This window comes from Ceratotherium simum, chromosome 24, assembly GCF_057802395.1.
Source record: "Ceratotherium simum simum isolate JZ-2026a chromosome 24, ASM5780239v1, whole genome shotgun sequence".
Taxonomy (NCBI): Eukaryota; Metazoa; Chordata; class Mammalia; order Perissodactyla; family Rhinocerotidae; genus Ceratotherium; species Ceratotherium simum.
Window position 1 is genome coordinate 9,855,200 of NC_141923.1, and position 71,747 is coordinate 9,926,946.

General features: G+C 47.3%; 1 protein-coding gene across 2 annotated transcripts; it reads right to left on the reverse strand.

Annotated features, from left to right (window-relative positions):
- Positions 1-2,220: 2,220 nt before the first annotated feature.
- On the reverse strand, positions 2,221-39,678 carry C24H14orf132 (chromosome 24 C14orf132 homolog). Of its 2 annotated transcripts, XR_015556112.1 has the most exons (3): positions 39,466-39,678; positions 2,846-3,302; positions 2,221-2,716 (listed from the first exon to the last, which is right to left on the reverse strand). XR_015556112.1 is itself a non-coding variant. In XM_014790473.2 (2 exons), exons 1-2 carry the CDS (start codon positions 39,490-39,492, stop codon positions 3,078-3,080), a joined length of 252 nt encoding a protein of 83 aa, XP_014645959.1. In that variant the 5' UTR covers positions 39,493-39,678; the 3' UTR covers positions 2,221-3,077. The 2 variants fall into 2 exon arrangements, 1 of the variants encoding a protein (XP_014645959.1); XM_014790473.2 differs by having other exon boundaries at positions 2,221-3,302.
- Between the last annotated feature and the right edge of the window lie 32,069 nt (positions 39,679-71,747).

Sequence of the window (71,747 nt, forward strand, 5' to 3'; positions counted from 1 at the left end):
GGGCCCCTCTGGGGCTCCAGGTTGTGGCCAGGGCCCTCCTGCATGCGTCCTGAGAAAGCTGGTCTCTGGGAACCTCTCTGGCCATACAAAGACACCTGTGCTCAACTTTAAAGAGAGGGGCAGGCAACAGGAACTACCACCCCTGAAGCCTGGGCAGAGAGAGGGCACTGGGCAGAGTGGGGGATGAGCGTGCTCCATTCTGAGGACGGTCAGAGACTTCTATCTGTGGAAGCCAGAGCTGGCCCAGGCCACACCATGACATGGGACCTTGGGAAATGGCCTCTGTAGACTCAGGGCCTGGTTCAAATGTGCCCTGGAGGTGCCATCCAGCCACTGAAGGCAGCATGGTGTCACAGAAAGAGCCTGGCTTTAGAGGGTTCAGGTTCAAACTCCAGCTTGTCACTTTCAAGCTGTGTGGTCTCGGGCAAGTTACTTCACTTCTCTGAGCTTCTGGTTCCTTATCCGTGTATTGGAGCAATGACGCTGTAAAGTAACATAAGGATTAAATATGTGTGTGTGAATCTAGCACAGTGCTTGAACACAACAGTCAAGCAACGATCTTGATCTCTTGTCCTTTACCTAACATCCAAGACAGAACCCCAGCTGAGGCAGCAGGGAGGGTGCAGCACACTCTTTGGCTGGAAATCTAACATGCACACCTATCCTCATTGTTATCTGAACAAGGGTGGAAAAAAAAAATAGGTGAATAAACCATAGGAGATTGGGACGGCGTGACCTTGAGCAAGGCACTGTAATACGTATGATGCAGAGTTTGGACAAGATGGTCCCTAAAGCTCCTGACCATCATGGCCTGGCCACTGGAAAGAGGAAAGACTTGAAAGTTGAATTTAACCGACATTTATGTCAGGGAAACAAAAACCTCCATGGGGGAGACCCCTATGTCCAGAAGTACTCAGCTAACACCCCGGGCTGCCCTGGGAGGCTGGAGGCGTCCTTAGAGCTGGAGCTACCCTTTTCTCTCCTCCCCTCATCACGGCAAATAGAACCTCTCCCACCGCTTCTCCACAGGCCATTTGGGAACAGGGAGTTTTCAGTGGCCTCTTCACAGGCTTCCCGGGGGGATGTGGGGTCAGAAGACGAAGAATCAGAGCATGTGGGCTGGAGTGACCCCCACAAAGACACCGAGCATTGCCTCGTCTCCCCACCCTGGCTCTGGACCTCCCTCCTTGGGTTCTCTCACGAAGACACCTGTCTAAGAGAGACCCCGCTCATGGGGCAGACACCAGGGCTCAACGGAGTGGAGTCTGCGGGAGAAGCAGCTGGGATGATGTGCCCACAATGGCTAAGTACCCAGCCCAGCCTCCAGGCTGGTCCTGCAGAGAGCAGGCCCCGTCAGGGATTCCAGAAGGAGCCCAGGCAGAAGGCCCACACCCCTTCTCCCTCTCTGCGCTCAGGCTCCCCACTCGAGCTGAAGCATTTGCGGATGGACGCCTGGCTGACGTGCCAGGTGCGGCCAGTAAGAGGTGGCGGCCGTCTGCAGCGCTGTCTGGAAGCCAGGCTGCTAATCCTGTTATCACGGCAGCTCAGCGCCACCTCCCAGAGACGAGTGGCTGCCTCTGGACAACTGAGATGTCCCTTCGCGTGTCATCAAGAACACTCATTTCTCCTGAGGCCACGGTGACAAATTCAGCCTTCTTGTAATTGTCTCCAAACACGCACAAGGGCTTCTTAACCCGTCTTTTAAGTTTCTCAACCACAGAGGGGGAGTCTATGCCACTTATTTTCTTTTGTACAATTCAGGGAAAGAGCCACTCCCTGCCTGTGGGCGAGGGAGCCACGTCTGAGCTCGTCCCACCCGCGTGGGCACAGGGGGGCTGCCTGGAAGGGGGGTACCACGCAATGACCTTTCCTAAGGACGGAAGAAAAAAGAACCCTTTCCCATACTGCTCCCCCGGGGCACATCCCTTCCTGTTCTGGTCTTTACGTGGGGGTCCCTTGTTTGCCAGGCCCCCCAGACACTGACTTTTAAGAATATAAAGAAACTGACGGGCAGAGCACATGCGCACCTGCAAGAGCGCACGGAAGCCAAACCGCGTGTAAAACGACTGTCTGGACGCCGCGCCCACCTTGCACACAGCTCAAGACCCTCTGCACATTCTCCCCGAGGCAGCTGAGCAGGCAGGAGTCAGCTCCGGAGAGCGCGTGGCTGGGCGCCCAGAGCTGGGTCAGGAAACGTGTCCCCCCCCCCGGCTTCGCCCCCTCCACCAACGCGCCCTGTGACCAGAGGCAAACCACGCCCCTCTCCCTCCCATCCCTCAACCGATTAGGTGGACAGGAGCCGTCTTCAGCTCTAAAATTCTGCTGTCTCAGAGAAGAAGGGGCAACTGCAAGTGGGTGGTCTGAAGAGCTAACTGCCTGGCAGGTCTAATTTTTAAAGGCGCCTTGTCCTGTTTCTAAAAAGAAGAGCAAGTCCATCCAGCAGACAAAAACCACCGCCACCACCACCCCGGAAGTCCCACCACGTCACCAGCCACCCCCTCATCCTTGAGTTTCCTGATACTTTTGGGTCTCATAAGGGGCGAGGTTCTGGTGACAACGGTGCCATGTCCAAGTCCAACTAGGAACGTTGTATGGCCCTTCAAGTGACCGCCACCACTATTCCAGGGGGCTGAGAGGGAAAGCAGGATTGAGGAGGGAACACTGAAGTTCTAAGGGCTGCTCTTGCCCGGCACCCCACACACCAGCTGTGGTAAGTCTGCAGAAAAACAAGACACACAAGTGATTATTTACTGCCAGCGAGCCATCGTCCAACCATATTTTAAACCTAACTGGCTGTTCCCTCTGGTCTCATGTTCTTGGAATGGAGTTTCAAGAATTCTCCAACCTGTTCCTTGAAGACTTTGCCCTGTCTTGCCTCCGGGGGCTGGAAGCCCATGTTCCCATGTTTTCTGGATCAGCTTGACCACAGCATGGAATATCTGAACTCAAGGCTGCTTGGGGAAATTCCGGACGCATCGTCGCTGCTCCTGGTTCTAGAACGTGGGTGCAGCCAAAGGCCAACAGCGACGGTGCCCGTGCAGGGTGAGCCGGCCTGGAGCTCCCGGGAGCCCCAGCCCTCAGAAGGTGAAGGCGTACACCACCCCCACCACCACAATGTTGCCCAGCGTCGCTATGATGGCAATCCAGAGCAAGACGGCGTCGTTGGAGGACCGCGGGGGCTCCTCGGGCTGGCCCTGGCCGTTGGAGGCCGCGTGGACATTGGTGGAGGAGTTAAAGAGAGAGTACTCGGTGCTGAAGTCCTCGTTGGGCGAGTCCATGAAGGCCCCGCCCATCATGGGCAGCTGCGAAGAAGGAGAGAGAGAATTATCCAGGGCCCACGGGGACTGGGAGAGCTGCCCTCCAGAGGGCCATCTGTCGGGTCAAGATGGGACGTTTCACAGGGCTCTTGTTTTGTTTTAATAATTGACAGTGCATATTTTAATCTAAAAAATTAGTATTCACAGCAACCTGTTGAGGCAGACACTCTCATGCCCACTCTGCAGATGGAAACATTAAGGCACAGAGCAGCTCAGCTTCTCACTGGATGGCTAGTTGCAACTCATTGGGACTTACAGACCCTCCCTCTCTAAACGCCAGGCCCCTCCATGACAGCACGGGGTGTAAAATGTCTTTATTCCTCTTCTAATTTTAAAAGTAATATATGCTCACCATAGAACATTAAGAAAATATAAAAGAGCACAAAAAAATGAGAATCATATAACCTTACCACTTTGGGATAATCACTGTTAACATTTTGACATTTTTCTTTACAATCTTTTTTTCTGTGCGTGTGTGTGACAGAGAGTATGTTTAAACACATGGTTTTATATTCCTGTATAAAAAGTCCATCAAAACACCATTTTAATAGTTGTATAATATTCTGTCACAAATACAAGCCATAATTTAACCATTCTCTTAGAACTGGAGATCTAGGAATTTTGATTTTTTCCTATTATAAATAATGCACTGATAAGCATCCTTGTACATACACTCCGGTGTACATACATGCTTGTACGTGCATTTTCATTTATTGAGGCGGACTCCCAGGTACAGAACTTCTTAGTCAATGGGTACGAACATTTCAGAGCTTCTGGTGCCCAGAGACAAACTCCCCATAAGAGTGACTCTGATTCCCAAGGCCTTGACTGCTGCACACAAGGATGCTGGCATCGCCTCCAAGGATCAGAGCTTCCCCTCTCCATCTGTGAGGGCTCTCTGCTGCTGACACTCTAGGTTAAAGACTCCAGGTGGGCTGCTCATAGGGAGGCCATGACCCTGGATACAGCCCTGACGGGTCTGCTCCAGCTCAGGAGACCAATGTCCAGACCATCCAGGCCCTTCCAGAACCCTCCAGAGGCTGATGTGTCTGAAGTCCCAGGGTTGGCTCTGGCATCTATTAGGCCCATAATCAATGTGTTTTTTTGAATGTACCTGAATGAGTGAAGACTAAACAGTTAAGATTTCCTTCAATACACATTCATTGAGCACTACTGCTGCTACCAGCACGGAGGCCCCGCTATGGTCAGGGAATGTTCTAGAGATTTTAAAGTACTTTCATTTAATCACTCAGCTATCCTGCTGGAGGGGACCACTCTATCCCCATTTTACAGATGGGTAAGCAGATGGCCACAGCTCTAATCCATGGTGAAGTCAGGTTTGAGAGCCAGGTGTGTCTGGACTGTGGAGCTGGGCTGCTTTCCACTCTGCACACAGCCACCCCGATTCTGGGGTCAGACACTGGGCCCTGGAGATGTAATGGTCACTGCCCCCAGGAGCCACGCTCCAGCCGGAAGGTGCGGACAGCACGGGGGATTACAGGAGCGAGGGCCATGTCACTCAGCCACTCGTCTGACAGATACGTATTAGGGACGGATTAACTGGGTGTCACAGTTCTAGACTCTGGATACAGCAATGAGCAAGCCAGACGAGGCTCCTGCTGTCAGGGGGCCCATACTCTAGCTGGGGGTGAGAGCAAGGAAGGAGGAAGGAGAGGAGTGAGAAAAGGAAAGAGAGAGGGAAGAAAAAAAGGGGGACTATGAAGCATCAGCAAACTAACACAAGGAGGCGCCACAGTGCCTGGGGGGCTACTTCAGGCAGCTCTATGCTTGGCCCGCCCTGAACCTCAGGGGCCTCTTTTTAAAGGATGCCCATGACTGAGTCAACAGGTGGCTTCAGAGGACCTGCTTGGGCTGAGAAGAGCAGCCTTTGATGGGTGAGCTCAGAGGAGCTCATTTCATCCATGACACAGCTCTGTTCTTCAGGTGGGGACGGGGCAGTCGTCAACCTGGGGGTGTAGTGACAGGAAGGGGCCACTAGGGGGAGCGCAGGACAGGCCACGTGCTGATTCTTGATGGGGGCTGCTGGTTACAGGGGGTGTGTTCACTTTGTGAGAATTCATGGAGGGCCACATTTACATATGTGTCTTTCTTATGTCTGTTATAGTATAACAGTATATTAAAATGTTGAATTAAATAAACATATCTAGTATATATTAATAAATATGCAGACAAACACAAATGAGGATAACAATAATATATATTCTATTAAAAATACAATTAAAAGTAAAGAACTGCGACCTCATTTTGCCCCCAAGCTGGTGACGCAGATGAGATGGGTTACTGATGAATCAGGCAATTTTAGCCTAAGGGGGCTGAGGGCCGGTGTGGCTGGGCAGTTGGGCCTCTGGCTTGAAGGGAGGGGCTCGAGCTTTGCCATTAAACCTACTCATCCTTCAGATCTCAGCCAATGGTCCTGACCACGATAGCCCTCCCTCCCTGTACCCCCGAGGCCTCTCCTTGGGAGCACCCATCCCAAGCCACAGGTCCTGTCTGCTTCCCTCGGTTATCCGGAAGCTTCGTGATGGGGGAGCAGATCTGTTTATTCTCATCATGGAATTCCTAGAGCCTTGCACAAGTCTGGCACACAGTGGTGCCTAATAAATACCTGCTGACTGACTGATGAATGACCGCCACTCTCCCCTTGGACAAACAGCGGTCACTCCTACGTTGGCGGATTCTGCCTCTCCAGCATCTCTCCACTGAGCCCACTTCCCCTGAAGCTTCACCGAGGGCAGCGGGTTCTTGGTCCTCCAGGTCCTCTCAGGGGGCGCCGCCCTTCTCGAGGCTACATTGGCAGTGTCTTCACCTGAGCCGCCCACAATGGAAGCATGACTTAGGTGAGGCCACAGACATTATTTCTTGGTGGCCTCTTAGAAAGTCGGGCTCAGGCCAGGGCAGGAAGCTGCACTTTCTCCCTCCCGAACGCACCTGGACTTCGAGGCTTGTTCCTCAGCCACCTCCCCTCCCCTGGTGCCCCCTGCTGGACTCCCCAGAATTAACCCACATTCCCGTCCTCTGCCCACGCTGCCTCTCAGTCTCTCCTCCCTCACCCAGGGCCCTGCCGCTGGATTTTTAGAAGATGCTCTCCCCTGACTCCATGTGTGAAACCTGATCCACTCTTCCATGCTGGTGAGATCTCTGGGTGCAAGCCCGTTCCTCCCTCTCCTCTCTTCAGGGCATAGATGAGTCTGATGAATATTTTCATCCAAATCACTGGGGAAAAAAGGGGTAAACTGGACAGAGCCTTTTGCGGGGAGGAGAAGAGAGCAGCCCCCAGGCTGACATGGCCCTGCTGCCAACCTGCACAGGGGCTGCTGCCTCCAACTGTGGGTCTCCACCTGTGCCCCCTGCAGGTGTTCTGCTTCCCTGAAGATATTTAATGCCAGTGTTAGTTTCCTATGGTGGCTGGCACTCAATAATTCCTAACATTCTCTCCTTCCACTGTTGTTGCAGTAATTCAAAACTGAGAGTATTATATGCATCTCTTATCTGACTGTTTAAGCTGAAGTGAGGGAACCAGGAACCTGGCATTTCTGGCCATGGGCTTTTGTGTGGTCAATATTGGATACTCATTTGCAGTTGTAACAGACACGACCCCCATGCCCCCCAAGTTATATTGAGGCAGACTGCCAAGAAATGCTCCAAGTCCGAACAGCACTGTTGCTCAATCCGTCTGTCTCAGTTTTGTTGGTTTTGACGTTTTTTTCGTTCATAAAATAGATTATACTTCAAAGTGACAGGTTACACACGAAAATCACTTTAAACGGCAAAATCCCATGAACGGAAAACCAAAAAATGTCGGCCTCAATTCCATCATTTGGGAGTTGGGAAAATTTGATCAGGAACTGACTCATGGTCAGAATGAAGGAGCGTTGGCTGAAGTCACCTCAGAAGCAGGTGGTGAGAGAAGTTTCTGGAAGGTCTTTCTGAAAGGTGCTCCAGCCTGCCCCGGTCTAATTTTAAGCCACTTTTGGGGATGCCCTCCAGGTGGCAACCAGGTCTTCTCAGACCAGTGGGCAGGAGTGATCACCAGCCTCCCGGGAATGGAATCCTTGGATGAAGTTTAGGCTCAGAGCAGATTTGGGGGTCCGACTCCTAATTTCAAACACCAGAAGGGCTAATGTGCAGAAGAAAGTGTGGCTCAAGGAGGCAGAACAAGAAACAAGTTTCCTCTTACTGAGATAGACACTAACAACCAGAGATACATGGGGTGGTGCGAGTGAGGGTTGGGGGCTCGTTTTCCCTTCAGAGGAGATGTCATGTCAAGATCAGAAAAACACTTGTTGGCTGGCTGAAGAGGGGACAGCAGGACAGAGTGGACCAATGGTCAATATTCAAGGTCAGTGTCATCTACAAAGGCTGTGACTGTAACCTCCAGGAAGGCAGGGACCTTCCCTGTTGCCCACAATATCCCCAGGGTCTAGGACCCAACAGACGCTCAAGAGATACTTGGTGAATGAATGAATTCTAGGACCAGCAGCCAAGAGCCCTGAGGGCACGCTGAGACTTGGCCCCGGAGCCAACAATTCCTCGCTGGGTGATCTAGGGCCATTTCTTAACCTCTCTGAGGCTCAGCGTTCTCATTTAAAAACAGGGAAAATAATATAAACTTCCTCATAGAAAGGAGCTGCCAGGAGGCTCTCACATGAGGTGAAAACCCCTTTCTGGGGGGAAAAGGCAGGTCACAAAATAAACTCAGATACCATCCCTGAAATTAAAAACATACCTACAAAATAACACCATACATTATACATGGACCCATATATATGTAAGTTAACATATAAAGATGGATCATGAACATATCAGCCAGATTCACCATAGCAGCTGCCTCTGAGAAAGGGGGGCATGAAAAGCAAAGAAAATATTTTTTCTATAATATTTTCTTATAAGAAAAGATGAGCAAACGTAATGAAATATTAAAAATGGTCTATTCTGGTCAGTGGGCATATATAGGTGTCTGTTACTTTTTGGTATTTTTAAACTTCATATCATTAAGAGCAATGCTTTGAACACTGGAATGGGTCACACACGAGATGGTTATGATCCCAGCCTCTCTTGGAGGCCAGGATGGTGCCCCAGCCCTTGGGGTCCCTGTCCCTCAGTGTTGGGGTCACCGTGTGACACGTGGTGGCCGAGCGTGGTGTGGAGGGTTCCAGGAGGGCGCGGCTGTCGTGGACACTGGGGCACTGTCCCCCGGGGAGCACACAATGCCCACCTGCCCCCACAGCAGAGCTGCCCCAAGGAGGGGGGCGGCCTTCAGGTCCCCATCTGTTCCTGCTGAGAAGACGAAGGTGACACAAATCTCCCCTAAGCCGGGCCTCTCTGGAGAAAGGAATAAAAGATGCTTTCAGAAGGAAATCTTCAAAGTGCGGTAACCAGAGGTGGCTCAGGCAGACACTTCCCTGAATAATGACCACTGTTCAGAGGAGAGGAAACAAGAGAGAATGGGCGTTTGTGACGTGGGGCCTGCTGGCATGCCCCGCTCTCCACCAGACCCTCCTCCCTCAGAAGCCCGTCCTCGGGTCCCTGGCACTGCAGCATCCCGGCCCAGCCACAACAAGAACTTGATGCTCCTGGGCTGTGGATTTTAAAGTTAAATTTGTACAGGGGGAAAAGCATTCATATTGTCCCCCATCCCCAGTGGGCTGGGATGCTCCGGGGCTGCTCGGGGCTGGGAGACCTGGGCTCCGTTCCTGCTGGAGCCTGTCTTCCTCTCTGAGCTTCGCTTACTGCTGATCACTGAGGTCAGGCCCAGGGCTCAGAAGTCCTTGCCAGAAACTGGTCAGTTACAGACAGAACTGAAGCCAGAGCCCATGTGGCGAGGATTCTGATAAACTCGTCTCTGAACACAGGACACAAAAATACAGGACACCGAGTTCAATCTGAATTTCAGATAAACAACAAAATAAATTTTTAGTATAAGTATATCCCCAATATTGCACTGGACATACTTACAGTAAAAAATTATACTAAAAATTATCTGACATTCAAATTTAACTGGGCGTCTTGTATTTTTATTTGCTAAAGCTGGCAACTCTATGTGTGGCCAATCTGAGAAGTAGCTGCAATTTTAGAATTTGCTCAAGGAACCACGCCGTCAGTTTTTTCTCTTCAGACCATCTGTGGCCCATGCTATCTGGGTGAACTAGTTCATCGGAAAATTCCAAGGATGCTTCCAGGCAGCCTATAAACGTTATAAAGATAATTTCTCTCATCACTAAATTCTCGCAGGGTCTCTATGGTGCAAATATAAAGGCTGGATAGATTGGGAATGCCATCCATCCATTTGTTATTCATTCAACAAACACTAAAGGCCCACTCTGCACCAGGAGGTGTTGAACAGACACTAGAGATGCCAAGGGGTAACCCAGGACCTCTGACCTTGAAGGGCTTAACATTTAAAAGGAATACAGACTTAAACACACAGCCCTAAAACGGCACTAATGCACTTTAACAGAGATAAAAACCAGGCAATGGATCGCATGGTGCAGGGTAGGGCGGGTTGGGGTAATTCCGTGGGCTGAAGGATCAGGCATGAGGCTGAGACCCAGCTCTGTTTCTTTCTGGCTGTGTGACATGGGCAAGTGATTGACCCTCTCTGAGCCTCAGTTTCCTTATCTGTAAAATGAGGATAAGAGTGGGAACCACCCCGCAGGGTGCTGTGGGGATGAAACGTGCTCACGTGTCTGAGAGCCGCGGCCCGCGGCTATAGCTCTCGGCGCTCATGAGTAAGTGTCATCCTGGCTGTCATTGCTGGGCGTGCCCCGGGCATTCAGGGCAGACTGCTGGGCCTGCTGCCTTCTCCAGGCCTCGCATAGTGGAATTTTTTGATTTTCTCCATTTTCCACTTTTGGACCTGGTTTATTTTAAATGAATTCCATTGGGAACATGAGAGAAGAAACGAAAGGCCCACAGGGCGACCCCCTCACACTGCATTCTGAGGTGAGGGCTGAAGACCCATCGGGGCAGGAGTTCAGGGGACAGAAAGGCTTCCTGGGCTTTCATTCCTGCTGTGGGATCTTACAAATCAACACGGACTCCCAGGAGGCCTGGGGTCAGAACTGCGCATCACGCCGGCAAGGCTGCAGTCGCCTGACCCGGGGAGGGGAGTAACCGGGGGGTCGTGAATAGGCAGGATGGACGGAGATGCTCCCCACCCCCGGGAGGACGTGCAGTCCGGCTCCAGGCCCAGCTGTGTCTGCTGGCCTGAGCCACTTCTGCGGCTGCGTCTGCTTCCTGTCTAAACAATCACGCTTCTAGCCCTGCACCCAGGGCATCCTTATGAAAAAGTTAACACAATGAAAAGGCTGCTGGTGCCTGTCAAGACAGAGCGGCTGAACATGCCCAGACCCACCTAGGACTCAGGAAAATAAGAATATTTTTGGAAAGCCTGAGAGCATTACATAAGAGGAAAAAGCAAATTCACCACTTTTGAAACCGTTGCCATAGAAACTCAGCACAACGCAGCAGGAGAAAACGCAGTCGCATTAGAGCACATTATCTCTGATTACCCATAATGAAGGGAACACTTGTCTTGGGGACAGAAAGGCCAGACAGTGGTGGTCCAGGGCTCCCAGAACCCTGTCCTCCACGGTGTGTCCATGGTCCACAGTGAGAACTCACTTGTTTTTAGAGGAGACTGGCTGAGAACCTGGAGGAGAAACAGCCAAGACCAGTTCTGGACGTGGCCGCCCTGCCTGGCTGCGCCTGACTACCTCCTCCACAAGGCGGGGGCTTCCTGCAGGTGGAGGGGTCACTGTGACTCTTGTTGGTTCAGCTGTGAGAAGCTGGTGCCACCTTTACTGGGTATCAACAGCTGAGCATCCTCCCGATCATACCAAATTCCCTTTCACTGAGTAGAGTCGAGTCTCAGGGCCTTGAGGTGATGAGTGGGAAATTCGTTTGTTCAACTGTTCATTCATTCATCAGCTGAACAAGCATCTACTACACGCCAACGGGGGGGGGGGTGCTGGATGGAAGCCAGAGATGCAGAGAAAACCACGTGATCCTTATTTTGGAGAAGAGAGAGAGAAAGGGAAAGAGAGAAGAAGGAGAGGGAGCGGGTGGGGGACAGAACTCACAAAAAAAATGACATTAGAACAGAGCATTGCCCTACATCAGCGTCAGCGACTGGGTACATCCTGGAGTGAAGGTGGGTGGGGCAAGGGCACACCCAGCGTCTTTACCTCCCCAAGCGGATCCTTCTGGATCATTTCTTAACCTCGCCTCCTCCATATGACAAAATCATTTTCAGTAGTGATCACGACATGAAACAAATAACATCAAAAGGCCGGAAGCTCCACTGGAGGCACACATCAGGATCTCAAGAGGATGGTTTTTAAAACGCCCGAGTCTCCTCCCACCAAGGAAGCTCCGGGAGAATCACTGCGCCCCTCCTCCCTAGGACACCTGTGTGAGCAGGAGAAGAACGGACAGAAGCGGCACAAGGCAGGGCATGACTAATGTTCTAGGAGGCTCCCAGAAGGCTTCCATGAGGAGGGGGCCCTTGAGATGGGTCCTGATAGATGGAAGGGAAGGAGCCTGTCAGGCTGAGAAAGGGAGCTGTCCTGTCCACCACATGCTGATGTCATGAGCTGGGACCTGGTTAGTAGCAGTCTCTCCCATCCCTCGTCAGCCCTGCTGGCTACCCTCTGGGACGCTGGCTATTGCTGATGCAAGCCCGCTCAGGACCCGTGCAGCCGCACTCACAGGTACGTCTGCAAGTCCAAGGGGTCAGAAGCCAGAGAAAGACTCCTCTCCCCAATCTGTGTCAGGGAAGCCATGTCAAAGCCCCCGCCTGTGCACAGGAGGGAAAGAGCCCAGTGTGTCGTGAAGAGAAGAGGGCCAGAGAAGACAGAGGGGGCCGGTGCCATGTGCATAATCCCTGCCAGAGAGCAAGGCTGTTCCATGGACGGCCTGAATGGAGTCCCAGTGTGGAGAAAGATAAGTTCCACGAAAGCAGGTAAGGACTGAGACATGACATTCGTTATTCCTCAAAAAGACCCCTCACTCCTGTTCCCCGGCTCAAGAGGACTCTAAGAAATAACTACTTACAAGGAACTTTAATCTCTTTTCAGCTGGATGTGCAGCATGAGGGCTAGCCCTTCTTAACCTCTGACCCTGAGGACCAGCATCCATCATCAGGGGGCAGGGGGTGGGGCAGACAGCCAAGACCTTGTCCACAGCCACAAATCAACAGTTGCTTCAAAACCCCTCTGGCTTCAGCTTATCAAGCTCTCCAACAGACGTGATGGCCCCGGCCTCATCCACCTCCCAGAGATTTTGCGAGCATCAGATGAAGAGATTTTTCTTTTTATGCAATAGAAGTCATGGTTTTACCATGTACTGACACCCTCGCGTTTTGTGTCAGGGCAGGGAGGACTTGCACTGTTATCTTTGATCTTTGTGTTTCGCACACAGCAGCTACTCAGTAAATGATCACTGGCTTGTTTGGGCAAAATCAAGCCCATATTATGCTCCACAGGAAACCTGCTTGCTGGAGAGAAATCATCTTAGAAACAAGGCAGTATTCTTCCCAGGAGTTTTTAACGGCCCTCTGAGGGCTCACGAGACCTAGGGCACCCCAGTAAGGATGTGCTTGACAGCCCAGGAGCAAAGAAAGCACTTCAATCCTCTGTTGAAAAACCCTGGTCCAGTTTCAGCTGAAAAGTATGGAAAAGGGATCTGGGCCTATTCCCTGAGTCTGACAAGGATGCTGCTCAGAGTGGTACTGAGAGAACCTGACCATTACCAGCAGCTGGAGGGAGCTGGGGAGGAGGACTGTTCTCTAAGAAGAGGCAGAAAATGCCTCCTTTCCAATTGGAAAAGACAGTCCTGGTGTTTCAAACGATTCATGTAAAGATGCACGTGGGTGGCTGTACTCTCAGTGTTGGCTTTTGAAACAGGCAGGGAACAAAAAAGAGCAGATAAAGGAAAGGGTAATACAAAGATCCCCTGGTCCTTTTGGCTTTCTTTCGTTTCTGATTAATCGGGAGCAATCAAAGACCGTGATACTCGTCACAGGGTGGAAATGGAAAGAAGGCAGGGTTTCAGGCTGGGGGCAAATTCAGGCTCTGTCCCCCACTGATGGTGCAGCCACGGACGTGCCACCTCCCTCCAAGCCATTTTATTCACCTGGCTGTACGACAACAACCCGATTGCCAGGCGCTAGGGAGGGTCGTGTGCACACAGCAGGCTCTGGATCAATGGAATGACTTGCTGGAGAAAAACAGTGGGCAGATAAGAAAGCTGCCCACCAGGGCTTTTGACTTCAAAACCGCTGACGGCACAGGCCAGCTGGATAGAGGATTTCTCTTCAGGAAGCTCGATGAACCCTCGGTGAGGAGGCATGTGGTTACCGAGATAGAAGACTAAGTATTAGAAGGACTGTTCCCGCTGAGGATGGTGAGAAAGCTGTGGGATTATGCTGAGGCATTTATTTCTTTAAATCTTGCTCACTCAAAGGCACCATCTGTTACATCCTGGTGATTGGGTGGCTAACAAGCTCTTCTTAAAGAAAATGCTGTAAATTAAACACACACGTGCACATACCATATTTACCACTGCAGCCCAGGTGTCCATCACACCCAGTTGCACTAGGCTCTCCTGGTGGCCGCATTTGCTATTTGTCAAACACTCAAACAAGAACAATCAGCTCCTTGAGTGAACTTATGGACTGAAATAAGGGGCAACAACACACACGCCCAATGGCAACAAGTAACACCAGACGGCAGCTACCCCAACAGAGAGAGAGTTTAGGTACAAGGACACCTGTGTTCCACGTCTGATTTGGCTACCGAGGAGCTGTGTGACCATGGACCAACCCCTCACCCTCTCTGAGCCTTACTTTTCTCATCTGTAAAGTGGGGATAATGAGAACACCTCCCTCATTGGGGTGCCATGAGGACTTCATGAGCCAACACATATAAAGACCTGAGCTCAAGGCTTGGTACACAGTTTTAAGCACAGAGCCCGGCACCAGGGGGATAATAACTGAGTGAGCTACCAGGTTTCTTAGTGTTACTAGTACTATTGTTAGCAGTAGTAGTTGGTGGTGTGAAGGTCTTTGTTTTTACTTCTTTAAGATGGTGCATGCTCTGGAAAGAACTTTTTCAAACTCTGGGATTATGAGCTTAACATTTTTTCCTTCCAGCTCAAGAGCCTGTAGCAAATAAGCAATGAGCTGGGGAAAGGGGCTGGGGGTGTGTGTTGGGGGGATGTGGGAGCCCTTTGCCCACCCTCTTCCCAGGTGGCATCTTGGATCCTCTGATGTTCAGTGTGAGGGACGTAGGGCTTATCCTTCTTCAGACAGAGATGTGTTTGTTGATTGACTGGTGGTGGGCAGATTCCCTGGGGTTGGGCGTGGGTGAGAGGGGAGAGGCTCATGGCCGAGGAGGAAAGCAAATGAGTGAGTGAGGCAGGAGGAGGGTGAGAAAGACTGCGGGCGAGACAACACTGCTCTGTGGGTAAATGGAGGCCTGGATTCCTAGCCCAAGGCAGGAGAACGTGGGGCATACAAAACATCTTCTCGAATCAACTCCACATACTGTTTATCTATGAGACCAACAAATGTGCCCAACCCCAGAAACTCTACACCCCACAAAGCACATCTCCCTCCACTGGCTCAGCTCGTTCAGCGCTTGCTGTATAAACAGGGCTACTAGCACTCCAACCGTACGTCAAGGAGACTGTGGCTCTGGGGGCGAGGACTTACCGAAGGTCCCACGGGGAGCATGGGGGCCAGCTCAGACCTGGGCCTGCTGCCCCAGGCCCCCATCTTCTGTGCAGAATCGACTTCATGCAGCCCCACGTGCCCTGCAGGGGGAGACTGGGAAGAACAGCACAGTCTGGGCCACAGGGCTGCGCCTGACTGCACACGACAGCACGGTGGATGGAGGGAGGGGGGCTGCGAGGATGCCACAGAAGAACAGCCGTGCCTTAGAGTGCGGGGTCCAGGGCCCCTGGCTTCCTGGGAGAGGGGGTTCTGAATCTGGCCTTGAAGGAGCGGACGGGACATTCTGGGGACAAAGCACGGGGAGTCTGGGTGGCACCGCTGGGAGCTGTGTGTGTCTCAGCCTGGCTGAAGCCGGGACAAGGGAGGCGCGTGTGGGTCCCGGGCCCAGAGAGGGTCTGCTCACGGGGACAGAGGCTCAGCCCAAGGATTGGGACTTTATCCCATGAGCAGAAGGAGCCTCTGAAGAGCATCGGCTAGAGAAAGCTCCTCTGCCAGTGGAGAGAAAAGGAGAGCGGCTCAGGAAGGAACCGGAGACAATGTACCAGGTGAGAGGCACCTGTGATGGTGCATGAGGAGAGGAGGCCAGGCCGAGCGCTGCAGCAGCGGCACAGGGACTGGGGAACAGATATTTCCATGTCAAGAAACACCCCACCCCCAAGGGTCCCCTCAGCGGGGACTGGCCCTAGGTGGAGAATATCCTAGAGTTACGCTGCTGTCTGATGGGGAATCTAGCACGCTGGTTGATGGCAAGGACGCCCAATCGCAGACCTTCAGTCCCCCTCTGCCACTCATTCCTTGTATAACTTGGGAGTGAGTTTCCTAATCTGTAGAATGGGAAGGATGCTGGGAGCACTTCCTGCACCGGCTATTGTGAGATTAACACATATAAAGTGCTTATAGCTCTGGGCACTTAGTAAGCTCAATAAATCCCAGGTTGCATCATTATTACTATTATATTTGCAAAGCTGTTTGCACACATCAGCACATCCAATGTTCAAAATGAACCAATATGGTAGGCACTATTGAGCCCATTTTCAGATGTGCAAATGGACTCAGAATTATGATTTGTTCAGGTACCCAGCGGGACGTGGCAGAGCTGGGACGTGGAGTTGAAGCCCCTTGGGCAACCTGTAGTCACCCTGCATGGAAGAGGAATAACCCGCCAGCTGCTCCGGGCCCTGCCACCAACAGCCCTTCCGCTGCATCCCAGAGGCGCCCAGGAGGCTTGGCTGGAACCTGGGATTCTGTGAAGGCCGGTCTTCCTGGCTCCCTGCTTTACATCCATCCTGTCTGGTCGGTCGTGCATCCAGATTTTTTTTCTTGTTTTCAAATTTCGTTTATAAATAAAAGATATATACACACAGACTTTAACCTAATGTGAGGAACAGGTTCCATTTTATACTAAATATTTAATCTAGAGTCCTCTATGGCCTGAGTGAGGTGGCCAAGGAACAGAACAGTATAGTGTTAGTCTCTTCATTCTCCCTCTGGTTCTAGAACAGAAACTGTGGAGTGACCTCAACTTTCACACCAAAAATAAGTGATAAGAAAGATAAATCTTATTGCTACATGAAGAAATGTAAATATGAATTAATCAGGTTGTTTCATTTTATAAAAGCCACTAAAAGCTGCTGGTATTTGCATGGCTCCATGTTCATTTTAAGAGCCTCATCCAAACACAGCCATAAATACATTGGTCTCTTGAGAGTTTGCATGAAAATGAATTATACAGCAGAAAAAATTAAAAATACTTAATTATATTGATGCAAGATTCATTGATATTTCAGAATATCGTTGCGTCAAGGTGTTAAGTCATTTCTGAGCCTCTATTTGCTGAATCTGACTTTTTGTTGTTATTGTCCCTGGTCAACACAGTGTGAATGCCACCCTTTCTATATCTCCTTCAGCTCCAAGTATGAAAAGACTGTCACACTGTAAGAAGCCCCTGATCTCTCTGGGGATGGCTCAGTGGTTGCTGTACCACATCCCCAAAGCTCTCCGCCTGGGAACACACTCATGGAAGCATTTTCCAGCATCACATATAAATCTCTACGACATGCTGTGTGGGAAAAACCACTAGATTAACTTCTATTGAAAACTGTTCTGATGAATCCTGCTCTGCTTTAAAGTGTTCTCAGAGTGGGTGTAGGATTGGAGCCTTTTAAGAAGTCTCCGGCAAGAAGGAAGACTATTAAAACCCTTGGGAGCATTTTACTAAGGTGCATAGTTTAAAATAAGTTAATATTCACAAGGTTTTTAAAAGTAAGAAGGGGCAGTTAAGTGCTGGGGGTCAAGGAAGAGAGAAGGTTGAAATAGTGTCATTAGAGAATGTTCTTCTGCTGGATAAAGCATCACTGGGTCAGGGGGATGCTATTTCCAAGAGATAAAAGATGTGTTTGGGAGCAACCTGCATGCAAAAAAAGAAAGCAATTCTTCTGTGTGCAAACAGACATGTAGAGGGGTGACGGAGTAAGAAGGATGTGCCCCAAGAACTACTGTCAGGGGATGGGGGACAGTGAGAGCAATGGGTGACAATGACCAAGTCCTTGGGGGGCACTGGCTTGAGAGGGCATCTTTAGTGGTCCTACATCTTGATCTGGGTGGCAGTTATAGGGGTGTCCACATATGTATGTCGGGGTCCCCAAGCCCACTGCCAGGTTCCATGATTCTCTAGCATGACTCATGGCTACCATTTATTACAACACAAGACACACAACAAAATCAGCAAAGGGAAAAGGCGAAGGCCACAGGAAACCAGGCACAAGTGTCCAAGTGTCCCCTCCCAGTGGAGTCACGCAGGACACACCTAATTCCCCAGCAACTGGTAGGTCGTGACGAAACGTCTAACATGTAGCCCCTTAGGACACTCAGTGCCGTGGTTTTTACCGGGGCTGGGCAGTAGGCACCCTCTGCCCAGGGCGTACCCAAAGTCTAGCCTCCCAGGAGGAAAGCAGGTGTTCCGCATAAACCATATTTGCCGTTCAGGTACAGTGAGCCGTCCTTATCAGTTAGGATGGTGGGATGCTCCAGACTCTAAATTCATGGACCCAGGCCAAGGGCCAATTCTGTAAGGCGGGCTTTCACAGGATAACGGTCAGGCTTGTCATGTTAACAATCTGCACAATACGTAGAGTCATCGGGCTGCACGCTTAAGAGTAGTGCTCTTTACTGTCTGTAAGTTATCCCTCAGTTAAAAAATAAAACCGGAAACAAACAATAAAACAGAACCCACAGATATATCTGCGTGAAATTTAAGAGATGAGGGAGCTACTGACAATGGGCTTTCTGTTTATCTTCCTTTAGACAGAGAAGAGGAGAGAGTATTACATATTTACATAACATTACCATAAGGGTTAAGTTGAAGCTGTACCAATTCTGCACCTTGTCCTCAAAAGGTCAAACTTCATCCTATTTACCGAGAAGGGCCATCAGCTTTGCTGTTATAATGAATATTTTGTTTTAACAGCTCTAAGGGCTATCGACTTATAACTTTGAGTCTATGAATGTTTGTTATCATTTGTGAGAATATTTGCTGTAGAAAACCACTTGGTCACCCAGGGTTATGAACTGTCTTTGTTTCAGGAGGATGTTCTCCACCAACCTGGCTCTAAGTAGCCCACTGGCTGCCAACTCCCTAAACTAGTGTGAATCAACTCAATGGTGCTGATTGTCTTACACTCTGGAACACAGCTAAAGGCTTTTGCTTCCTTGCACACAATTATTTTGCAAGCAAAACAATATGGCTGACAGATGAGCTTCAAATGCAATGCTGAACCTGACCCCGCCACCCAGCGCCACCCCTGACCTGCAGGGGGAGCTCAAAAAATGGGAACTGAATCCTCACACAGAGACAAGGCTCTGGGGGAAGGCGCTGGCCTGAGCTGAGAGCCTTCACCAGCTGGAGCCAGGCAGTTAATAGACCCAAGTCACTGGGCAGTTCACAGGCCCAAGCGTGAGCGAGAGGTGACCCCAAGGCCATGGGTTTGTCCTTGAACCAGTGATGGCACGTGGGCCTTTCCCCTCCCTGGGCCTTGGATCTAGATTAAGCTCAATGCCAGGCCTGTGCCAGGCTCTGTACCCTTGCTCTGCCTAATTCCCACTCAACCCTTCCAGACAAATGTCATTCACTCGATTTTACACGCAAGGAAACAGGTCTGGAGCCTCGAGTCACGCGGCAGCCTAGATGGCAGAACCAGAATTTGAAGGCAGGTGTGTCTTGGTCCTCCAAAGGCAGAAGCACAGCTGGGGTAGCATGTGCACACAGGGGAGCAGCATGTTCCCCCCAAAGTGGAGGCTTTTTGGGGTATTATGAGGATGGGACAGTTGTTAGGACTAATGAAAAGGTAGAGGAAGAGCAGGTGGTCTAAGAGGGCACCTCTTCTAGAGGCCAGCTCCCATCAAGGATGCAGGCCCTGCCCCGGGCTCATCCCTGCACTCCCAACACTGTCCCACCCAGGACTTGCCCGGCTCTGTGTGGAGGGAGCTCCGATGTCAAGGCCCTTCTAGCTGCAACAGGACGCAAGCCTGTGATTGGCGGTCTGAGCCTTATGTGCTCTCCCTTTTAGCATCTCCTGCCCAAATGGGGAATCAACACTCCCAGGTGGGCAAGTGTCCCAGTGCAGACACCAGAGAACGACCTGAGGGGGCCTCACTGCCCTAGTGTCAAACTTTAGATGCCCCAAACTAGACAGAACCTGGCACCGGCTGGAGCTCAGAATTACAGAACTCAGGGACCTGCCAGGCTGTTCCCTGCAGAGCCTGTGGCCACACCAGAGCTGCTCTGACGTACGAGGAGGGCTCAAGTGTCCAGAAGCAGAGCAGCAGGAGAGGAAGTCCCACAACAGCAGGGCTAGAGACGCCACCTCCTCCACGAAGCCCTCCCAGAGAGCCTGCTCCCACAGGCTGCTTGAGGGGCACTCCTCTGAGGCGCAGCCCACCCTTCTCTCTGAGGATTGTCAGTTCTCTTGGTTCCTCTGCTCTCCCACCAAATGGCTGGCCCCTTGGTAGCGGGGACCATCCTGGTCACCTCTTCTCTCAATACCCAGCATGGAGCCAGGCCCAGGGAAGAGGCCCAGGGTACAGCTATTGAACGAATTAAGTGGATTAAGGAACAAAGACTGGGCGTGGCATGCAGGCCTGAGTGGCATCAGTCTGCTCATTCTGTGGTCTGGGCACCTTTGCTTTCTAGGCCCAAAGGGTTCATCCCCAGTGGGCACTGAGGCTGGAGGATCTGGCATCTGTCCCACTGTTCTGTCCATCAGGGCAGTTCCCTTCCACCAGCCCCCAGCAGGGCTCCTCCTGCACGCAGAGAGCACCGTTCAGGTGTAGCACCAGCTCCCATTCAGGAACCTTCCCAGGCCACTAGCCGTTTCCCCAGCCTCCACAGAGCGGCTCCCCCATGTCCCACGTGCTTCCCTTTCTCCGGCACTTCTTCCATGCCCTAGCTGTGCCCTTTGGAAAGGCCGGGATGCAGTGTGGCAGGAGGGGGGCATCCCCTGTGGCTCTGGGATGCCCATTTCTCCCCTCTGCACCTCAGTTTCTGCTTTTGAAAACAAAGATGGTAACCGCTCCCGTGTCAGAGCTGGCTCCGACCCCTGCTCTGCGCTGCCACCGCAAAGCCCCGTGGAAACGTGGGGGACGCCAATTACTGTCACTCTTCCGATTCCCGGCTAGGGCTGAGCTCAGATCTAAAAACACACAAGGCTAGACTGCAGGGCCACTGAGCCAGGGAGTAAGCCGTGAGGAAGAGCACGGGGGAGCCTGGCGGCCGGTTCACATCTCAGCCCTGCTCCTTCCTTCACCTCTCCGAGCCTCAGCTCCTTCAGCTGCAAAATGAGCATCACTGTAATTTCCGCTTCAGAGCATGGTGGTGTGGCTCAGCTGCGCTGATCAAGGTAAAGCACTCAGCAGAGAGCCCGGCATCCAGCAAACAGCAGGTATCATCAAGGTCGGCACTGTCATAGTGACCCCAGGGACTCGCGGCTCCTGGAAGGTCAATTTCTCCAACCCCCATGACACCAATTGAGAGACAGAAGGGGCCCTGGAGCCGTCACATTCCTCTCTGCAACGGATCCAGGCAGTGGAGGCCTGCATGCCCCTCCCCAAAAAATATCCATTAGCACCACTTAATTTTCCCGAACAAAAGTATGACAAGCGAGCTCCACCTCCGACAGCTCAGCAGACAGCACTCGTCAGGAGAAAGCTGAGCAGATCCTCCTTTTGCAGAAGATGCTGCTCCTCTCGTCTGCCAGTGGGCCGGTCCACTCTGCTTGCCACTGGGGTGCAACGAACTGCAGGCTCCACCAGCCCAAGCCACTCCAGTGGACATCCCGAGGACTAATCCTTGGGTTGGGACAGCGCGATGGGCAGCTCCAGCCATCAGGACCTGTCTGCAGCCCACTTTGAGAGCCCCGTCTGTGTGCTCCTCTGGCCCCACCCAGTATCCTGTGTCTGAGTTACCTTGCTGCTGGCTGTGACCCCGATTAGACGGGGTGCCCTCTGAGGCCAGGAGCTCTGCTGACTGACAAGCTTGGAGCTGAGAGGGGCCCTGAGCACCAACCGGGGTCCCGGGCCAGGCACGGTGACCAGTGTTTCTGCCACATGTGGCAGAAGGAGGTATGATTAGCTGGTGCCACTGACCGTGCGGTGCAGAAACGACATGTGACTCATCCAGGTGACGAACAACCAGGAAGAGGCTAAAGAGAATTTGGACCAGGATTTTCTGACCTCCATTCCAGGAGCCTTTCCATGCTCCATGCAGTAAGAGATCCTGTGTCCCCCCTACCCCTCATACCCAATCCCATTTTGTAGACCAAGAAACAGAAAATAATGCAACATCATAATAGGCACCACTTACTGGCCAGGCTCGGCCCACGCACGGCCTTGTCTGATCCTCACAACAACTCCATGAAGTAGGAAAGTCATTAACCCCACTTTACAGATGAGGAAACAGAGGCTTAGGAAGATATAGGACCTGCTCCAGTCTCCCAGCTGGTTTCAAACTCCTGATTCAAACCCAGGTCTGCCTGACTCTACATCTCAAACCCTCACCCAGCCACCATGCCACACTGAGTCCCTAAATGGAGACCAGAGAGGTTTGTCACCCTGCCCCCAAGGTCACACAATTTGTGAGTAGCATTGTCAAGACCAGAGAGCAGGTCTCCGGAGGCCCTGTTCCAAGCTCCCCCCACCTCTCGGCCCCACCTAGGGACACCTAGGTGTCCGGCCCCACCTAGGGCAGCCTGTACTCCCCACGAGGAGGCGCACAGAGGGCCCCGTCATGTGAACGCCCAATCAATTGCTACTGAACGCTGCCAGCATGCTGAGCCATCTGCAAGAGACTTGTGAGACCAGCTCACTGCCCCACGGTCCCCTTTGTTTTGCTTTTCCTCATCAGTTCCCTCCAGGCAGCAGCTAGATGACTGCTTCCCTCACCAGGCAGCAAACTCATGTCCCCAGCCCCACACTGTGTTCCAGGAGTCTCAGATTACCGAGATGACACCCTAATGGCTCCGCTGAGCACTCGTCACGTGCAGAAATGTTCCGTGTCTATTATCTCCTTTAATTCTTCCTTCAATCTCAGGTGAGTTCTATGTTACAGAGGAAGAAACTGAGGCTCAGAGAACAAGTCACCCTGGTCCCCAACCCCAGACGTGAACAGACTGTACTCTCTGCTCCACCCGACACCAGGTCCCCACCATGCGCTGGTGGGCTTGGAGTCAGGACGGTAACTCTGCCCCATTTGACAGGAGACACGGGAAAGGAGCCCCGAGGACTAGCTCAGGGAAAGATGGTGAAGAAAGAGGAGAGAGAATCAAGTGATCAGAAGGATGGGCTCCAAATCACGGGACCACGGGCTCTGCTGCCTTCTCTCCACAGTCTACCTACACCAGGCAGGTGGATGCTTCAAGAACGCTATTTCAAGGAATCCCTTACAGCACTTCTGGAAAGTAGGAATTATACCTTTTTCAGGCTGTAGAAAACGAGGATCAGAGAGGTTAGTAGTTTCCTCAAGGTGACACAGCTCAGGAGCGGCCAAGTGAGATGCGAGGCCAAACCTGTGCACCGCCGTTCTGAGGGATAAGTATGAACATATTGCTGGGAGATCATTCTCTATGGGTCTCTTGTGTTCTGCGGACTTTCTGAGTAAAGGCTTTGACAGCTCTTGTTCCCAACTATCTTCTCAAAGGTGTTTGTACAGCAAACAGCCCGGAGGAAAGAGACAGTGTCCCCTGGGGGGCAAAGTGCACATCTGCTTGTTGACCAGGATGATAGCTCCCTCTGAGATAATATCTCCCTCTGGGACAAAGGCTGGGCAGGTTTGCTAGCAGGTCCCTTTAAAAGAGTGGGGTTTCCCTGTTACGCAAACCCACTGCCTACACAGAATCCACGCTGGCTGCTCCGCCCGGCCCCCACGGGACTTGTGGGATAAGGCGCACTGATGCGAACATGAGCTCTTGCTGCTGGCTGCGCTGTGAGTAACAAAGTCCTTTATCCAGCAACTTTTTTAACTTGCAAGCAGGGTAAAATTTCAGACCTTTCACAATTCCTCACAGATCTGTGCTAAGACTCAAAAACATCAGTTGCAAAAACTCTGGAAGGGAGAATTGCCTGAACAGCAGCACTCAAGACAGAGGCCTCTTATCAGTATGAGCCAAAGGTACAGCATCACAGAAGGCAAGATTCGGTTCTCAGCAGCCACATCAGCGGGCATATCAGGGCTAGATCCGAGGAGGTGATAGATTCTTCTGGAGCATCATGTCTTGCTCTGAGAAAACTGATTTATAAGAATACTGACAGACCAGAGCCTGACCTGGTGAAGATTCCAGAGAGAATATTCATTTGGAAAAATAACTGAGGGAAATGGCCACATTTAGTCTAAAAAAAGGGATGATGCAGAGGGAGGATACAGGATGATGGCTCAAGCGTAATAATGAGTACCGGCATTTGTGCCATCCTGTACAGTGTGTACTTTACACCCATCGTCTCATTTCATTCTCCTGTCTGCGCTGTGAACTAGGTGCTACTATTCCCATTTAACAGAGAAACCGAGGCTCCAGGAAGTCAAGCATCTCGCTCCAAGTCATGAGGGGCAGAGCCAGGCCTGGAACTCACGCCTCCTGCTTCCCCATTTCTGGTGCTCTCTGTGGCCCCGGCCAGTCACAGCAGAGGCCACCACGAGCAAGCAGGATTAGACTCGCTTCCTAGGACCAACGAGCAGAGCTAAAGGGAAGATGATTTTTGACTCAAGGATGCTCACAGTGAGTAATTCCCATTTACTGGCCACTTACTAGTGCCACATGATCATATTTAAGCTGCAAAATCCTGAGGTTTATCGTAACTTATCACCATCATCCCACTGCACAGCTGAGAATGCTGAGCCTGGAGAGAGGAAGTGATCTTCCGGGCTGTGCAGTGGCAGAGCCGTGTTTGAGCCTGAGGTTAGCTGACTCCAGTGGAAGTCACTGCCTTGTGAGGTAGTGAGCTCCCCATCACTGAAGAGATGCAGAGGGTGACTCACCCTTCATAAAGAGTGCTGGGAAGGGATTCTGGCATTTTATGGTAGGTCTGCCTAGGTGACTTGGCCAGGGTCTTAGAGCAATACTAACATACAAGTCAGAACTCACCCTCAGGGTCCCTGACTCGGGGGCTAATTACGCCCCCTCCACAGACATTTATTAAGCACCTACCATGGGTCAGGCCCTGGGACTCCAAAGAAGAATAACGCACAGCTTGTTCCATTAACCTCTGAGGGTCTCCCAGACAGAGAGGGAGGCAGAGACACACGGAAAGGGATGCGCTCTAAGCCTTCAGTGCATGGAGAGGGTTGAGTTCATCTCGCCTGGAGAGCTTCCTCCCATAGCCTCTTAACCACAGCAGCGCTGTCATCATTTTTTTTTGGCACTTCCTCCCTAGACGTGCTGCTGGGGACCAACAGGGTCAGCCACGCATTCTAGCTGGGAGTGCTCCCAGAACAGTGCTCCACACCAGCGGGAAGCTTCTGGGTGATGGGCGCCTAGTGGGAGACTGAAGGAGCCGAGAGCAGTCAGGCAAACCAACTTCCCTGAGTCAGGATTTATTTCCTGGAAGTGGGCTCTGTTCTTACGAGACCACCCCCTGCTGTTGGGGCTCAGTCTGGGATTTCAGGGGCCTGGGCCTCTGTGATGGCACATGGCAGGGCTAGGACCACAGAAGAGAAGGGTGCCCGCTCCCTTCGCACGGCCTGGCAACCCAAGCAGAGTCAGCCTCCTGGGCCATGGGTGTGATGGGTCCTGCTCACCCTCTGCCCCCTTCCCGAGGAATCTAGTCAGAGTCAGCACTGCCTGGGTGCCCCTCTGGGTGGTACTGGGACACAGAGGTGAGTGGACAGCAGGGGCTGTAAGGTTGCCCATCCTTGGCTACCTTTCATGGGAGATGACAAGGTTTCAGGACACGATGCCATCACTGACTATAACCAGCTGTGCACTTGTTCACCTGCCCATTCATTATCTGTCCCCATCCAGACTTGTTCCCCAGTGTGCCCAGTCCCTAGAATGGAGTCTGACCCACACTCGGTGCTTATGAAATATTTGAGAAATGAATGGGTCAGAGAGAAGGTGCTGATTCTGGAAAAGATTCAACCACCCTCATTCATTTTTAAAGAGCAAGAATATTAGTGAAATATACAGTGAGGTGCACTAAACTCTGGAAGAGCGTTTGAGTCATCCCTGAGAGATCCAAAAAGCCCTCTGAATCCCAGATGGCCTCTGAGTAAGGTGACCAGCCATCCTGGTTTGCCCAGGACTGTCAGGGTTGCAGCATTGAATGTCCCACATCCTGGGAACCTCTCAGTCCTGGGCAGACCTGGATGGTTGGTCTCCTTACCTGAGTTACTGTTTTGATGGTGAAGTCCAGAGGTTAGGAGGGATCAGCCCTCTACTCAAACCCACGCCCCATCAGCTATCTGCTGCGGAGGTCTTCACCTCTCTGGGCTCCGTTCCTCATTAGTAAACTGGGGATGACCACAGGTTCACACCACGGGATTGTTCAGAGTGGAACAAGATGCTGCATGGAAAGCCTGTAGTCCTGGGCCTGGCACACTGCAGACACCCTGCAGGGGGACAGGGGAGGGTGCTGGGGATGGGGAGTTTGAGGGACAGGAGTAATGTGCGGTGGCAGGACCGGCTGTTGTCAGTAACTGGTGGCCTGGGGGAGAAGCTATGATCCAGACCCAAGAAGGAAGAGCCGGAAAGCTGACGCAAGACATGGTTTTCTACCCAGCTTTTCTCATGCTTCTATTGATTCCTGGCTCTCTCTTGATTCGTTTATTAAATATTTACCAGGTCTGGTCCTGGGCGGGTCAGCTGTCCTGACATAAATGAGATGTGAACCTTTGCCCTTAAGGAACATGAGACATGCTCTGATGGAGAGCTGGATGGAGCCAGGGGTTGGGGTGGGGGGGGGTACAGAGGAGGAGGAAGGGCCACTTCAGAGGGAGCAAGGTGCCCCTCCTCCAACCCCCTCCCGAGATTCCTTCAGCCTCCCCTGGGCTCGGCCCCGCCTCTGGCGCCAGCCTGTCTGCGCTCTGGAACAACTGGGCTTCAGCCACAATCCCCTCCGCCCACACAGGCCCCAGGGAGGAAGACGCAGGCTAATGGAGGCCTGGGCTGTGGAGGCTGGTGACACACTTGTTGGGGGCTCAGGTCTCCCTCCACTCCCGTTTCAACACTGCAATCCCTCAGCTGCCACTCAGCACTGGAACCTGGGCCCTGGGCTCAGCCTGCTCTTACCCCCTCCTTCCTGGGTGACTCTGGGCCAGACCCTCAGGCTCTCTGAGCCTCCTTATCCCCCTCTCTGAAATGGGTGTGCGCCAGAGCCTGGCTCTCAGCAGGTGCTCAAGATTCATCTGCACGTCCATCTTCTTCTTCCTCCACCGGAGGGCAGGCTCCTGCCTCATCTGCATTGTTCTGTATGTAATACATGCTCGCACCATGGGGATGACAGTGACAGTGACGGGAAGGCTGGCAATAGCTCCTTTTTGGCTCCTCGACGCCCCCCAACACAGCACGAGGGGTGTTTCCATGGCAGACCCTGCCTGATGGATATGGTTACTGGGATAGGCACAGGGCCCAGGTGGAATCTCCATGGGGAGGGAGAAAGGATTGGCAGGACGTCAGTGAGGAGGCAGGAGATGCAGGCAGCACTGTCACAGCTCAGTGAGGAGAGGCGGGGGCACAGGGGCCCGGAGAGCACATCAGTCACCTCCCTCAGGTCTCCCTCAAAGCCACTGGAAGCCAAGTCTTCACGCATTTCTAATTAGCTCCTGGAGATCCGGGCTGAGGAGATGGATGAGGGGCTGTCATGGGGTCTGGAGAGGACAAACAGGGTCCCAGCTGTTGGCTGCCACCCTGCGTGGGCCTGAGGCTAGAGCAACCTGCTGCCACCACCTCGCTTTCATCTATCCGGGAAATGAGGCTCCCCAGAGTCCAGGAAGCCTAAGGGGACCCAGCCCTGCTCACTAAGCTGCTTGACTTCTAGCTGCCGGCGTGCAGACCTGACACCAGGATCACCAGCTGGCCCTCTCAAGTCTCATGGAACATCCTGTCACAGGACAGCCTGCAGAAGCTCAAGTGGCAATTGCAGCACAGAAAGGAATTTCGTCAGTCCATGCATGGTCTGACTTTCTAACTCTGGTATCAGAGACTCACCTGCGAGGTTAAGTATGAGCATTACCCACCTTGTACGGCATTCAGAAGAGGCAGGGAAGAGCTGGACAAAGGTGCCACAGCTGGGAGGGGGAGGCCGTGGGCCAGATTCAGACTCAAATGTCACATTCCTTTTTCCACAATGGGAGGAAAGGAGAAGGGCGGACATATAGTTGTTAAACACACAGGCTTAAGAAAATTCTGCTTCCAGACAAGATGGAGTAACAGGGACTAGATTTACCCTCCCAACTGAAAAAACAAGAAAATGGACAGACATATGCAAATGGCAATGAAGGACCCTGGAGAGACGGGAAACAAACAAGGTGAGCCCTACAGCTGACTCAATGTATGGCCTGGGGAGAGCTTCCAGGCTCTGGAGCAGGAGAGGGGAACCCAGGCAGAGGCAGCTGGACTCCTTGATTGAAGAGATGGGGCTGAGAGTTTGGGGAGACCGAGGCAGCTGGAGACTGTGAGGTGGAGTATGGAGAGGAGAGAGTGGACAGCGAGGATCCTGGAGATCTGTAGAAGGACCGCTCAAATGCTCAGCAGAGGACTGGTGAGCACATGTGTGTGAGGAAACCACCTGCGGCAGGGAGGAATCACCCAAAAGGGTGACAAGGAACAGTGCCTTTGCCCCTACAGGGCCAGAAACAGTGCCTTTTTCCACCAGTCATTTTGAAAATCTCATAATTCACAGGGCATTGGGTAGAATACTCAAAACAGCTTTGTCTCCATAGTGGGAAATAATTACTCTTAGACTAAAGATGGCTCTGGTCCCCCCTAACAAATCTTAAAAGCAAGACCCAAAAAGATCAAACTGTTTCCAAGTAATGTAACTGCATCCCAGAACAAAGCTCGAGAACATTTATATGAATACAAGAATATCTAGCATCCAACAAGGTAAAATTCACAATGCTTGGCATCCAATAAAAAATTATCGGGCATGCAAAGCAGCAGGAAAATATGACCCATAATGAGGAGAAAAGGCAATCAATCAAAACCAGCCCAGGACTGATGCAGACTGGAATTAGTAGACAAGGACATTAAAACCGTTGTTACAGCTGCATTCCATATGTTCAAACAGCTAGAAGAAACATTGAACACATTAAGAAGAGAATTGAAGATGTAAAAAAGACCCAAATTAACCTTCTAGACATAAAAACTACAATGTCTGAGATCAAAAATACACTGGATGGGGTTAATAGAAATTAGATATTCAAAGAAAATATTGGTGAACTTGGACACATATCAATAATAATTATCCAAAATGAAACACAAACAGAAAAAAAGACCGAAAACAGTGAACAAGCATCGTGGAGCCGTGAGACAACTTCAGGCAGCCTAATATGTGTGTCAAGGGAGAGGAGAGGGAAGGGGAAACAGAAAAAATATGTAAAGAAATAATGGCAAACTCATACAAGTCAATGGCAAAAACCAAACAATCCAACTAAAAAATGGGCAAAGGACCTGAATAGGCATTTTTGCAAAGAAGATATTCAAATGGCCAACAGGTACATGAAAAGGTGCTCAACATCACTACTCATCAGGGAAATGCAGATCAAACCACAATGAGATATCACCTCACACCTGTCAGAATGGTTACTATCAAAAAGACAAGAGATTACAAGTGTTGGCAAGGATGTGGAGAAAAGGGAACCCTTATGCACTGTTGGTGGGAATGTAAATTGGTGCAGCCATTATGGAAGATAGTACGGAGGTTCAAAAAATTAAATTAAAAAATTAAAAATAGAACTACCATATGATCCAGCAATTCCACTTTTGGGTACATATCCAAAGAAAACAAAATCACTGTCTTGAAGAGATGTCTGCACTCCTATATTCACTTCAGCATTATTTACAATAGCCAGAACATTGAAACAACCTAACTGTCCATTGAGGGATGGATGGATAAAGAAAATGTGGTGTGCGCGTGTAATAGAATGTAACGTAACAGAATATGCTATTCAGCCATAAAAAAGAAAAAATCTTGCCATTCGCAACACCATGAATGGACCTTGAGGGCATTATGCTAAGTGAAATAAATCAGACAGAGAAAGATAAATACTGTATGATCTCACTTATATGCGGAAGATAAAAAACCCAAACTCATAGAAACAGTGACTAAATTAGTGATTGCCAGAGGCAGAGGGTAGGAGAATTGGGTGAAGGGGGTCAAAAGGTACAAACTTCCAGTTATAAGATAAATAACTTCTGGGGATGTTATGTACAGCATGGTGACTACAGTTAACAATACCGTGTCATATATTTGAAAGTTGCTAAGAGAGTAGATCTTCAAAGTTCTCATCACAAGAAAAAAAGAATTGTAACTATGTGAGGTTATGGATGTTAACTAAACTTATTGTGGTAATCATTTTGCAATACATACATATATTAAATCGTTACGTTGTACACCTTAAACTTATACAATGTTATATGTCAACTGTATCTCAATAAAACTGGGGGGAAAAAAAGAAAGAACGGCAGAAAATTTTCCAAATGTAATGAAAAGTATAAACCCACAGATGCAGGAACCCTAAGAACCCCTAAGAACAAGAAACATGAAGAAAACTATACTAAGGCACATTATAATCACAGTGCTCAAAATCAAAAGGAGAAAACTGTAAAAGTAGCCAAAGGAAAAAAAAGACACCATATGTTCAGAGGAACAAAATAAGGATGGCAGCAGATTTCTCGTTGGAAACAACGCAGGCAGGAAGATAGTGGAGCAGCATCTTTAAAGGACTGAAAAACAGTCAACCTGGAATTCTATGCACAGTAAAAAATAACTTTCAAAAATAAAAGCCAAAAAGAGACTTTTATTTCCCCAGACATACCAAAGCTGAAAGAATTCATCACCACACTTCTGCACTACTAGAAATGTTCAAGTCCTTTAGGCAGAAAGAAAATGATACTACAAAGAAATACAGATCTACACAAAGGAATAAAAAACACTGGAAATAATAAGCATATGGAAAAACACACGAGACTTTTTTCCTATTTAAATCTCTTTAAAAGATAACTGACTTTTAACAAAAATCATAACAATGTAGTGTGAGGTTAATAACATATGTAAGAAGTGAAATGTGTAACAAGAATAGCACAAAAGCTGAGAGGGGAGAAACAGAAGCACACTGTTGTTAAGGTTCTTACACTATATGTGAAGTGGCCCAATAACATCTGTAGACAGGCTGTGATAAGTTAAACATATATAATGTAACTCCTAAAGCAACCAATAAAATAACAAAACAGTTACAGTTAATAAGCCAACAGAGATAACATGGAATAATAAAAATTTCTCAGTTGACCCAAAAGAAGGCAGAAAAAGAGGAAAAGGGGAACAAAGAACAGACGAGACCAATAGGAAACAAACATCGAGATAGTAGATTTAAATCCAACTATATAAAAAAATCACATTAGGGCCGGCCCCGTGGCTTAGTGGTTAAGTGCGCGCGCTCTGCTACCGGCGGCCTGGGTTCAGATCCCGGGCGCACACCGACGCACTGCTTCTCTGGCCATGCTGAGGCCGCGTCCCACATACAGCAACTAGAAGGATGTGCAACTATGACATACAACTATCTACTGGGGCTTTGGGGGAAAAAAAAAGGAGGAGGATTGGCAATAGATGTTAGCTCAGAGCTGGTCTTCCTCAACAAAAAGAGGAGGATTAGCACGGATGTTAGCTCAGGGCTGATCTCCCTCACACACACACACAAAAAAAATCACATTAAACATAAACGGTTTAAACACTCCAATCAGAAGGCAGAGATTGTCAGATTGGATTTAAAAAATAAGCTGAAGCAGCACAGAGATCTGGGTTTGAATCCCAGCTGTGTGCCCTAGGCAAGTGACTTTGCCTCTCTAAGTCTCAGTTTCCTCATCTGTAAAATGGATCATAAAATTGCCTATTCCATGGGGCTGTCACAAGGATTTAGTGAGATTCTGTGTATTGTTCAACACAGGGCCTGCTTGGCACCTCCTGAGCATTTGATAAATGGCAGCTAAGATGAGAAGGTATGGGGACATCTTGACGGGACAGAACAGGCAGGGAGTGAACAGACATAGGTTTCCATCATCTCAGAGTAGAAGGACCCCAAAAGCATGACTGAGCATATAGCACATGCTCCATAAACACTCACGTATTTAACTGGAGGCTTGCAATCCATCTCTAGATGCTCTGTTTCAAGTCAAATGGAATGTCTTGACTCTTAAAACACTGTCTAGAAATTTGGTCTACAAAAAACACTACAGATTTTTACTTCTTCCTTAACTGCTCATTACACCCCTGCAAAAATATAGCACTATATTCTCTCCCGAGGCCTGTCTAATTAGAATGATAAAACACTTAAATCTTTAAATGGAAATCTGAAGTACAACAAGACAGGCCCTTCGGTTAAAAATGCTTGAGATAATAGACTAGCTGTACTTTAATGATAATTCTTGCCTTATGAAAAAGGAGCAGTCACCGGCTGGGGAAAACATTCTCTAAGCAGCAGACTGCCAGACTCCCTAGAAGTCTATTTTTCTGGGCAGTGCTGTGTTCCTCTGGGGAGGGAAAACTTCCCCTGGTTTCTTGCAGATCTTTCAGAATGATCCCACAGGCCCTTGAGTGTAGCTACCACTATTTCAAGAGATAACAGAATCACCTTGTCAACACTACCAGATGCCTTTTGTGTTTTTTTCCCCTACATGGAAAATGATTAAAATGCACATTAACTGTGAGCCTCCCAAGGGCCAGGTGGAGGGAGAGGTGGGGGAAGAGGGACTGGTGGGGGTTGTATCAGCATCTTAGCTATGATTAGACTACACATCTTCCAGAAAGACCCGCCCAGTGTCAGTGTAATGTTCCAGATGTGACTGTGTCCTCCCACCAGCACAACCAAGGTTCTAAGAGCTGGGCTGAGAGGAGAAGTGGCGGGGGGGAATGGATGGTGGGGGGAGCCTCCTCAGATCTCCCCAGCAGGTGGCGATCCCCGCCATATCTCCTCCCTCCATCCACGTCCCACAGCCCATCCTCCCTCCATAACTCAAGGAACTTACTGTCTTACCAGGCAGTACATATTAGACTGAACTACATATGAATATGAAACTGTGGGTCAAAATGGCCAAATATCAGCAACTTCATAGAGTTCCACCTAATAAAATCATGGTCTTCCTCCTTAGTAATAACTTACTTCTGTCCTGGGCTTGGCAGTTGACAAGGTTTTGTCAAGCTACACACACCTGTCCAGTCTAGAGATATTATACCGGCAGCCCCAGGATGAATCCAGCCCACACATCTCTTCAGTTTGGTCCATGTCGCAGCCAGTCTCCAAGGATGGCCACCATCTATTCCTTCCCTCCGTCCTGGACGCTCATGCTACTCCCCACATCAAGAGGTGGAATGTGATTCCACTTAAATCTTAAATCTGGGCTGGCCTGAGGACTTTCTTGACTAAAAGAATGAGGAGTTAGTGACATTCTGGGCCTTCCAAGACTAGTTCATAGGAAGCTTTGAAGCTTCCACTTGGGAATGCTTATACAAGGGGAAGGCATGGCCACCCAAGAAGAGGCCACCATACTGGGAGGACACTCCAGCCGCTGAAGAAACATCTGCAGGATGAAATGGCAAGTGGGGTGCATCGTCAAGTTGAATGGAGTTGTGTATGAGGAGGCCACGCTGGATGTCTAGACTCCAGGAGCAGAAACGAAATGCCTAGCTGAGCCCTTCCCAAATTCTGGTCCCACAAATTCATGAGCAAAATAAATTATTGCTTTCAGCCACTAAGTAACTGAAATAATAAGCAACAAGTAATTGAAACAGCTCACAACACGGTTGGTTGACTTGTGCAAAATTTTTAATTAGTTGCCAACAGTTGACAATCCAGACTGCATGGAAGAATCAGGATTTTCAGTTTTCTTGAAAACCCAGAAGCACCCGCAGCCCTGGGCCCGTGTGTCTGAGTGGCACAGAGAGGAGGTGGAGCTCAGGGCCGCTGCTTGAGCCTGATTCCAGCCGGGCCCCTGCCCTCTGGGTCACCACAGCCTCCCACCCCACCTGTTCCACTCCACAAGGTCACCTTCCCGGCCCCAGTCTCCCTGGTCTCATCTCCTATTCCCTCGCCACATGTCTCATTGGCCCAACCAAATGGTGACTTGCAACCCCCACCCCCAACAGGAGACACTATTTTGAGCCCATTCCATTTCAAGCCTTTGTGCGTGCCCTCCCCTCTGCCTGGAACGTCCTCACTTCTTCTTTGTCTACATAACAGCTATGCATGCTTCAAACTCAGCTCAACTCAAACCTCCAGAAGCCTCCCCTGACCTCCAAAGCAGAGTCAGGTGCCTCCTCTGGGCTCTCAGGGCACCTCCATTTACCTCCACCCTGTCACGTATCACACGGCAGGGCCTGTGACTCCCTCCTCCCCAGTGCTCCGGGTAGGGAGGGCCTGGCATACAGGACACATTTACTGAATGACTAGAACAGTTCCATGAGGAAGGCAATTTTGTGCCCATTTCACAGGTGATGAAACTGAGGTTTAGAGAAGTGATCTGTCCACTGCCTCTCGAAGACCAGTGGCCACTAACACAAGAACCAAGATCCTTCTTCTTTATGGGTCTTCAGACCCTGTAATGGGTTGAACTGTGTCTCTCAAAAAGATATATTGAAGTCCTAACTCCGGGTACCAGAGAATGTGACCTTCTTTGAAAATAGGGTCTCTGCAGACGTAATCAAGTTAAGATGAGGACATTAGGGTGGGCCCTAATCCAACACGACTGGTGTCTTGATAAGAAGAGCAGAGACACAGAGACACACAGGGAGAGTGCCAGGTGACAACAGAGGCAGAGATTGGAGTGTGTCTACAAGCCAAGGAAAACCAAGGACTGCGGACAACACCATGAAACTAAGAGAGGCGTGGAATAGATTCTCCCCTAGAGCCTTCAGAGAGACCAGGACTCTGCTGGCCCCGTGATCTTGGACTTCCAGCCTTCAGAATTGGGAGAGGATAAATTCCTGTTGTTTTAAGCCACCCAGTTTGTGGTACTTTGTTATGGTAGCCCTAGGAAACGAACACAGATGTCTTTAAGAACTTGTTTAAAAATGTACACAAACACAACATTTTGTGTGCCTCAAAGGATCAATGATTCCCTGAAGCTGATCCAAGGAGGGTCCCTGGTCGCCCCCACCATTGCCCCAGCACTAGGACTGCTCTGCCAGGTGGCATGATGACATGGAAGGATGACCCTGAGGTCAGACAGAAGATAGGCCTCAACTCCTGGCTCCCCTGCTAGTTGGCCGAGCCGCCCTGCTCTCCATTTCCTCCCTGTCTGTGTGGTGGGCATAATAAGGGCACCCACGCCCACTACAGGCTTCCCGCCAGGCCAGCTGTGGTCCAGAGGGAGAACTTCTATTTTGGAGCAAGTTTCCAGGTTATATTATTCTGGGCCTCACTATTTTAAGTTGTTAAATCAATACTGGGGTGACTTTCAGTGACCACATGACTTTTTATGACTCAAAAGGGACCAGAAATCTAAGGATCTGTTTCATCCAGAGACGGGGGAGGGAGACAGCCCTACAGTATGGGTTTAAGCTCCGGGTCTTGACCTTGACTGGAACAAACTGGGGGATGAAAAGAAAATACTGCTGTTGCTCCCAGCCCCAGACCCAGATGGGAATGTCGGGTCGGACCTGGGCAGCAGGACTCTTAAAAGCTCCCGCGTGAGTCCAATGGCAGCAACACTTGGGAACTCCTGGGTTTAGACCAGTCACTGCAGAGACAATGCAAGACAACAGTAAGACCGAGCTCTTATGCCACAGGCGTGCTTGTTCTACAGTGGTTACCACCCAGAAACACGTGAACAGGCGCTCCGTCCCTCTTGTTCATCCCACAAACTGGCCCAGAACACAGTAGGTTCCTTAAATGTTTGTGCTCTTCCCGCATTACGGAGGTCTCAGGGTCTCTGCATTTCATGTGTGATGGTGGGCTTCCCCCAGAGCAAGCATTCCAGGAGGCCCAGGTAGGAGCTGCAGTCTTCTTAGAGCTCATCTCAGAAGTCTCAGAATGTCCCTCACTGCATTCTCTTGCTCAGGAAAGTCACTAAGAACAGCTCAGACTTAAGGGGAATGGAATCAGATTCCCTCTCTCCTCTCCCCCGCCCCATGTGGAGGCCAGCATGCTTGTCCAGCAGGGAGGGAAGGAATGGATGGCGCTGTCTTTGGAGACTGGCTACCCCACCAATGACACAGGGATTTGGGGCTCAGTCCTCAAGTCTGTGATTCTCCCCTCCTCTCCAGCTCCTAGGGGGTCTGGGTAGCCCTGCCCTCCTGGCCAGCTCTGGCTTGTTCACTGTCCAACCCTCCAGAGTCTCCCGGGACCCACAGATTATGTAGGGTGGTGCTGGGGTGTTTGCAGGGTGGAGGAAAGGGTGGCTGAGGGCCTCCAGGGCTCAGGTGTGAGGTGGGGTCTATGTACTGAGGCTTTACATCTCAGCACCCACAGCTTCTTCTAAGCCCTTACACTCGGCCCCTGGACCCATACCAGGGAGGGCAGGTCTGCACAAGAGGATTTGCGGGATAACTGATGCCTACTCTGCAGATCCAAGAAAGGTATCTTTTCAGTGCTTAGATTTTGAGAGGGATATCTTTCTAAAATGGCTTATATCCCCTGGGTCTTTTTAAGCCACAAACAAGAATCACATTTTGCAACATAATGAAGGGGAAAATACTTGGGTTTCGGAGTTACAAGGACTGGTAACTACAATTGACTGGTTTATGTCACTCAGTCAATTAATCAAGCAGGTGTGCACTCTGAACTCCACCCAGCCCTCCAGCCTCTGTCCTCTCGTGGGGCTGGGTTTTCCCAAGGCACTGCTTCAACTGTAAACCATTCCCTGCTCACTAACCTCCCACGGCTCCCACAGCCCACTGATTACCTGTGAACGTCTCATCCCCAATAGTCAGTACCCTCTATAACCTGGCCCTGGCCTCTCTCTGAGTTCTACTGTGCCCCCGACCCTCCACCACCCTGAAGGATTCTGTGAATATATTCTGGGCTTCCCTACCTCCATGCTTCTCTGCCTAGAATGCCCTTATTCCCAGGACCACCAGGAGAAATCTGCCTATAGTTTTCATCCATCAGAACCCCCATCCTCAAAGTCCTGATGATGACAAGTGTTCAAGGGGGAGGGCATTTAACACCTCAAATTGACTGTCTTCTCCTGCTAATGTCTTTTCATGTACATACATCTTGTCTTGCCCTCATCCAATCATCTAACAGATACTTGTGGACGGCCTACTATGTGCCAGGCATCTTGGTTGCCCTTGCTGGGAATGGCCTGGCTCATCATTTCTCTAATACTCTGTAAACACCCAGAAAGAAAGTCTACATCCCATTCAACTTTGTCCCCGAGCATCCCCGTCTCAGTGCCTGACACAGAGCTTGGCACAAGGGCAGTACTCAACACTTGCTGAACAAGTGGATAGAGGCACTAACATCTCTCTATCAATCTGCCCACTGCTGATGTGTGGGGACAGGGACTCGGTCACACCCACCTGGTGGTCACTGCACACTCAGAGCACCTGCTGAGCACTCGCTTCGGCCAAGCACTGCTAATGCTGCAGACAAAGGAGTAAAAGCTCCTGCCCTTGTGGAGATAAGATGGACAGAGCAACACCAGGAAGCAGCAATCCATTACGGTACAACAGACAATGGTAAGACCACTTCCGGGTGGAGTAGATGAGTCATCTTCAAATATGTCTGCCCTGTCCCATATATTGTGTTTCCAAGGTGAAGGATAAGATGGAAAATCCAGGACCTTCGCAAATACTCAGACCCAGATTTGAAACCCAGTTCTCCTCCCTACTAATGGTGTGTCCTGGGCAAATTATTTAATCTCGTTGAAGTCTGACATCCTGATCCGTCAAATGTGGATGACAGTGCCTGTGTCGTAGATTTGTAAGGATTTGCTGTAGTCAAGCATGCAAGTGCCCAGCGTCTGGCACACAGCAGGTGCTCAACAAACCTTAGCATCTCTCCCCATTTGATGGCTCTTCATGTCTCTGCTCTTTGCGGCTAGCTCAGGACTGAGCATGTGTCAATGCCCAAACATCTGTCAACAGGAATAAATTGACCACATGAAACTTGAATTGTGGAAAAAAAAAAAATCAAGAACCCAATCTCTGTGTAGGTTCTGCCTATGGGTGCTGAAAAGCTCTATGTTTATTTTGTCAAGTTACCATAGCAACTCATGATGCTCCAGCCAGCCCCAGGGTTAACACTGATCAATTTATTTAGTAACCAAGGAAACGCCAGCTGTTCAGTGGGATCCAGAGGGAAGCAGAAACAGAGGTTGTGTGCGCTCCTCTCTCCTCTAGAAACAAATCTGGTGAATCCTCCTCAGTTTTCATGTAGCTAAAGTCACCACTATCTAAAATGATGTCCATATAACAATATTTATAAACACGGGTTTAGGAATAGGAGACAGAAAAATTAGGCAAAAAAAGGCCAGCCTTGCTCATGGGAGCAATTAGCATTACAGGAAACTTGTTAAGAGGCTGCCAAGAGCTGGGATCTGGGTTCCTCTGAGCCAGCCTGGGGATTCTGCATCCTTTCATGCCTGTGTTAGTTTGGGGACTTGCTGTCCCTACAGCCTGGATTTGCTGTTACTTTTTAAACAAGCTTCCACCACAGTGAAGGTGGGGGAAAAGGAAAACGTTTCCTCAAACTCCATTCCCTGGAAAATCAAACAGCAGCGAGTGGGACCGCTGCCACACACCCAGGGGACAGAGGGAACCTCGGTGGCCTTCCCACCTCTGGGCTTCCAACATAACCAACCACAGAGAAGGTGCAAAGTCTGAACTTGGTAGCTTGGGACTTACTCTCCCAGAACAAAGGCGACCCTTCCCTCGAGCCAGATTGGTTGGCACTGGGTCCTCCAAAGGGCCACAGACAGCTGGAGAAAGCATGTGTTTGCCTTTGTTCTGGCTCAAGAGAGTTAAGGTGCAGAAACAAAGATCACTCAACCTCAGAACTCAACGGGATTCTCGTGGAGCACACAGCAAGAGATGAGGGGTCATCAGTTTTCCCAGCCATGGGGAACATGTTTTGTGTGGAGGGAAGAGTTATGGTCGCACGGGCACTGATGGCTACAGACTCAGCACAAAGCAAAAAGGAAAAAACGATCGCCGCGCTCGGCGCATGGCTGGTCACAAAGCGGGTCTCACCGCCTTCCTCGGGCTGCAGGAGAGGTGGTCTCCTCTCAAAGAGGAGAGAAGTGAGGTGGGGACGCCCGATGTCACCAGCAAGTCACAGATTACCCGGCGCCTCGTGAAGATAAAGAATGGGGAAGAGCGAGGTTGCCCGCCCACCCGGGTTTGCACGGATCTGGGCTGCCCGGCCTTGGAGGGCTTCGGGGCACGGGAGGGGGGACGGCAGTGGGGGAATGGGCAGGGAGGGGGCGACTCGCACGGCTCGGGCCCCTCGTAGCCTGGGAACAGGTCGACCCGGGGCATTCAGGGCCCACAGCCCGCCCCAGCCCCGGGGAACCGCGCTCGCCACCTCCAACGCGCGCACCAGGTGGGGATGCCCGGCTGCAGACAAAGGACCGGGACATGCATCCCGGCGGGCGCCACCGCCCGGCCGGAACCCTCCCGGCGCGCCCAGCCCCGGCAGGGAGGGAAAGACCGTGGCCCCGAACCTCCCCAAACCTGGCTGGGGGAAGGTGCCCCAGTTACCTGCGCGGCCATAAAGGACAGATCCATGGTGTCGCTGCTCCCGCGGCTGCTGCTGCTGCCGCTGCTGCGGGTCCAGCCACTTGCACTGCTGGCTGGGAGCGGACCGAGCAGCGAGCAGGCACCCCCTGGACCCCCGCGGCGGCGGCGCCAACCTCACCACCCCCGGAGAGACGGCGCGCTCGGAGCCCACGCGGCACCCTCGGCTGCTCTTCGCTCTCGGCTCCAGACCGCGATGGGGCGGAGGACCCGGAGCGCTGGGGCGGGCCGGGGCGGGGCTCGGGGACACGGAGCCCCTGCACGTGACCACTCCCAGCCCCACCCCCGAGGGTGGGCGGAACCTGGGAGTGCTCTCAGTCTTCTCCCTGAGTGGGCCGGGTGGAGAAACTGAGGCCCGGGGTGGCACAGCTGGTCGGTGCCGGAATCAGCCTGGAACTCAAGTCCAGCGCTGTTGGCGCCTCGTCCCGTGCGCTTGAGCCCAGCCCGCGGGGCGGGGAGCGGTGCTTCCGTGGGGCTGCCGTGCCTTGCTCAGGGGCCTGAGGATCAGGGTCAGAGTGACCAACTTTCTGTAACAACTCTGCGCCCAGAGTCCTGTGTGCTCGGGGCTCTGGAACCGGGCAAGTAGAGGTTTAAATCCTAGCTCTTTTTTTTTTTTTTTTTAATTTTTTGTTTATTGCAGTAACATTGGTTTATAACATTGTATAAATTTCAGGTGTACATCATTATACTTCTATTTCTGCATAGATTACATCATGTTCACCACCCAAATACTAATTACAACCCATCACCACACACCTGTGCTGAATTATCCCTTTCGCCCTCCTCCCTCCCCCCTTCCCCTCTGGTAACCACCAATCCTAGCTCTGCTCTGTTGTGCAGCTTGGGCAAGGTAGTGTCTCCCTGAGCCTGGGCTTTCTCATCTGTAAAATGCAGATAACAGAACCTGAGAATTAAATGAGATCATGTGTCTGGCACACAGTATCTTCGATAAATGTGAGCTCAAACATGGCTAATAACATGAGACTAAGTTGTGAGTGGTGCCTTCTAGGATTGCACAGTGTGCAACCTGCACAACTGGTGCCCTGCGGCTCCATTACAATCTTCCCTTACCTCGAACAAGTATCCCAAACTGTGCAGATGCCATAGCAAAAATGAGAACAACAGAGATGCCTACAGGGGCCTATTGTCTGTGTGTGTGTGTGTGTGTGTGTGTGTGTGTGTGTGTGTGTACACCCCTGGGAAGAGCAGGTGGGAGCTTTGCCCTTCTCTAAGGGCTCACTGGTAGGGAATGGGTTGTGCTCTGACAGGTCTCCGCGAGTTTTATGTAGTCCCTCCAGGCGTGTCCCTCCCAGGGCCTTCTCCTCCGTGCTCATCATGAGCCTCTAAACAGCCTGTGAGGGAGGCGGTGGGGACTTGCAGACTTTGTCAGGGGCGGCTAAGCTGTGGCACAAAGAGATGGAAGAGTGTTTGTTCAAGGTTGGCCAGCAGCCGGGAGCCCAGCAGGGGCTGTGGGAGTGGGACCAGTGCCTTACCGACTGCTCTGGATGGGGTGTTTGTGTCCCCCTCAAAACTCATGTGTTGAAACTCTAATCCCGCGGTTGTATTAGGAGGTGGGGCCTTTGAGAGGTAACCAGGTCATGAGAATGGAGCTCTCACAATGGGATTAGTGCCCTTATAAGAAGAGACACAACAACAGAAGTTCTTCATTTTAATTTAGTTGACGTTTATTAATATTTTCCTTTATAGTTAAACCTGGTCTAAGAAATCTTTTCCCAACTTGAGACCATAAAGATACTCTCTTGTGGTCTTTTATTTTAGTTTTTTTCATATTTCAGCCCTTTTGTAGCTGATTATTTTTTTTGGTACGGGTTAAGGAAGCAATTTCATTTTTCCCGTATGAATAATCAATTATCCCAGCCTCTTTATTGACCAGTCCAGCCCTTTCTGTTTGATCTTTATTAGCAACACCAAATTTGTCAGGTTCCCATCCAGACGTGGGGGTGTTTCTGGGTTGTCTATTCTATTCCATCAGCTGCTCATCCGTCCCTATGTTAATGCTATTCTGACTTAATTTCCGTGATGGTTAATTTTATGCGTCAACTTGACTGGGTCACAGGATGCCCAGATGGCTGGTTAAACATTATTTCTGGATTTGTCTATGAAGGTGTTTCTGGAAGAGATGAACGTTTGAATTGGTGGACTGAGCAAAGCAGATGGCCCTCCCCAACAGGGGTGGGCATCACGCAATCCAATGAGGACATGAATAGAACAAAAAGGAGGAGGAAGGTTGAATTCTCCCTCTGCCAGAACACTTGAGCTGTCTTAAATTTTGATGAAGGGCAATTTATTAAATGTCTACTTTTATGGATTGTCTTTTTGGTGTCAAGTCTAAGAACTCTTTGCCCAGCCCTAGATCCTGAAGATTTTCTCCTACGTTTTCTTCCAATATTTACAGTTTTGTGTTTTACATTTAAGTCCACGATCCATTTTGAGTTGATTTTTATATCAGCCATGACACTTTGGTAGAGATTTATATTTTGCTTATGGACTGTTTGCCAAAAAGATTGTCTTTCCTCCCCTGAATTGCTTTTACACCTTTGTCTAAATCAGTTGGGCGTATTTGTGTGGGTCTGTTTCTGGGTCCTTTATTCTGTCCCATTGATCTGTGTGTCTATCCATTGCTGATTACTCCTGCTATATGACAAGTCTTGAAATTGGTAGACTGATTCCTCTCACTTTATTCTTCTTTTTCAAAAGTGTTTTAGCCAATCTAGTACTGTTTTGTTGCCTTTCTATATAAATTTTAGAAGAATCTTGTCTGTGTCTACAACAAATCCTGCTGGGATGGAATTATGTTAAATTTATGTATCAAATAGGGGAGAAATTAAATCTTTGCTGTGTGAGTCTTCCAATCCATTAAGACAGCATGTCTCTCCATTTATTTAGATCTTCTTTGACTTTTTTCATTAGTGGTGTGTAGTTTTCGTCATACTTGTCCTGGACATGTTTGTTAAATTCACACCTAAGAATTTATTTCTTTTCTTTTCTTTTTTAGTGATTGTAAATGGTATTGAACTTTTCATTTTTGTGTCCATTGCTAGTATATAGAAATGTCATGGGTTTTATTTTATCTGTCTTGCATCCTGTAACCTAGAACTTATTAGTTCTTGGAATTTTTTTGTAGATTCCTTAGGATTTTCTATGTGGACAATGACATCATCTGCAAATAGGGACTATTTTCTTTCTTTCTTTCTGACCTGTTTGCTCTTTATTTCCTTGCCTTGCCTTATTGCACTGACCAGACCTTCTAGCACTAGGTTCAGTATGAGTGGCGACAGCAGACATCCGTGTTTTCATTTGCTCCTTGTGAGGACCCCGGGAGGCAGGCAGGACAATGATGAAGGTGGAAAGAGCTGCACGAGGTGGCTCAGCTGAAAAGCAGGGCTCGCTGTCCTGCACCCCTCGCTCCTTCATGGTGACTGTGCTTCCAGAGTGGGCGTCTCATCTAGAAGGTGCTCTGAGACAAAGGGCTTGCTCGGTTACCTGTCTGGCAGGCCTGGCCTTGCTCAGGGGAAACCCAGACCTCTCCTAGGACTCAGCTCTGAAGAAAGACAGATGGAACAAGGGGTGAGCTGAGGACGTCCGTCTGTTCGCCTGTTCTGCTTTTATGTTTTAAACTCAAACCTCCCTGAGAGACACCTTGAGTCAATACCTACACCGAGCTGTGTGTCCTTGGACAAGTCTCTTCTCTCTAGGTTCCAGTTTTCTCATCTCTAAAAGAAGAGGCAGATATGGACCTGCCAAACTTGGGTCCATTTTTGACGCCCGCCATGTCCTGATGGTGAACAGAACTATTTTATCACAATGTCCTTGAAGAAAGAAAACGTCCTATGTTAGTGACCACATTCAGAGTGACAAGGAGGATCAGAGGATTTAAAAAGTTACCAATAAAAGCTTGAATGGAGATATTTGTAAACCACTCTATTGTTTTATAATTTACATAAATGTACCCATTTTACATACACAGTACAGGTCGAAGTGTCTTGACACATGTATACACCCACGTAACAGAACTACAATCAAGTTATAGAACATTCCACTCACCCCTAAAAGTTCCCTCTTGTCCCTTTGCAGTCAACTCCCACCGCACACCTCCAGCCTCAGGTTTCTGTCCTATAGGTTATCCAACCAATGATCAGGTTTCTATCACCACAGATTATATTTGTCTTTTCTAGATTTTTCTATGGATGGAATAATACGAAACATACTCTTTTCTTTGTGTAGCTTCTTTTTTTCAACATGATGTTTTTGAGAATCATCCATATTGTTGCATATATCGGTAGTTCCATTTTTATCTCTGGATGGCTTTCTGATGTATGGGTGTACCATAGTTTGTTTACCCATTCTCTTGTTGACGGACATTTGGGTCGTTTCCAAGTTTTTGGCTATTATGAATAAAGTGCCTCTGAATATTTGTGTACAAGTCTTTGTATAGACATTTTCTTGGATAAAAGACTGGGAACGGAATTGCTTGGTTGTATGTTTATAAAAAATTGCCAAACTTTTTCACAAAGTGTTTGTACATTTTACATTCCCACCACAGTGTCTCAAAATTCCAGTTGCTTCATATTCTCACTCACACTTGCTATCTTCATTGTTTTAATTTAGCCATTCTAGTGGGTGTAAAGTGGTACTTCATTATGGTTTAAACTTGCCTTCCCCTGATGAGTGGTGATGTCGAACATCTCTTCTACTTGTGAGCTGTTGGCCATCTGTATATTTTCTTTCGTGAAGGATCTGTTCCAATCTTTCACTCATTAAAAAAGATTGCATCAGTTGTCTTTTTATTATTGAATTGTGAGAGCTCTTTATGTGTTTTGGATACAAGTTCTACGTCAGATATATGTACTGCAAATATTTTCTCTGTGGCTTTTTTTCATTTTCTTAACGGTGTTTTTCAAAGAAAAGTTCTTAGTTTTGATAAAATCCAATTGATCCTTTTTTTTCTTTTATGGTTCATGCTTTTTGTGACCTTAGAAATCTTTGCTTACCTGAAGGTCATGAAGATTTTCTCCCTTTTTCCCCCAAAAGTTTTATAGTTGTAGCTTTTATGTTTAGGTCTATGATCTATTTTTTTTTAATAAGGTGTGAAGTAAAGGTTGAGATTGTTTTTTTTTCCTTTCCCAAATGGATGTCTAATTGTGCCAGAACCATGTGTTGTAGGGACTAACCTTTCTCCATTGAATTACCCAGGACAAGGCCTAACTTAAGGAGACACAAAATTTAAGGTGGCACACACTCTCAGGGGCCAACTCTGCATTTGTGCAACCCTAAGAGTGAGTGTCTCCTTAAATTTTGATGCCTAGGCACCTGGCTGGCCCCCCCATTGATGGTAAGCACCTCACAGGCAGATCTGCACATTAGAAATATCACTCTCCTCTCTATAGCTCTCCCTGGGTGACCTCATCCAGGTGTGCAATGATCCAGTGAGGATGCCCAGACCTCTGTCCTGAGGTTCAGACAGGTACATCCATCTGTCTGCTCAGCATCTTCTCCTGGGTGGTAATGGCATCTCAAATTTAACCTGGCCAGCGCTGAGCTGTGATTTCCCCTTCCACCTGGCTCCATTACAATCACGTAACGATACTACCCACGTCTTGCACGTAGGATTTTGCATGGTGCATACTGCATCCTGGTGCCTGGCAGAGAGGCGAGTTGGGGTTAAAATCCAGCCATGCTCCTCTGGTGGAATCCTGTGCTCAGGTGAGAGCCTGTGTCTGTCCAGAGGAAGGGGGGCCTTTGCTAATACCCCCAAAGGCTACGCAAGGGCTGGTAGAACCAGGAGTCATCCTTCAGTCTTCTCTTTCCCTTACACCCACTCTCAGCCCACTGACCCTGTCATTCACTGTGCTCTGGTCATATGGGGCTTCTTTCTGTCCCAGGGGCACACCAAGTGCGTTTCCCTGCAGGGACATAGTCTTTGCTACTCCTACTGCTTCGAACTCTCTTCCTCCAGATCTTTCTTTTGACGGTTCAGGTTTCACTTCAAAAGCCGCCTCCACTAGGAGACCTTCCCTAGCTTAAATAACCCATCCCTAAAATAAAAAGCACCTTATTTTATTTTTTTCTCTTACATTTCTCCATTTTTGTTGAGAGAGGCCATCTGCTGTGGGCTCTGAGCGTCCCAGGTTTTGGGCTACCTGCACACTCTCCATCCTGGCAGCTTGGCGTGGGGATGGGGGAAGGGGGTGCACCTCTGCACGGTACACTTAGAGGATTAGGGTTCCAGGGACAATCTCCAGGCTGCTGTTCTGCCAAGTCCTGGATACATAATTCATGTGCACAGAGAGCTTGGGATCCTGCAAGGAGGAACATTCCATTCCTTAAAAGGCTCTCAGCCTGAAGGCCACAGCAGGGGGGCCTGACTCTGTCATTGCGCCTCATCTGGGACCCAGACGGAGAGGGCAGGGGGCCACAGAGACCCTGGAGTGGATGCCCTCTTTTCTTGGGAGGCCCTGAAAAGGGTTTAAGAAGTCATGAGCTTCTCACAGAGCCATTGATAAATTATTCAAGGCACATCCCAGGGGCGGAGATGGCCCAGGACCCACCCCTACTTTTAGCAGGCAGAGAAAATTGAGGGCGGCAGTGGGGACAGCAAAACGCACAGGGAATCCTGCTTCCCTATGAGGCCTGGGCCCAGCACGCCCTCCTCTATCAACTCTTGCAGTAAGACACGTTTTTTTCTGACCATTTACTACGGATCTCCCCTCGTGTTTCTCAGAAGATGACCTCCAGACCACCAGTATCTGGATCACCAGGGGACTTGGTTAAAAGGCAGATTCGTCCTGAATCAGATTATCTGGAAGGAGGCCATGCGATCGGGATTGTACACGATCCTCAAAGGAAACTGATGCCAGCTCATCTTCCTCTCAACCAAAATTAAGCCTTCTCGTCTCTAGGCCTCCCTAGGACTCTGTAATGAAACTGTGTTTCCATTCCATTTCGTTTAACAGCTACTGAGGCTCATTTACCGAGCACCTATGCTATGCCGCACACAGGTGCAGCATCTCGAGGGCGTTGCTTCTAAACTCCAGAAAACACAGGCTCAAAGAAGTTAAGACCCTTGCTCAGGTCACTCAGCAAATACGGGCCAAGCCAGGATTTGAATCCAGATCCAGCTGAGTTCCAAGTCCACAAGTCTTCTATGCTATGGTTCCTGTCCCTAAGGAGCCTGTATTTTAGTCAGACCAATGCAAAAGCAAGTAATTATAAAATAAGGAAGACTTCATTCATTCATTTATCCATTTGCACTTTAATTCAAGTTCCCACTCATCCATTCAGTATGTATTTCCTGAGCACCTGCCCTGTGCTGGGCGCCGTGTGCCTGGAAGAGGTCGAGAGAGCCATGCAGAGCTTCAACAGCGGCGACAGGGAGCTGCCATGTGGTCCAAAGCTCTCTGTCTGGGGAGGCTGAAGAATCGGGTTTGCGTCTTGGCTCCGCCATTTGCTAGCTAGAAGACGTCAGGCACACTACTTAACCTTTCTGAGCCGGAGTTTTTTCATCTCTAAAAGTGGAGGATTGAATGAGACGATGGAAAGAGTGCCCAGCACTGCAGCTGACGCATAGTGGCTGTGCTGTCAATGGTAGGAGAGGATAAGATCAGTTCAAGTCCGTGGGGGGAAGGGAAGGTGCTAGTTTTATACACGGATCTCTCATTTGCTTACGTTTGTTCTAGTTTTAACACATGTTCTGCTAGAACAAGGACACCAGAGGATTACAGAGCCAGAGGTTGGATGGTTTCTTATTTATCCATGAAATGCACCAGCACCTACCAGACGCCCGGCTTAAATGAAGTGCTTTGGAATGCTTCCTGAATGAACAGACTGATGAGCTAATAAACATTTACGGTTGAATACATGAAGGGATGAAATTAAGTAGGAGGATGTAGAAAGTAAAACGTCTCCCTCTGTCGCCCTCGATGGCCTCACCTGCTTTCCTTTGCTGGAGCACACACTTAGGGGCTGATACTGAAAACGAGTGACCGCCTGATGCTAGAAGCTCACCTCTCGGCCCCACTCATTCCTCTGTGGTGCAGGGCTCCCACAGCATGGGAAGGAGAGAGAACACGGGGAGCAGGATTCCTGGGCCATTGCCACGCCCAGAGAATTAGAGACCCACATCTCCTAGCACCCTCTACAATTACTCATTCAATCCAGAACAATTACTGAATTCCTACCAAGAGTCAGGCACGGTGCCAGGCTCCCTGGAGGGTAGATACACCCTCCCCGGGCTGTAGTTCCTAGGAGGGAAATGTACCAAGGCCATCACCAGACGTTAACACAGTCCAGACCTGCACTGTCCAATACAGCAGCCACTGGCCGCACGTGGCTATTGAGCACTTGAAATAGGGCCAGTCCGAATTGAGATGTAAGGCAAAATGCATGCAGGATTTTACGCACAATGATTTTTATATTAATTGCATGTTGAAATGACAATATTTTGATATATTGAGCTAAATAAAATAAATTATTAAAATCAATTCTACCTGTTTCTTTTTTTTTACTGTAGCTACTAGAAAATTTTAAATAGCGTACGTGTCTTGCATTCTATGTCTGTTGAAGAGCACTGGCAGAGAGAGTTCAGAGCACAATCTCATCTCGATGGGATGCAGGAGGGCTGGAGGGTCTGGGCGGGCTCTGTGGCTTTCAAGGATGGGCTGGTTTGGGCCAGGTGGGCAGAGAGGGGGACAGACAAGGTACTCCAGCCAGGAGGCAATTTTAACCAAAATAAGTCCCCAGTTTCCCAAGCAGACAAAACCGAGAGGCATTTCAAATCTAGACACGCTCATTTCGCTATCTGAGAAGATGGCAGCCTCCTCCACCCTGGCACCCCAGGCTCAGACCAGGGACCTTGACAGGGGGCTGGGGTGTGGAACGCTTAGCCTCAGAAACCCTGTGTCCCCCCCAAGAAATCCATGCTGCACATCTGCTAGCACATCTCATGCAGAGAGAAGTGTCTGCCTTTCCCCAAACCTCAGCTAAATCCTTGCAGCTAAATCCACCCCCACTTGCTCCACTTCGTAGGAAACTTCCAGAGCTCCAGGCACCGTCCCCAGAAAGTAATTGCTGTTTTTGCTTCTTTTGTTGGCTGTGCCTCCAGAGTCTGATGAACTCATTTTAATTAAAGCCCTGATTGCATTGGGAAGAAATGGTGGGGACGTGCAGGTCTGCTGGGGAGGGCGGCAGGGCTGTGACGCAGGAAGATGTTTCTTCCTCCAGCTCTGCCTGCCGGGGCAGCCACATGCAGTCATCTCCAGTAACACCAACAATAACAATGATGATAGTAATCACGCGGTCGCCAGGCTGCTCCTGTTTTCCCGCCGTTGATTTCCCAAGCCCCTTTGTGCCCACCTCTTGGTCACTCCCTGGAGTAGCCCTGCAAGGTAGCTCAGGCCAGGGTGAGGTGTCTGCACGTCAGAGTCACAGTTCAGAAGAGAAGCAACTTCCCTAAAGTCATGACAAATGAGCAGAAGGGCAGGACTTGGACTCAGCATCTGGCCTGGCGATCTGTCCGCTGTCCCCACCTCATATCCCAACTCCCTGGAGTAAGATGTATCCCTAAGGGCACCCCCCGCCCCCGTCCCCCCAGCCACATTCTGCCTCTGCCTCTATCCAGCCTCCTTGATCTCTGGGAGGCTCGATTTCTGCGTTGTGTAAAATGGGGCTGATGTCACCAACCTCACAGGACGGTGAGGATTTGATTAAAATCAGCACCTCCACTGGAGCCCCGCACTTGCCGTACCACAGCTGCTCGAGACATCCATGACAGAGTGCGGGCGTCTCAGTGTGGCTCCCACACCCGCCTGGCTCTGCCCTGCCGGCCGCTTCAGCTCCCTTTTTCCCGTTTCCCTCCTTGATGGCTCTGCTCTGGCCGCGCTGAGCTGTTCTGTTTCTTTCTTTCCCTTCCTTCCTTCCTTCCTTCCTTCCTTCCTTCCTTCCTTCTTCTCTCTCTCTTTCTTCCTTCCTTTCTTCCTTCCTTTCTTCTTCCTTTCTTCCTTCCTTCCTCTCTTCCTTTCTTTCTCTCTTTCTCTCTCTCTCCTTCCTTCCCTTCTTCCTTCCCTCCTTCTCTCTCTCTCTCTCTCCTTCCTTCCTCCCTCCCTCCCTTCTTTCTTCCTCCTTCCTTCCTTCTTTCCTTCCTTCCTCCCTTCCTTTCTTCCTTCCTTCCTTTCTCTCTTTCTCTCTTTCTTTCTTTTCTTCCCTTCTTTCTGCTGAGTGAGATTAGCCCAGATCTAACATCTGTTGCCAGTCTTCCTCTTTTGCTTGAGGACGATTGTCCCTGAGCTAACATCTGTGCCAGTCTTCCTCTATTTTGTATGTGGGACATCGTGGCAGCAGAACTTGACGGGTGGTATAGGTCCACGCCCGGGACCAAACCCGTAAACTCCAGGCGGCTGAAGTGGAGTGTGCTGAACTTAACCACTACACCACCAGGCTGGCTCCACTCTGAACTCTTTTGACAAATCCAAAGAAGCTGTGCTCCTTCTCTCCTCAGCCTTTGCCCACAGTTTCCCTTCTGCCTGGAACACACTCCCTGTCCCCCCCGCCCTGTCCCCATCCCCTCCTGCCTGTGTCCTCCTCATCCTTCACAGCTCCATGCGGACATCCCCTCCTCCAGGAATCTGCCCGGAGCTGGGTAGTGCCCACCCTCATCGGAGCCTTCATTGCTTACCATGCTGACTGTGCCTCCCTACACTGCAAAGGCCCCTGGAGGGTACACACCTGGCGACCTCACTGCTGTGACCCCAGGAACCGTCTCCTAGACCTTAGGCTAGTGGTGATCAAGGACTCTGGAACCAGGCCTGGCTTGGATGCTGTGATGGTGTCCCCCCCAAAGATATGTTGAAGTTGGATGCTATTATGGGTTGAATTGTGACCCCCCCCTGCTCAAAGTTGAAGTCTTGACCCCTAGTACCTGTGAAAGTGACCTTACTTGAAAGGAGGGTCTTGCAGATGTAATCAAGTTAAAACAAGGTCATTAGTGTGGGCCCTAATCCAATATGGTTGGTGTCCTTATAAGAGGAGGAGGAGAAGAGACACAGAAAAGCACACAGAGAGGAGACAGCCCCGTGAGGACGGAGGCAGAGACTGGAGTGCTGCAACTACAAGCCCAGGAACACCAAGGGCTGCTGGCCGCCACCAGAAGCTAGGAAGAGACAAGCAAGGAGCGATCCTGCTGACCCCTTGATTTCAGACTTCCAGCCTCCAGAGCAGTAAGAGAATAAATATACCCCTGTTGTTTTAAGCCAGCCAGTGTGTGATTCTTTGTCACAGCAGCCGTAGGAAACTCATACAGATGCCCAGCTCTACAACTAACGGCAAGGTTCGCTCTGTGCTTCAGTTTCTTGTAAGATGAGGATGATAATTAGTATTTACCTTGTAGAATTGTGAGGACTAAATGAATTAACAGTGTGAAGCCTAGTAAACAATAAATGCTATGTAAGAATTAGCTGTTATTATTATTTATAATGATAGGTGCTCAAAAATTTATGTTGAAAAACTAAGCAGATGAAAGACACATAGTAGATGATCCAGAATTGTTCATTCCCTTTTCTTTGTACTCTCCAGGTACAGCTGCCATTTACATCTGGAAACTTACTGTGGACGTGTGTTGTTTGCGTCTTTCCAGCATCCATCTTCCCCCTTCTGGTGATGGTGCCCCAATTTTCCTTGGATAATCTCCATCCTCAGCTCTCTGTCCATGTGCTCATCTGGGGCTGATTCTACACCCCACTACCCTGGGAATTTGATTCAGGGATGGACATGTAACCCCAAGTTGGTCCAATGAGAGTGAGCTCTGGAATTTTGACTGGAAAGAGAAGCTGTCTTTCCGTGAGGTTGCTAAGCTGGTAGAATGTAAATCTGGAGTTGCTAGTAGCCGTCTTTCTACCAAAGCTAACCACAGGGGAGCAGAACTGAGAGACAGAGAAAGTTCCCAATACCATCATTTGAGCACCTGGATCCTATGGTGCCTGAAGGCACATCTACCTGTAGACTTTTCAGTTACCAGAGAAAATAAATTGGAATGTTATCTCCTGAAACCAAAAGATCTGACTCAATATTGAAATTGGCAGCAGAAGGGGGGTGTTGCAAGTGACAGAACCTAAAATGAGAAATCAGCTGAATGGTGAATGGTGTGGAGCAATGAGAATTTGCCCATCTGCAGCAAGGAAGTTGGCAGTCCCTGTTAAACAGGAGAAACCAGCTGGCCACGAGTCACTTGCTTGTCTTGGGACTGGGGCCACATACCTACAGGCACTGGACTTTAAGAGACATGGCAAGAAAAGCCATATTGGTGCATGTTGGCTGATTCTTGTGGACTTCAGTAAGTTCTCACTAGAAAGAGACAAGCTTTGATGGAAGCTGGCCCATCCAAGTGATGAGCTAGAATAAAATCTGGCTTTCCTACAAGAGGCTTTTCTGCCTGTGGTCAATAATCCAAGTTGACTGAGAGTCAGATAAGAGAGCAGAGGGAGGCCTGTTTCCAATCTGTACAATTTCCCAAGCTGTGGCCTGGATGCCAGGACTACCCCCTCAAGCAGAGCTCTAGCTTTGGATGCTGGTCCAAGGAGTTGTCCTGAAACAAGTAGTCTGGGATCCTAATGAGCTTGTAAGGTCACTGAACTTCTGGAGAAATCCCAGTCCTGGAAAACGAAAAGCCTGCGTTGCTCAGCCCCTGAGGGAATGGTGAAGCCTTGAACCTACACCAACAGGAATTGGATGGCCAAAGATGTGTGGCTTCCAAAGGAGCATCCTTCATGATCCAGCAGGGAAGGTCAGCAGACCAGGGGGATCTTCTCAGAGAGCAGAGCAGGGGCAGCCAAAAGTGGCGGATCAAGGAACTCGTCTGTCGCCAGGAGGGAGTCTTTGCTATTATTCATAAGCTAAATAACACGGAGGAGTGACAGTCTTGTATTGTTTCTCCTTATCTTCTTTTCCCAAAGGTATTTTTGTTGCAATTTTCCTTTTTTTTCTCCACCATTATACAAGAGATGTGTTAGAAGGAGAGTTAATTTACCGTTCAGCCATATGTTGCTGGACTTCTAGAAACTACTCAGATCTAATTGAGATTAATGAAATCCACCCAGAGATGGTAGATTTGGATCTGGATATGGACATGACTTTAGGCTGTCTCCATTTTGGGGTGGGGAGAAGGTAGTGTTTGATTGTACGTAATTTTGTTGCACTATGTTAAGTGGAGGCATTTTTGAAGGTATGGGAAGACTGTGGTATGTGGAAGATGGTATCAAAGTGCAGGATGCAGTTGACATCTATTGTTTTTATCTGCCCAGCACCCATCCTTGCCTTTTCTGCTCCCAGCACCCTTTTTTTCCCTTGGGGAACAGATCTTCCCAACTGTCACACAGAGTGCTTAGGCCAGGTTGACACCTCCTCCACCTCCCAACTTCTCAGCCGTAGGGGTCACTCCATGACCCAGACCTGGACCATCAGTGATGACATCCCACAATCTACCAGGGATAGACATATTATCCCAATAAGAGTCAAGCAAGTACTTTGGAACTACTAGGAAAAGAGAAGTTCCCTTTCCCTTGAGGCCGTGAAGCCTGTAGAGGGCAAGTCTGCAGATGCTGGGAGCATCTTGCTCCTATGAAGGGAGAGCCTCCCTGAAAGCAGAGGTAATCAGAATAGAAAGACAGAGTGAGACAGACTTAGGACAACACCCTCTGCGCCCCTGGCACTTGGGTGCCCTGGAACTTCCAGCTAAGTGAGCCGATAAATCTTCTCTTTTGCTAAGCCTGTTTGAATTGAGTTTCTGCCATTTGCAGTTGAAAGAATCTTGACATACAAAAACTCAAGTTGACTCTTGGGGAGAGGCTGGTTGGAATATAAGAGCACTGGGAATTTTTGTAAGAGTTTCATCTTCAGCATTCTTTCTCCTCTGATTACGTGTAAATGACTTGGAAAACTCCGCATCACCAATTGCAATATTTCCACAGCTGTGTGAACCCAACAGAAATGTGGACCTGGATAGTTATTGAGGTATGGAAATCTTCACTGTTCAACTGAATTTAGTTTTTTCCCCTTACATATGGAGTGTGTATGGGTGAATACAACTATCTTTGAACTCTATTGGGTAGCTCTTTACTTTGGTATAATTTCAAACACCAAAGAGTTGCAAGAATAGAATAAATAACTCCACCCACCAATTATTAATATTTTTCCACATTTGCCTTATTATTATTTTTTATATATACATACCCAAATTATTAATTTTTTCTGAACCATTTGAGAATAAGCTTGCAGATATTATGCATCTTTACCCAGAAATAGTTATTGTGTATTTTTTAAGAACAAGAACATTCATCTTACAGTATAATTATCAAAATGAGACAATTTAACATTGATCTAATACTATTATTTAATCTATAGAACTTATTCAAATTTCACCAATTGTCCCATAATGTCCTTTACGGTCATTTTTATTCTAATTCAGGATTTAATTTTGGGGTTAAGCGTTGCATTTAATTTGCATTGCTTTTTAGTCTCCTTTAGTCTGGAATGGCTCATCAGTTTATCTTTATTTTTCTTGACATCGACATTTTTGTTTTGCAGAATGTCCCTTAGTTGGTGTCTTAGTCTGTTTGGGGAGCAATAACAAAATATCATAGACTGGGTGATTTATAAACAACAGAAATTTATTTCTCACTGTTCTTCAGGCTAAGTCCAAGATGAAGGTGCCAGCAGGTTTAACGCCTGGTGAGGACCTGCTTTCTGGTTCATAGATGCTGCCTTCTTGCTGTGTCCTTACATGGGGGAGAGAGAGAACAGGCTTTCTCTGGTGTTTCTTCTTACAAGGACACTAATACCATCATGAAGGCCCCACCCTCATGACCTCATTAACCTTAATTACCTCCCAAAAGCTCGAACTCCAAATACCATTACATGAGGGTTTAGGGCTTCAACACACGAATCTGTGGGGGGATAAAATTTAACCCAAAACAACTACATTATTTTGACGCTCACATTGTCTTGGATTTGGCCATTGGAAGCCCCTTCAAGTTGGTTTCTGTGTCCTTTCTCATGTTTTTATTTATTTATTTTTGAGCACTTGCTTACTTTTGAGACACAGTGTTTAGAAATCAAGATCTAGTAGTCATTGGTCTTTTGAACCCTCAGTGGGGCAACATTTGAAACTCTGATGACCTTCTCTGGAAGCTCGCAGACCTTGGGGAAACTATTGGTCTTTCATCTGTAAAATGCAAACATTTTCCAGTTGTTTCAACCACTTTATTTTTAGCTATGGTATGCTTTGTTCAAAGATGCCCAATGGGTAAAACAGATGTGACAGACTGAGTGTTTGAGAAATTAACTGGTGTCTGGTTTCCTTGGCTGCTGAGGATACTTCAGTACGGGTGAAAAGGGATTTGTCCCCTCCCCTGTCCCAATAAGATGGACAGCCAGGCTTTGAGTTCCAAGTTGGGGGCTCTCTTGCCACAAAGAGGATTTAATAGCTTTTGTGTTTCATGATTAAGCTGGTTTTTCTCATAGAGGAGGAGTTGTTTATTTCTGAGCTCTGAGGAGGGCTATGGAGTGGTCCCGAGCTTGGAAAGGGGCAGAGTTTGCATGTTTCTGGGGTGGATATGCCTGGGCTGTGCTCCCACAAATGGCCACATGGATGGGGATGGTGAACAAAGGAGAGAGCCAGGTCTCTCTCCCAATTTTACGGTCTGAGTAAACCTTGGGATTTCTGGTGAAACCTTTCTAAGTGAAAAGAGTGGGAGGGAGTCCACCAGGGTTAGATATGGACTTCTTGGAAACTTTTATGAGAAGAACTCAGAGCTGGATATAATTTGATTTTTTTATTTGATTTTTCAAATGTGGCATTTTGTGTTTATATGTGTTGGCTAGGAGGCTATTTACACTTGGCACACAGATAAAAGGAGGGTTCTCTTGTCGATGAGAGAGATCCAAAAGCATATGGAATTTTCGATATTCTAAACACTCGATGCTGAGATTTGACATGTGGCGTCACCATGTCCAGCCCTGGCTGTTGCAGTAGAAACATCTCAGAACTTGGAATCTCAAGAGTTTTTTCATTTATGAAGTGGGACCAATGATAGGACGTGGCAGGGTTGTCATAAAAGTTAAATGAGATGCTCCATGGAAAGTGCTTGGCCCAGTACCCGCCCATAGGACATGCTCAATAAAATAGGCTATTCTTCTTAGTTTACTGGTTAATTAACTTACCTTTTGGCTCATTCATGAGGCTCCGGGTCCTGTTCTTTATTCTGTCCTTAAAGCATTGGCCTGCTTTACCACTTCCTGGTCTTAGAGTGTCCTATGGACAGACGTCTAAGTCAGTGCCCAGGCCACCATAAACCATTACCATCTTCTGCTCCTCCACAAGGAGCTCTCGTCTCACTCCACACGTGTCAATCAACCTTCACATCAACCAGTTGAGAAGGTTGGGCTGGGGCATGTATGTTTGAGCCATTGCATTGCCAGAAAGGCTCCCCCTTGCGTTAGTTTGGGAAGAGCTCCCTGCTGCCTGATGGGGCACAGCTGGGTATTGTGGGCATCCTGCCTTTTCTCAGCATTGCGCACCCCAGGAGGCCTAGAAGCAGAAGAGAATCCCAGGATAATGACTTTGATTTCCAGTAATGGACACGCTAATTAGGTAATTGTTTTCCAAACTGAAAATCATCACTTTGGGGATCTGCTGATGCATTCAATCCAAGTGAGCCTGGATTATCATTATGGGTGCCTTCCTGGGCCTGCAACCGGGCAGCACATATGTCCACTCCACATTGGGGAGGTCTTGGAAGGTATCAGGATGAGGCCCTAGGGGATGTTTTGCAGCTAATGAGGCAGAAGATAATGATCTTGAGGGCCCCTGTCTACATCACACCACTTGGACTCAATTGAAAACTATTTTTCAACTGCCACAGTGGTGGCTAAAGGCTCAGAGGTAGTGTGTGGGGCTAGACAGGCAGCTTTTCCCTTTCCCCTCTTTTCCCTCCCTCCTCCTCCTCTTCCTCCTCCTCTCTCTTCACCTTCCCTGTCTCCCCCTCCTCCTCCTTCTTCTTCTCCTTCTTCTTCCTCTTCTTCCTTCTTATCTTCCTCTTCCAATTATTACATTATTATTACTTACTTTAGAGGAATTGTAGTAACTTTTGGAGACAAAATGATTAAAAACACAGTTGTACTCTCTGCCCTTATAGAGTTCATAGTCAAGTGGAAAAGCCAGGTAATGAAACAAGCAATTACAATATGTTGTGAAAAGAGCTAGAATGTGCCAGGTGTTACTGGAGCACATAGGACAGGCAAATAACCCAGAATTGGGGAGACAGCAAAGGTCTCTGGGAGAAAGAAATATCTAACTGAGACCTGAAAGATGACTAGGAATTAGTAAGGTGAAGGCAGAGAAGGAGGAAGGAAGGACAGAGGAGTGAAGAGTGAGGCGGGAGAATAGACAAGGGACAGATCATGGCAGAGTTGGAAGCCACATGAATGAGTTGGGACTTTATTCTAAAGATGATATTGAAAGGTGTTAACCAGGCATCTTTCAAAAGATAACACTGCCAATTGGAGAATAGTGTGAGGGAGGACACAGAGGTTAAGAGATAAGTTGGGAATGGGTTATAGTCATTCTAGGGCACAGCCTGGACATGGCCGTGATGATGGGATGGATAGAATCAGTGGGTTCCAAAGGCATTTATGAGAGATAGTTAGGAGGTGGAATCAACAGGACTGGAAATTGATTGGGTGTGGGAGAGCGACCTAGAAAGGTGATGCCCAGGTTTCTGGTTTGGCCCACCAAGTGGGTATTTTTGCCATTTCCTGAAGTGAGGACACTGGGGGAGGAGCAGAGAGGAGGAAGCTGAGTCCGTTTGATGCGTGTTGTAGTTGAGATGTGGACGGGCCACCCCAGTGGAGATGCCTAGTAGGCAGACAGACACGTGGCTCTGGAGCTCAGAAAGGAACCCTGGGATGGAGAAAGAGATATTGGAAGCATAGGCCTACAGCAGACCGATGTCTGATTCCAAAGCTTGTGAGTGTAAATACTCAAATAGATTGGCTGGATTCCACCGAATGCCCTGGAGAGATTTTATCTTCAACATTTACACACTTACTACATGCCAGGCACCATGCTAGACACTGAGTATTCCGTGACGAATAACTTCATCCACAGTTCTTTCCCCTCTGGGTGTATGGGTCCCTCCAAGTTTCAAGACTCCATGGCTAACTATATGTAAAAAAAAAAACAAAAACATGATATTTACATCACCTTGGGAAACCAACACTTCCTAGGGATTTCCAATTAGACACAAAAAAACCCTGCATGAATCATCTGTGCATAGTAAAGAAAGCCATCGATTGTGGTAATTGAAGCTGTCTCGCATTGCTTTAAGAAAATCAATATTGCTGCCAAGAAAATTCTGTGTAGCTTTAGAATCACATCTATCAGCCACCTCCTGAAAGAGAGGCTTGTTGGAAAGCAAGATAAATGAGCCACAGAAGGGATATATATCAGCCAATTCAATCCACCCAACAGGGCAATGATGCTGGAGACAAGTCTCTGAATCAAAAAGTAGCCAACCCTTAGAAAAGGAAACTCGGAGCCCCAATGCTCAATAATCAGCCCCACATTGGGCGGTGGAGGGAAGGTTCCAGTCTGCCAACTGGCAGAAGAATCTCTGAGGGTTGTCCATGTTCAGCAGAACACTGGGGGGAGGCCTTGACCTAGGAATTCTATTGTAGATGTATGTCTTACCAAAATAAAAACCCGTGGCAGAAGGAAGCAAGTACAGGAATATTTATGGAAGCAACGCTACCATAGGAAGAAAAGGAAAGGAAAAGAAAGGAACAACTTCAGTGACCACCAGTTAAGGAATGGATAAATAAACTAGGATATATCCATAGTGTGGAATGTTCTGCAGCAGCCTAAAAATGAGGTGATATTCCAAGCACTGACATCTAAGATTTCTAAGATGTTTAAGATGTTAAAGAAAAATTACCCACATTTTTAATGAAGATATGAGACACATAAAGTCAAATTTATCCTTCTTAGTGTACAATTCTGTGAGTTTTGACAAATGTAGGCAGTCCTGTAATCACCAACACTATCAAGATAGAGAAGACTTCTATCACCTCCCTAGAGTACCTTCTGCCATGTTCCTTTGTAGTCAACCCCTCCCCCTTCCCTAGTTGCCAGCATCTGCTGATCTGTTATCTATCCCTATAATTTTGTCTTGTAACAATGTCATAGAAATGGAATTATACAGTGCGTAGCCCTTTGAGTCTGGCTACTTTCATTTAGTATAATGTATTTGCGTGACTTGGTAATCCATTCTCTTTTTATTGCTGAGGTGTATTCCATTGCATGCATGGACCAGTGTGTGTATCCATTCCCTCTGGAGAGACTTGAAGTTGTTTCTTTACCTTTCTTTCTTTTTCTTTTTGGTAATTACAAATAAGCCACTATAAACATGCATGTAGTTTTTTTTTAATTGAGCTATAACTCACATATCTTAAGATTTACCATTTTAAAGTGTACAGTTCAGTGGTTTTTAGTATATTCACAGAATTGTACAACCATTACCACTATCTAATTCCGGAACATTTTTATCACACCTATAAGAAACCCCATATCTATTAGCACTTACTCCCGATTTCCTCCTCCTCCCAGCTTGTGGCAACCGCTAATCTATTTTCTCTTTCTATGAATTTGCCTACTCAAGGCATTTCATATTAATGGAATCACACAATATGTGGCCTTTTGTCTGGTTTCTTTTACTTAGCTTAATGTTTTCAAGGTTCATCAGTATCATAGCATGTGTTAGTATTTCATTTCTTTTTATGACTGAAAATATTCCATTGTCTGGATATACCACATTCTGTTTATCCATCCATCAGTTGATGGATATTTGGTGTTTTCACTTTTTGTCTATTAAAAATAATTCTGCTTTCATCATTCATGTACAAATTTTTGTATGGGTATATGTTTTCAGTTTTCTTGGAGTGGAACTGCTGGCTTCTATGGTATTTCTATGTTTAACTTTTTGAACCTGCCAAACTTTTTGAACCTGCCATGTTTTCCGAAGTGGCTGCACCATTTTATATTTCCACCAGCAATATATGAGGGTTCCAATTTTTCCATATCCTCACCAACACTGTTTTGTTGATTCTAATTATCCTAGTGGATGTGAAATATATATACATTTTTTGACTTATTATCTTAGTGGTTGTCCTGGGAATTATAATTAAAATCTTAATTTATAATAATCTAGTTCAAATTAACACCAATTTAAATTTTAATAGTACACAAAATCTTTGCTCATATATAGCTCTATTCACTCCTCCCTCCTTTGTGCTATTATTATCATACAAATTACATCTTTATACATTTTATGCCCATAAACACAGATTTATAATTTTTTGCTTTATGTAGTTTTTTTTTTAATCAGATAGAAGGGGAAAAAAGAGTTGCATACGAAAAATACATTTATAACATCTCTATACTTACTCTTCCTGTGGACACGTGGATTTGAATTACTGTCTGGTGTCCTTTCCTCTCAGCCAGTGGGATTCTCCTTAGCATTTCTTGTAGGGAAGGTCTGCTAGCAACTAAATTTCTAAGTTTTTGTTTATATGAGAATATCTTAACTTCCATGTCCATAGTTGTGGATTTTTTTTATTGATGTTTTAATGGCTTTTAATATTGTGAAATTTTGGGTGGTGCATTTTTGTTTGTCCATCACCATATATATGACTCCCTTCACCCCTTGTGCCCACCCCCCACCTGCCACCCCCACTACCCCTGGTAATCACAGTACAGTTTTCTCTGTCCATGTGTTGGTTTATATTCCACATATGAGTGAGATCATATAGTGTTTGTCTTTCTCTTTCTGGCTTATTTCACTTAACATAATACATTCCAGGCCCATCCATGTTGTTGCAAATGGGACGATTTTGTCTTTTTTTATGGCTGAGTAGTATTCCATTGTATATATATATACCACATTTTCTTAATCCAATCATCAGTCGAAGGACACTTAGGTTGCTACCACTTCTTGGCTATGGTGAATAATGCTGCAATGAACACAGGGGTGCATAAGCCTCTTTGGATTGTTGATTTCAGGTTCATTGGATAGAGTCCCAGTAATGGGATGGCTGGGTCATAGGGCATCTCTATTTTTAAGTCTTTGAGGAATCTCCATACTGTTTTCCATAGAGGCTGCATCAGTTTGCATTCCCACCAGCTGTGTATGAGGGTTCCTCTTTCTCCACATCCTCTCCAACACTTGTTTGTTTTTTGTCTTGGTGATTATAGCCATTCTAACGGGCGTGAGGTGGTGTCTTAGTGTTGTTTTGATTTGCATTTCCCTGATGATTAGTGATGTTGAACATCTTTTCATGTGCCTATTGGCCATCTGTATATCTTCTTTGGAGAAGTGTCTGTTCATTTCCTCTGCCCATTTTTGGATTGGGTTGTTTGTTTTTTTGTTGTTCAGTTGTGTGAGCTCTTTATATATTATGGAGATCAACCCCTTGACAGATGTATGTTTTGCAAATATTCTCTCCCAGCTGGTGGGTTGTCTGTTCATCTTGATTCTGGTTTTGTTTGTCTTATAGAAGCTCTTTAATCTGATAAAGTCCCACTTCTTTATTTTTTCTTTAGTTTCCCTAGTCTGGGTAGCCATGTCATCCAAAAAGATTCCTTTATAACCAATGTCAAATAGTGTGTTGCCTATATTTTCTTCTATGAGTTTTATAGTTTCAGGTTTCACCTTCAGGTCTTTGATCCATTTTGAGTTAATTTTTGTGAATGGTGATAGCAGATGGTCCACTTTCATTTTTTTGCATGTGGCTGTCCAGTTTTCCCAACACCATTTATTGAAGAGACTTTCCTTTCTCCATTGTATGTTCTTAGCACCTTTGTCGAAAATCAGCTGTCCGTATACGTGGGGTTTTATTTCTGGGCTTTCAATTCTGTTCCATTGATCTGTGTGTCTGTTTTTGTACCAGTACCATGCTGTTTTGATTACTATTGCTTTGTAGTATGTTTTGAAGTCAGGGATTGTGGTGCCTCCTGCTTTGTTCTTTTTTCTTAGGATTTCTTTAGCTATTCAGGGTCTTTTGTTGCCCCATATAAATTTTAGTATTCTTTTTTCTATTTCTGTGAAGAATGTCATTGGGATTCTGATTGGGATTGCGTTGAATCTGTAGATTGCTTTAGGTAATATAGACATTTTAACTATGTTTATTCTTCCAATCCACGTGCATGGGATATCTTTCCATTTCTTTATGTCATCTTGGATTTCTTTCAATAATGTCTTGTAGTTCTCATTGTATAGGTCCTTCACCTCCTTGGTAAGATTTATTCCTAGGTATTTTATTCTTTTTATTGCAATTGTAAATGGTATTATCTTTTTGAGCTCTCTTTCTGTTAGTTTATTATTAGCATACAGAAATGCAACTGATTTTTGTAGATTGATTTTGTACCCTGCAACTTTGCTGTAGTTGTTGATTGTTTCTAATAGTCTTCCAACAGATTCTTTAGGGTTTTCTATATATACAATCATGTCATCTGCAAATAGTGAGAGTTTCACTTCTTCGTTACCTATTTGGATTCCTTTTATTCCTTTTTCTTGCCTAATTGCTCTGGCCAAAACCTCCAGTACTATGTTGAACAGGAGTGGTGAGAGTGGGCAGCCCTGCCTCGTTCCTGTTCTCAGAGGAATGGCTTTCAGTCTTTCCCCATTGAGTATGATGTTGGCTGTGGGTTTGTCATAAATAGCCTTTATTACGTTGAGGTACTTTCCTTCTATTCCCATTTTGTTGAGAGTTATTATCATAAATGGATGTTGTATCTTGTCAAATGCCTTCTCTGTGTCTATTGAGATGATCATGTGGTTTTTCTTCTTTGTTTTGTTGATGTGATGTATCAGTTGATTGATTTGCAGATGTTGAACCATCCCTGCGTCCCTGGTATAAATCCCACTTGATCATGGTGTATGATCTTTTTAATGTATTGTTGTATTCGGTTTGCCAATATTTTGTTGAGGATTTTTGCATCAATGTTCATCAGCGATATTGGCCTGTAATTTTCTTTCTTTGTATTGTCTTTGTCTGGCTTTGGTATCAGGGTGATGTTGGCCTCGTAGAATGATTTAGGAAGTGTTCCATCTTCCTCTTTTTTTTGGAATAGTTTGAGAAGGATGGGTATTAAATCTTCTTTGAATGTTTGGTAAAATTCACTGGAGAAGCCATCTGGTCCTGGACTTTTATTTTTTGGGAGGTTTTTGATTACTATTTCAATCTCTTTACTTGTGATTGGTCTATTCAGATTCTCCATTTCTTCTTGGTTCAGTTTTGGGAGGTTGTATGAGTCTAAGAATTTATCCATTTCTTCTAGATTGTCCAATTTGTTGGCATATAATTTCTCATAGTATTCTCTTATAATCCTCTGTATTTCCGTGGTATCTGTTGTAATTTCTCCTCTTTCATTTCTAATTTTATTTACTTGAGTCTTTTCTCTTTGTTTCTTAGTAAGCCTGGCTAAGGGTTTGTTGATTTTGTTTATCTTCTCGAAGAACCAACTCTTTGTTTCATTAATCCTTTCTACTGTTTTTTTGGTCTCAATTTCATTTATTTCTGCTCTGATTTTTATTATTTGTCTCCTTCTGCTGACTTTGGGCTTTGTTTGTTCTTCTTTTTCTAGTTCTGCTAGGTGTAGTTTAAGGTTGCCTATTAGGGCTTTTTCTTGTTTGTTAAGGTGGGCTTGTATCGCTATGAGTTTCCCTCTCAGGACCGCTTTTGCTGCATCCCATATGGTTTGATATGGCATATTATCATTTTCGTTTGTTTCCAGATAGTTTTTGATTTCTCCTTTAATTTCATCAATGATCCATTGGTTGTTCAGTAGCATGTTGTTTAATCTCCACATTTTTGTCACTTTCCCAGTTTTTTTCCTGGTTCATTTCCAGTTTCATAGCATTATGGTCTGAAAAGATGCTTGTTATGATTTCAATCTTCTTAAATTTATTGAGGCTTGCTTTGTTTCCCAACATATGGTCTATGCTTGAGAATGTTCCATGCGCACTTGAGAAGAATGTGTAGTCAGCTGTTTTTGGATGGAGTGCTCTGTATATGTCTACTAGGTCCATCTCATCCAGTTTTTCATTTAAGTCTACTATTTCTTTATTGACTTTTTGTCTGGATGATCTATCCATTGATGTAAGTGGGGTATTAAGATCCCCTACTATTATTATGTTGTTGTTAATGCCTCCTTTTAGGTTTGTTAATAGTTGCTTTATGTACATTGGTGCTCCTATGTTGGGTGCATATATATTTATAAGTGATATGTCTTCTTGGTGGAGTGTCCCTTTTATCATTATATATTTCCCTTCTTTGTCTCTCTTAACCTGTTTTATCTTGAAGTCTACTTTGTCTGATATGAGTATGGCAACACCTGCTTTCTTTTGTTTGCCATTAGCTTGGAGTATTGTCTTCCATCCTTTCACTCTGAGCCTGTGCTTGTCTTTAGTGCTAAGATGTGTTTCCTGAAGGCAGAATATTGTTGGGTCTTGCTTTTTAATCCATCCTGCCACTCTGTGTCTTTTGATTGGAGAGTTCAACCCATTTACATTTAGGGTAATTATTGATATATGAGGGCTTAATGTTGCTGTTTTGTCCCTTATTTCCTGGTTCTTTTGCATTTCCTTTGTTTCTTGTCCCATTTGTTTCGGACTGCCAATTCAGTTTGGTTGTTCTGTCTTATGACTCTTCTAGTTTTCTCTTTGTTTATCATATGTGGTTTTGTTTTGATTATTTGTTTAGTGGTTACCTTGAGGTTTGGGTAAAAAATCTTGTGTATGAGATAGTCCATTATCTGATGGCCTCCTATTTCCTTATACTAAGTCAATTCAATCACTTTCCTCTTCTCCTTCTAAGTCGTTCTTGTTATACCTTATTCTATCTTGTGTTGTGGCTGTGTGTTTACAGTGATGAGGTTAGATTTATTTTTGGTGAGTTCCTTCCTTTGATCTTTGATTTTAGTATTTAAGTGGTTGCTAACCTATTCCGGTAAAGATCTACTATATTTCTGAGTTTATCTACCTATTTTTCTCCTTGCTCCAAACTTTGTATTCCCTTTCTCTTCTTTTTTTCAGGCCTGAGCACCTTCTTGAGTATTTCTTGTAGTGGGGGTCTCGTGGCCATGAACTCCCTTAGCTTTTGTTTATCTGGGAGAGTTACTATTTCTCCAACATATTTGAAAGATATTTTTGCTGGATAGAGTATTCTTGGCTGAAAGTTTTTGTCTTTCAGTATTTTGAATATATCATTCCAGTCTCTCCTAGCCTGTAAAGTTTCTGTTGAGAAATCCGATGAGAGCCTGATGGGAGTTCCTTTGTATGTTATTTTTTGTTTTTGTCTAGCTGCCCTTAATATTGTTTCTTTGTCGTTGACTCTGGCTAGCCTTACCACTAGGTGTCGTGGTGAAGGCCTTTGTCTGTTAATATATTTAGGTGACCTGTTGGCTTCGCTTACTGGTATTTCCTGCTCCTTCCCCAGATTTGGGTAATTCTCAGCTATTATTTCCTTGAATAGGCTCTCTGTTCCTCTTTCCCTCTCTTCTCCCTCAGGAATACCTATAATTCTTATGTTACATTTCCTAATAGAGTCAGATATTTCTCGGAGACTTTCTTCATTTCTTTTTAGTCTTAGTTCTCTCTCCTCTTCCATCTGGAGCATATCTGTAGTCCTATCCTCTAAAGGGCTAATTCTTTCTTCCATATTGTCAGCTCTGTTCTTTAAAGATTCCAGATCCTCCTTTATCTCCTCCATTGTGTTCTCCATCTCCATCAGCACTGATTGGTTTTTCTTTATGATTTCAATCTCTTTTGTGAAGAAACTCCTAATCTCATTGAATTGTTTGTCTGTGTTGTCTCGTATTTCGTTGAGTGTTTTTATGATAGCTATTTTGAAATCTCTGTCATTTAGATTATGGATTTCTGTGTCTTCGGGGTTGGTTTCTGGGTGCTTGTCATTTTGCTTCTGGTCTGGTGATTTCATATATCTTTGCATTGTGGTTCCTGTGTTGGCTTTGTTTTTCCTCATCCTGGAAATCTCTGGTTGCAATTTCCACCCGCCACCACTGTGTGGTGGTAAAGGGCTGTGTAGTCTAAGCCCCCTGTGCTCTGCCGCAGTTTTTCTGCTGCGATCTGCAGTCGTCCCCCCCCCAACGCCCCCCCGCTCCCCCGCCCCCCCGTGATCCGCAGGTCGGGTGGCTTGATCTGGTCTGCTGCAGATCGCTTGGTCTGGTCTGGTCGGTTGAGCTGCAGGGTCTGGTTTGCGGGGGCGGGGGGGGCTCTCTCTTTTGCCCTCTGGGTCCCTGGCATGGGGGGCTTCTCGTTCGCCCCTCGTTATGTGCTCTCTGGGGTGCTCAGATGTTGATGGTAGCCCTGTGGCTCTTCTGAGTCCTCTGTGTGGAAGTTTCCCACTGGCTGAGAGAGCCTGAAGAGCTACAGTTTCCCTGCCGAGGGCCGCCCCTCCCCCCTTTCTGTGAGCCGCTTGGACGGGGATCACTGATCTGATGGGGAGGGAGAGGAGTTCTCCCTACCTCTCCTCACTTCCTCCAGGGGCCCAGCGCGTTCCACTCTCAGATGTGCGGCAGTGTGGATCTTTCCCATCTAGTTTTTCACTGTCTGGGATTCCGTTGTTGGTCTGTGACTGTTCCTTTTGTTGTATCTTATCGGGGGAAGAGTTCACAGGAAAGCTCACTCCTCCATGACGCTGACGTCACCCCCTCAATTTCCATAGTTTTGGATTTTATAGCAAACTATATCCATAGTTTTGCCAGATACAGAATTCTTGGTTGATTGTCTGATTGTCTTTCGCTTTCTTTACTTTGAATATATCATCTCATTGCCTTTAGGGCTCCATGATTTCTGATGAGAAATCAGCTATTAATCTTATTGAGAATCACTTGTACAGGATGGATCTCTTGTTTTTTGCTGCTTTCAAGATTCTTTTTTTGTCTTTGGATGTTGAAAGTTGAATTATGATGTGTCTAGGTGTGGAAAATTTTGAGTTTATCCTACTTGGAGTTTGTTAAGTTTCTTGGATGTACATGTTAATGTTTTTCATCAACTGTTAGCAAGTGTTAGGCCATTGTGTCTTCAAATATACTTTACGTCCTTCTCTTTCTTTTCTCTCCTTCTGGTACTCCCATTGATGTGTATACAGTCACGTGTCACTTAACGATGGGGATTTGTTCTGAGAAATGCATCATTAGGTGATTTCATCATTGTGCAAACACCATAGAGTTACTTACACAAACCTAGATGGTATAGCCTAGTACACACCTAGGCTATGTGGCGCTAATCTTATGGGACCATGGTTGTACGTGTTGTCTGTCATTGACTGAAATGTCATTATGCAACACGTGACTGCATTGCCACACTTGATGGTGTTCCAGAGGTCTCTGGAGCTCTGTTCACTTACCTTATTCTTTTTTTTTTTTTTAATTATTTTTTCTTTCTGTTCCTCAGAATGTATAATCTCAATGAAACTATCTTGAAGTTTATTATTTCTTTCTTCTGCTGGTTACTCGTTACACTTGTTAGCCTGGTGGCAGGACTGCCTACACAATTTGAAGGGCACAGTGAAAAATGAAAATGTGGGGCACCCTGGTCAAAATTATTAAAAGTGTTAAGACAGCAACAGCAGAGTGTTAAACCAAGTGCAGGACCCTTCTGAGCATGGGCCCTGTGAGCCTGCACAGGGCACATGCACACGAAGTCACATCTGCCTCTGGTGGGGGTTGGGGGTGGAAACATCCTCTCTTGTTCTGACTCGGCCTCTGTTTTTGCTAAGAGCTCTGTCGCTGGGTCTTGGAGACAGGGCCTTCTCAGCCATCCTGCCCACTTCCAACTGGAGGTCTGGTCAGTGGACAGTCACCCTGCATTTTCCCCCAAAGTAGAGAACATTTTTTGGTCCCTTTCTCCCATCTGTAATGGGTTTTCACTAGTACCCTGAGGGTGACAGGGTTTATTGTCTTGTGGCATGATTGTTTGCCCCCTGACCTCAGCTATCTGACGGCTCAAGAAAAGTTACAAATTACAATTTGTCTGGCAATTCTGTTGTTGTAAAGGTGGGAGCAGTGTTCTTTTCATTTTCCTCTATCCTAAGTGGAGACTATGCAGTGGAAATCTATGAGTATCTAAAATTTGTTTTATTATGGTGAATTGGAGTACAACGAACCCCGTCATCCAGCTATAATAATTGTCAATCCAAGATCCCTCTTGTTTCATCTAGCAGACTGTCTTGCAGGAAATAGTATATAACATCAAGTTTCAAACATAATATGTCATTATAAGACATCTTTTAAGTCAGTAAATATAACATAGCAGTGAAATAATAACTCAATGTGAACTTATTTGTGTTCAAATAAATATCTGTACATTTGCAAATGCATGGAGGAAAATCTGGAAAGGGGCACAGCAAACTGATACCAGCATTTACCCTTGAGAGAGGAGTGGAGTTAGGTGGGAATCAAGGATGATGTATGTTTTATCTTTAATTTCTTTATTAACAATGAGAATGCATTTTTGTCTTATTTGTGTATTCTAAAGTGTGTGAAAAGGAAATAGGAAATGAAAAGAATAAAAACAGACTTTGGAATCTGACACGGGTTTGAATCCCATGTCCACTGCTGAGCATATATGTGACCTTGGACAAGTCACATTACCCCTGGGGTTGAGGGGTGCATAGGGATGGGGAAGGTGGGGAGGTTTGGGGGGCAGATAAGAATCCCTTACAGGGTTAATTGCACCAGAGAATTGATTGACTCACCCATGTAAACTTTCTGGCACATAGTGGGCACTTAATCAATGTGAGGAACCTAATTTCCTTCTGTCTCCACCCAGCGTAGAATTACAAACAGGCACAAACTCATTAACGTATATTACATCCTAATTATAATGAGCTTCTTCTGCCCCTGTGTGGTGTGTTTATGTTATTGCTAGGATTTTTGTAACTCATAGGAAAATCAAAATGAACATAATTTATTTTCCCTTTAAATTGGAATTCATCTCTTTTACCTCTTGGTCTCCAAGACTGATTCTGCAATGTCTGTCAAGTCCTTACAGTATCTCTGTTTCCCCCACTAGCTTGTAAACCCCTTGAAGGCAGGAACTTATTTAATTATCTCTCTCTCTTTCTGTCTGTCTGTTTCTCTCAGCTTCATTTCCAACAAAAAATGGAATAAAACAGTATCAAGCCTGCAGGGCGCTTGTGATGATTAAATCACCTCCAGTCCGTGTAAATGCTCTGTACACTGCTGACTGCTTCCCAAATCTATTCATTTGCTTGTTCACAAACTTTGCTAACGACGTCTACAGCCACGTATTGAAGGGCACAGCTCATTCCCTTAAAGAATCTGTGGCCTCATAGGTGGTGGAAGAGAACAACTGTCCAAAACTACAGAAAGTCTGTGGTCAGTGTCATACAAACCACTGTGAGAACCTAGAGAAGGAAGGGGACCTTCGCTGGGGACAGACAAGAGAGCAGCTTACACAGAAAGAGGGTTTGAGCTGCAGCAGTTCCCTGTGTGGAGAAAGACCATACAAGAGGGAGTGTCATCAGCAAGTACAGAGGATGGGAGGCAGGGACACACGTTCTGGGACCATCCCAGGGTCCTGTATGGTGCACTTTAAGGGGCGTGGTGGGCGTGGCTGCAGAAGTGTCTAGAAAGGTAGGCTGAGCAAGCTCCTGAGGGACCTTGAATGCCATATTGAGGAATAGGGACGTAAATCACCCAAGCTTATGGTGCCTTCCGGAGGGTAGATATTCAACAGCCACTGGTGAAATTGAATTAAGTGGGTGCGAACCATAGGAAGCTTCATTATTTCTGTCTTGAATTGTCTATCGTCTTTTACTTAGAGAGAGATGATTTTCGAAGCTTTAGCCTCACCAAGTCTATTTTAACAATAGCATTTCTCTGAACACTTTCACTATACCAACATGTGAAATTTATATTCGTTACAAAAAAAAGTCTCTTGTCTTGACAATATGATGATGTTTTTTCAGAAGGTGATCCTTGAAAAAATATGGCTTTTTTTTTTAGAAGCTAGTACACATGAACACTTTTTAGAATACGAAAGATTCGGTAATCATATCTTGATATGGGAACATCTAAAAATGCAGCTAAATGCCTTTTTGCTAGAAGATAAATTTCTCTCGAAAGAACTTGATTATCATTTTAGCAGTTGACAGCCAGCATTCTTCAAAGTTGTCGCCTTCAGGCTTTTAAGAAAAAGGAAGAGAATGGAATTACAGTAAAATATAGCTGGATGGAATGGAGGGTAAGAATAAATTGGGATGTAAAAGTTTTTAAGTTCTTAAGAATACATTTAAAGTTTTATAATTATGATTATAGAAGAAGACAAGCCTTCAACTCGTAATTTGCTGCCAGTTGCCTTTGTAGATTAGTTGTTATCTGAACTTTCACTTTATAGAGAGGCCAAGTTTAGTTAGTAGAGAAAGGAGCAAGGAATTCGACTGGGCATGTCACAAAATCTGGGAAAAATCAGTAAATATATGAAAAAAAAGATGCTTTAACAAATTAAAAGACTATTCAATTTTTTTACCCATGAAACTGGCAAAGATTTAAAAATATCAACTGTTGATGTTGCCAAGGGTAGGATGAAATGGACGCAAATATTGGTGTAGTGGATGGTGCGGTGTGCCACCCAGATTCCCCCTGAAGGACAGAGACACTTATTTTTCCAGCTGCCGTGAATGTTGGTTGATGGACGGCTCACAGCTGAGTCTCTCCCTGGGAATTGACTCCCTCGGGCATCTCACATCTAATGACTGGTCCTATGGGTTCACAAAAGCCTGATTCAGGACAGCTGGAGGTCTATCCCAGCTCCCTGTGTGGTCTTGCTTCTCTCCCTCCCTGACAGGTGTTAGTGTGAGAGCTCTTCCCAATAACTCTCCTGCACCTGAATCTCTGTCCTATGTCTGTTTCCATCTAAGATGACTGCCATGAGGAAATGAACATGTTTCCTCTTGTTAAATCTATTCATGTTTTTCTTTTTTGCAGGGAAAGATTCGCTCTAAGCTAACATCTGTTGCTAATCTTCCTCTTTTCTTTTCCCCACAATGCCCCAGTGCATAGTTGTATATTCTACTTGTAAGTCCTTCTAGTTTTTCTATGTGAGCTGCCATCACAGATGAGTGGTGTGGTTTTACACCAGGGAACCGAACCCGGGCCGCCGAAGCGGAGTGCACCAAACTTAACCACTAGGCCATCAGGGCTGGCTCATAAAATCTTATTTTGGTTCTACATTCATAAAGTATTTTCCACCATGAATTAAATTAATGTGCACTCATATTTTCTCCTAGTTCTTTTAGTAGTCCACATTTTTATATGTAACTCTTTAATTCATCTGGAATTCACACCAGTGTAACGTGTGAAGTGGAATCTAATTAAATCTCCCCACATACAGTGGACCCCTGGTACTCATTGTGGAACAAGCCACCTTCTTCTCCATGGATTTTGAGTGGCGTGTGATTTGATTTCACAAGTGAAAGTCTGAACGTCTTAAACTGGGAGCTTTCCAAAGTAGAGGGTCTGATTTAGGCGGGACCATCATGATTCATATGTGGCCAGCAGGAGGCTCTGGTGCATAAGAAATGGGCTTCTGCCGACTGGCTAAGTCCCCCCAGCAAATGGTTTGCTTTCTCTGAACAAAATGAACTCTGAAATTGGCAGAGCTAGACTCTCCCCAGCTCTTGGCTGGGACCCACGGGGCTGAGGCCTCTTTCTGCTGTCAATGGTGTAGAGACCTGTGCCTAAAGAGTCTGGTGGAGAAGGAGATGGAACTCTACTCCCAAGCATCCCCACACAGAATAGTCGGATAGTCGGTCTTAAAAAGTGAGTTTCCTTTTGCTGGAAGGGCACAGACAGAGGCTCCAGAAACATTTCTGTTAGCCTTCCAGAGACTCGAAGTCTGACCATCAGTGACATTCCAGATGCCTTTAAATAAGCTAGTGTACTGGAATTTATAAAATACAGAGTGCTGAATGACCTTTGATGAAATTTTCTCAGCAGTGACCCAGCAACTCTTTTGTGCTATGATTCGAGGCCCAGGAGAAGGACCTTACCTGTCCCCAACTCTGTCTTGTCATGGCACCTGCATTGACATCACCAGGGATTCATGCCCCTGGCTCCCAAGAGTGCCTTATTCATTTAA

What these genes read in the sequence shown, in the direction of transcription:
- C24H14orf132 (XM_014790473.2), bottom strand. Translation starts at nt 39,492, where the DNA reads ATGGATCTGTCCTTTATGGCCGCGCAG. An exon ending in TGTCCTTTATGGCCGCGCAG is followed by an intron (nt 3,303 to 39,465) that starts GTAACTGGGGCA and finishes CCTTCTTCGCAG; the next exon opens with CTGCCCATGATGGGCGGGGC.